The sequence below is a fragment of the Nylanderia fulva genome, unplaced genomic scaffold (assembly GCF_048542155.1).
Source record: "Nylanderia fulva isolate GAGA-0341 unplaced genomic scaffold, ASM4854215v1 Scaffold376, whole genome shotgun sequence".
In the NCBI taxonomy this organism is placed as follows: Eukaryota; Metazoa; Arthropoda; class Insecta; order Hymenoptera; family Formicidae; genus Nylanderia; species Nylanderia fulva.
In genome coordinates this window covers 29,762-101,850 of record NW_028190451.1, presented here as the reverse complement: position 1 = coordinate 101,850, position 72,089 = coordinate 29,762, and the positions used below count along the sequence as shown (strand labels likewise).

The following is a 72,089-nucleotide window of genomic DNA, read 5'->3' as shown; positions in this document are numbered from 1 at the left end:
AACAAGTCTGCTGAAAAACTATGTAACAATGTCATCCGATAGAAGCGTGATTATGCGAAATGCAGGCTGGGATAGCCCGACTACTGTGAATGGATACTTTAATTTTTGTGTGCCGCTGCACATGTTGCTGGGATTTTGCGAGGATTACAAACGCGTTGTTATTAATGCGCGTCATGAGTTGATCCTAATACGAGCGCGCAACGACAATAATTGCCTGTATGGAGATTCTGCACTGGAGCCTGTGATCAACATATTCAAGATACAATGGCGAATGCCACACGTGTTGTTGAGCGAGATTAAGAAGTCGATGCTGCGCGCTCTGGAAAGCGGACGTTACCTCAGCATGGGTTTCCGCTCGTGGGATCTATACGAATTTCCGCTATTGCAGCGTACGACCAAGCATTCGTGGGCCATTAAGACCGCGACTCAACTGGAGAAGCCGCGATATGTAATTTTTGCTCTGCAGACGGGGCGTAAAAATGTCATGTCCGAGGATACGAGTCGATTCGACGACTGTAAATTAACCAACGTGAAACTCTATCTGAACTCGGAATGTTATCCGTACGACGATATGAATCTGGATTTCGATAGAAACAGATGGTCGATTCTGTATGACACGTATGCGCGTTTCTGCAAAAATTATTACGGATACGAGTATCTCGAGCCGAGCCTCACCATCACGCGGTTTTTACAAAACGGTCCGTTTGTGATTATCGATTGTTCTCGACAAAACGAATCGGTCAAGAGCGCAACGGTGGATGTGAGATTGGAATTTGAGTGTAAGGAGAATATACCTAATAATTCCACTGCGTACTGTTTCATCATGCACGATCGCGTGATCCAGTACAACCCATTGACCAACGTTGTGCGCAAAATCACCTAAAAATGTTTACACAAATACGCGTGTGAAAGAGGGGGAGGAGGATACATAATCAAGATGATGCGAGATGTCTGATGTTAGTGAAGTAATACCTCTCGACTGACTCACATCGAAGAGATCATGTCCGCACCAACGTTTGTCGACCTGCAAGGATTTATCCTAAACAAGCGATTTATCGTGAAGGAAGCGGCAATCCTGAGAAGAGGATATATCCTGTCGCACTATTTCTTCGCATGCCCTGTGCCGTGGAGCGTGCTTATAAAGTCGGAAAGGCGTCAGGCCTCGTGGCTAACTCAGCATCATCACAGCTTGCAATGGGAGGATGGAAATGTTCCATACTGCATGGTTCAGCGCTTGATTACGGCAGCTATCAATGGCATAAATGAACAAGACGAGGAGGAAGAGTCCTCTCTCGTGTATGTAAAAGGACTCGAAAAGCGAGAGTGGCTTGCCGAAATAGTGGACGATGTATGCAGCGGTTTCATCATTGAGACCTTGGATGCCATATAAGAAGATGTGCCTGCATTAAATAAATTAGATCCCACATATACTCTACGATGTAATAAACATGTAAAAAATTGTGCGTTACAAAATGTATTTAAATTATTTAATTGGTGGTCGGCCGCAAAATCCAGGCTTGGATCCGACGATCATCCGTTTTTTAAATAAACATATTATTTACATACTATTTTCTTTGTTATTTTTCCTAACCAGATATTTCTAAGAATTCCTTTTACCCCTTCTCCTAATATTTTAAAAATTTCTCACGCAATCGTATTTCTAAGAATTTCTTTTACCCCCACTACTTTTAATAATTTGTCTTTCCCTCCAGATATATTTCTAAGAATCCCCCTCTCCTAATATTTTAAATATTTTTCTTTGTTCTTTCCCTCCAGATATATTTCTAAGAATCCTCTTTTCCTAATATTTTAAAAATGACCGTTACTCGATTATTAGTACCTTATTATACAATCAGTCTTTCGTCGACCGTTCTAACTGACGGTTCACTTTTTAATACCCTCGGTTCAAAGAAGCAGCAGCATGAATTACTACATGCCGAAACATGAAGAAACGTGCAAGAAGAAATGCGACAAGTAAGTATAACTTTTTTGTATCTTTTATATATTTTATATTTTTTAATTTTATTTTATCTTTTTTATCTAATTTTTACAGCGTTTCGCTGGAGCCTCGTGCGGTTCGCATACTTGGAAGACGATACGCATTGACGGCAACGGAATTCAAATTCCTCGAAATCGGCATCAGAATGGATCCGCCGAGTTACGTGGAGATCGCCATAGGAGATCATCGGGGAAAACAGCTATTACTATTTCTTGAAACGTGGAAAGGACTCTACGAGCAACGCCACGCTATTCACAATTACCTGAACAATGACTTTTCCTCCAACAACGATGTGTATAATTGCATAAGTGTCGGGCCGCTAACAGTGCGATTTCACAAGATAAACAGCACCAAGCTCATAAGTCTCGAATCAGCGGACGTGTGTCACGTCCGGCCGTATAAATTTTTTCGTTTACTCCAAGTTCCTTAAACGCTATTTGAAAAGCGCGCCAAAGCCGGCCATGACGCTTAACTCCGCCTAGAAACTAAGCGTGGAGCTTCGTAGCGCCTAAGGATCTCCCACCACGGTGAGAGCCTTTACTCCGGAGAGTTCCCCCTCTCCAGGCCGCCGCAGGCCCGAGCCGCTGAAACGAAGGACCTCAGAGCAGTCCCGAATTTCGGCAGTTCTCTGCGCGACACCGAACAGTATAGTCGCACTCCTAAATTCTAACTCTAAGTCCAAATTCTAAATCCTAACTCTAATTCTAAAATTCTAACTCTAAGTATAATATTCTAACTCTAAATTCTAAGTCTAAATCTAAATTCTAATTCTAAGTTTTAGTCTCAAATTTTGTACTACTATACGAATAAATCAGTGTATTCATGTGTGAAAACTAGTGTTCAGTATTCTTCAAAACTTCCACACCCGTGATAAAATACGATAGCGTTTAAATTTGTCATACGGCGTTTGAATTCAGAATAATTCAAACTGTGTTTGGAGCGGACCACCGCTCATCACAGTCAGAATTAACATTCTCAGCATTTGCCAAAATAAGGAATTGATAGTGAGGTCCGCCGCATATCAACCCTCCTTATTTGAGTAACCATTCAGAGGATGCATCAAATTCAATATGCCTAAGACGCGACGCGCAGGAAGGAAGAATCAATTACGAAAACTAAACCGACTTTATCGCGAATCAGCGACCGAGGAATATTCTCAATTCCTCGGAGTGGAATATCAGGCCGAACCTGAATACGAGAACATTTTCAACATTAAAAATAATAACAACGACGAACGCCTACAGTGGAAGTGCATACTAATAACGTTCCAACCACGACGCCTGCCGCCGCCAAACATCCCAGTGAACGACCCTCGCCGCACGCACTACCTCCAAGTACGAGCCGACACGATCAAGAAAGTGCTACTAAAGGTAAGTGAAATTCACATTAACCTAAGGAATCGCGCGTGTTAGCAAATTCAGAGACGCTTCTACCACTTGGAAGAGAACATTCTAGAAAAATCTCCGACGCATTTTTCCTCTTCTCCATCGTCACTGCGGAAGCTATAAAAAAAAGGTCGGGCTATAAAACTAGGGTCGACCACCACATGCGGTGCCACCCTCGGAATTCTAACACGGAAAAACGCAAAAAGTTCAATCTCTTAAAAATCTTGTGTCTCAAGAAATAACTTCGTAAATCCGTACAACAAAGTAGTCATTTAAACAATAATCAATTGAGAACACTTTCGATTTACCAACATTATCGACGATATACCGACATACGTTCTTTTACCGACGTTATCGACAATATACCAACATACGTTCTTTTACCGACATTACCGACGATATACCGACATACGTTCTTTTACCGACGTTATCGACAATATACCGACATACGTTCTTTTACCGACATTACCGACTATATACCAACATACGTTCTTATACCGACATTACCAACCATATACCGACATACGTTCTTTTACCAACGGGTTATCAACACCTTACTGGCACCTCACCAGTGTTTTACTGAACAATTACCGACGGTTTTGCCGACGACTACTAACTTCTCGATAACTGCCGGGTTCACCGAAGATCTACGAGCGAATGACGCTTTATCAATTCGATTACGCAACAAACACAAATGTGCCCACTCACCCTTAGAGGTATAACTCCTCCTCCAAAAGTTTATCTCTTTGTACCGTTTGAACCCTTATTCTATTGCCAAGTTGGTGTCGGGTACATCCATTTTGAGACTAAGGCAGCTCTCTGCATTTCATGCTACTCCACCTTACCTAGAGTCTCGAAATTACTTTGGACAAGGATTCGGAAGCATACTCTAATCATAGGCGGAACACCTATCGGAATAAATTGCGGAGTCTGCAACTTCCGACTTACCCTCACGCGAATCGGTGATTTGTGCGAGCTTTGTCAGTTTACGTACGAAGATTACTTACGCAACCCCAACGACGTTTCGCATAGAGCAATCGACGAAGCTATCTTTATTACAGTAGAGTCACAGGTAGGTCCCACGCAATAATCCGATCACCTCAGTTCCAGCGCGAATAACCTCAGATCGCGGGTATCCCCGGGGAGAATTGCATAGATTCGCGTACCCGTAATAGCGATCGTGTCTCGTGGAAAAAGCCGAGCTCTGCATTCAAATTTTCGCAGCCGCGACCCCACGAGACGTAACAAAATTTGGTGACAGCGGTGGGATACGAGTTAATATTTGCGATAGAAACACGAGGGAAATCGGGTACGAAAAAGCTCACTGAAGTAGAAATAGACGAACTTCGCGCTCAATTACATGCCAAGGAAGCACGGTTACGCGAACAATCCGAGATGCTTCAACAGCAGAAAGAAACGTTCGAACGCGAAAAACGGGCTTCGGAAGAAGACCTCGAAATCATCCGCAGTAACCTCGTGAGTAAAGAAACGGAGATGGAAAAACGTTTGAACTCCATCACAATGGTAGCAACCGAAAAACCCGACTTAAGCGATCATATGCTCCAAGAAATCGAACGATTACGCCAGGAGATAAACTCCATGCGCGGGAACAATACGATACCTACGCAATATATTCCCAGCACCGCGGGACGCTTTCTCGACGAACAGGCGTCTCCCGCATTCCAACACGGAACCAATTATGATAGTCCAAGGGTGTCTTTCAGGGAAGCACTTGAGACTATCCCGCCATTCGACGGTCGAAATATCCCCCTCTCTCAATTTATACGAGCATGTAGACGCGCTAAAGAAATATTCCCACCATCGTCCGAGCGAAACCTAACCCGCCTACTTCTTACTAAGTTACGCGGGCGAGCTATATGCGCCGTAGAAGACGAAGAGTGCGAAACGATAACTCAACTTGCCGACCTCCTGAATGGAGCCTTCGGATCCCCGAAAACCATCGACCAGTATCGTGGGGAGCTGAGCACAATTTACCTTAAACCAAACGAGCATATCCTTGATTTCATTAGCCGCGTAAAAGACTTGCGATCTTCTATAACGAACGCGGAACGCCGAGCGCAAGGAATGCTATCCGTCGGATCAGTAAACGAAATCGACGCCTTAACAGCACGATCTTTCTGCGAGGGCTTGCCACTCGCCTATAGGATACAATTGAGACAAGAACACTATCGCGACCCGTTTCTAGCTTTTTCACACGTCAAAATTCTCGCGAAAAGATCGGAACTAGACAATAAAAGATTCGAAACTCCGCGCCGTTCATACGAACGTAACGTATATCCGAATGAAACGCCTTTAGCCCACTCGACGCCCATAAAAATAAACACGGAACGATCTCCTAACAACAGATGGACTCGAGCCGAGTACTCGCCGCGCGTCGAACAAACACGGCACAGTAACGCGCCGTTTCCAAAAGCCTATAATAGTACACAGTCACAGAGACCGACAAACACTTACAGAACGGAAGACGCCAACCGAGGGGGTCCCGAGAACAATAGACACGAACGAACCAGTAACAACAAATACTGTAGGTACTGTAAAAATCCGGGACACGAAATAGAGGAGTGCCGGAAAAGACAATACAATAACACACGTCAGGGAAACTCCCCTCACCCCTCGAGGCCCAGGGACGAGGCTCGAGCGGGAACGTCTCGGGAAACAGATCGTCCAATACGACTAATAAACGCGGAGCAAGCCCTGGAGAAACCAGAATCGCCATGCTAACTCCGAACGATTTTTCGCACGCGCCCACCGTTTCCATTGCCGCGGACGGTTTAGCACGCAACACGAATTTCATGATAGATACTGGCGCGGCACCCAACTTGGTTAAACAAGGCCAACTAAGCCCCGATTGCGTTATCGATAAAAGCATAACTATTTTCCTTAGCGGAATTACAAGCGATAAAATCGAAACGCTCGGAGCGACAAGTATAAAATACCTCGGTCACAGGATCGACCTCCACTTAGTCCCAGACGACTTTCCAATTTTCCAAGGCGGAATCCTAGGATTCGAATTCTTACGCGACGCGTCTAAGATAGATTATTCCAAGCGCTGCATCGTGTGGCAGCAAACGCAAATCCCTTTTAACGATGCTCAGACGGTAAAAATCCCGGCTAGATCGCGGGCCACCGTCTCGCTCCAAGTCAGCAATCCCGAGGTTAGCATAGGATATATTCCGCGAATTCATGTGAACGAAGACATCTACTTAGGAGATGCCATCGTCACTAATCGTAACGGCACAGTATATATGAAAACCGTTAACATAAGCGACAAGGACCACGAATTGTACTTACCTAGGGTAAGATTACAAGAGATCGAGAAAATTTCCAAATCTTGTCCACAGAACCTCGAGGATCTTTCATCCTATCTCAAGGGTCATAAAAGCACCCTCCTTAACCTAAAATTCCAACGCACGGGTCACATAAACACTGAGGGCGGTCCCTTAACCCTAGGGCATCTGGGGACCAATCTCATAAAACATAACGACATAAAACCTCAACACGTCGCAGCGTTGACCCGACAAAACACACAATCTCGTCCCGAAGAAATAAAAACACTGCTGCGGCTTGAACACTTAAATGCGGAGGAGACTAAACACGTACATAACCTCATAAACGTCTACAACGATTTGTTCCGTCTCCCCACCGATAAATTACACTCCACAGACGTCACTACACACACAATCCCGACAACCGACGAATTAGCGGTCCACACGAAACAATACCGATTTCCGCCGATGCACAAGGAGGAAATTAATAAACAAGTACAAGAACTCATCGAGAACGATGTCATTCAACCATCCACTTCACCGTACAACTCCCCCTTGTGGATCGTGCCAAAGAAACCGGACTCGAAAGGTAACAAACGCTGGCGCATGGTAATAGATTATCGGGCGCTGAATGAAAAAACGATCGGGGACGCGTACCCCCTACCGAACATAGTGGAAATCCTCGATCAACTAGGAAGCGCGAAGTACTTTAGCGTATTCGATTTAGCATCGGGTTTCCATCAAATCAAAATGGATAAAGCACACGCCCATAAAACGGCGTTTTCCACACCGTACGGGCATTACGAATTTAAGAGAATGCCGTTTGGGCTCAAAAACGCCCCCGCGACATTCCAAAGACTCATGGACCAGGTACTCACCGGACTTCAAGGCGCCGAACTATTTGTGTACCTTGATGATATCGTATTATATTCTAGCTTACTGCGAGAGCACGAAATAAAGTTCCACAAATTGGCGGAACGACTTAGGAAGGCAGGACTGCGACTCCAGCCCGACAAGTGCGAGTTCCTCCGTAAAGAAGTCACGTACCTGGGACATGTCATAAGCGAAACTGGAGTGAAACCCGATCCTAAAAAGATAACCGCGGTTCAGAGTTTTCCTCGCCCTAAAGACCCGAAGAATATCAAGCAATTTCTCGGGCTAGCGGGATACTACCGGAGGTTCATACCTAATTTCTCGAAGATAGCGCGCCCGCTTACCGATCTGCTGATAAAGGATGAGACCTTTGTTTGGCATAAGGAACAGGAGACAGCCTTTACGCACCTCCGCGATGCATTGTGCAAAGAACCGATACTACAGTATCCGGATTTTACGAAACCTTTCGTTATAACTACCGACGCATCCGGATATGCAATAGGCGGTGTCCTGAGCCAAGGGCCGATTGGAAAAGACCTCCCTATAGCTTACACCTCCAGGTTACTAAATAAGGCCGAGCGAAACTATTCGACTATAGAAAAGGAACTATTAGCAATAGTTTACAGCGTAAATTTCTTCAGGCCTTACATATACGGTAAGAAGTTTAAATTGGTCACGGATCACAAACCTTTGGTGTGGCTACATTCAGTAAAAGACCCATCTTCCCGTCTTGTCCGATGGCGTCTAAAACTATTAGAATACGAGTATGAGGTATTATACAAAGCAGGAAAAATAAACGCCAATGCAGACGCCCTCTCGCGAAATCCTACCCCAGACCCTATGCCCGAAGTCGAACGAGTCCTCCCTCTCTCACAAATACAAATATTGTCCGACTCCAATGAATCCCTATTCACCGCCAAGAAGAAGCGAGGCGCAAAAACTCCACGAATCACAAACAAGCTGGATTGCGGCGAACAGCGTCCCTCACCGACCCCCGATAATTCGAAATCAGAGGAAACAAACTCGCCCCCTAGTTCCAGCGAGGACAGCGACTCGGAAAACGAAACCGATAGCAACTCCAGTTCCAGTAGCGAGGAGTTATTCATAAACGTAAACAGTCCTTTCATTCCACGGGCCGCCGTGAGGCCCCGCGTGATAAATATCCCGGACAATTTCGCGACCCGAAAAGATAACCTTGTCATTTTCATAACGCAACAAGGAACACCGATCGACAAGGGAGCCCAAATATTGCAAGTAGCGAACTCCTTGCCGATGACCAGAGATGCAGCTTTGGGCAGGGCAAGGGTAAGTCGCGAGGGCACCCGACGCGTAATTTCACTCGCGGTAAAGGAGAGGATTTCCGGCGTTACCGAAAAGGAAATAATAAAAGAAGCAATACACTCGCTACTAGACGTTATCCGAGAATTGGGCTTGCAATCGATCTCGATCAGTAAAGGCAACGTTGACAATGTAGATTGGAATACGATATATAACCTCTTAATTAAAATACTAGACGAAATCGACATAAGAATATTTATTTGTACGAACGACATAACGGTCCCCGGGAAGGACCAAAGGGAACAAATTCTCGCCGAAAATCATTGTTCCGCGGTAGCAGGACACAAGGGCATCACCAAAACTTACAATAGGATTAAAAAACGCTACACTTGGAGCGGTATAAAAACTGATGTCCAAAATTTCGTCAAAAACTGCCGCGCGTGTCAATTAAAGAAATTGGTTCGCGTAAAAACTAAGCAACCAATGATCCTAACCGACACCCCCGATTCGGCCTTCGAAAAGGTCTCCATGGATATAATGGGTCCCCTCCCAACCACGAAACAAAACAATACGTACATCCTAACTATACAGAACCTGCTAACCAAATACTCCCTTGCGATCCCACTCCGACAAGCAGGAGCGATACAAGTAGCAGAAGCATTTACTAACGACCTTATTTGTACATTCGGCGCGCCAAAAGCGATCCTCACCGATCAGGGCTCACACTTTATAAACAGCCTCATGAGGACAGTAGCCCGAAAATTTAAAATCAAGCAATGTAAGACCACAGCGTACAGACCACAAGCGAACGGATCGGTAGAACGATCACACCAGGTACTCTGGGAATATTTGAAGCAATTTGTTGATAAAAATAGTGAATGGGATCAAATTTTAAAACTAGCATCGTTTTCGTATAATACGAGCGTACATGAGGGTACAAAATACACTCCGTACGAACTCATTTTCGGGAAAATCGCGCGGGTCCCCTCGAGCGACCCGGACATCGAAAGCATGACTAACGAAAGCTATACACAATATTTAACCACACTATTCAACAAATTGCGCGATTCCCAAACAGCCGCACGCGAAAACTTAAATAATGCTAAGAATAGAAGTAAGAAATACTACGATAAGAAAATCAATACGCGTAAATTTAAGATTAACGATAGCGTTTATTTACTTAAGGAACCTAACAAAGGGAAATTAGGAGACCAATATACAGGTCCCTATAAGATAATAAAGATACTAGGTAAAAATAACGTTAAGTTAGCTATAAGCAATAGTAAGACTAAAACCGTACATATGGACAAGTTAAAGCCCTCACCACATCAAGCCCCCACCCTTGAAGACCCCCACTCCGAAGACGAATATATCTCGGACGCCCCAACGGAGGACGGGCCAGTAATCAACCAACCACGCTAAGATGAGGACTCTCGCAATTATCCTGGGCATGGCCTTCCTGGCCCCACTATCCAGCGGACTAATCGGATACGACTGTGGAGGACGGGGCCTGAACATCACAACACTCTCCCTCTTAGATATCGAAGAGTGTAAAACCAACAGCATCGAACCTAAGAAGGAGGAAGTCTATATACAACTACTCCAACTCAGTGAATTCGTGCATACTCCTGCCTACCAATGCAAAATCGAAATAGACCGGACTATATTTTACTGCGGAATGCACTCTCATATAGCAGCGGTGCAGAACGGAAGACAGGAGTATATCCACGAAATATCGGCAGATACATGCCGAAAATTGCACGAAACAGGGACCATATCCCTAGGAGTTAACCAGCACATTACTGGGATTAAGCCAAATGCAACAAACCTAAGAGCAATGACACTCGCAGGATCAGTTAAGACAGACGGAAAATGCAGCGGCACCCAGTTCAGCGACGCATACGGCTCATGGGACGACGTGATCGTGCAAGCCTCAGTACGAATCACGATACGACAATTGGAGCTGCCCGTTGGATACAATAACAATGAAGTGATACTTCCATCCGGCACTCGCTGTCCCGTAACGACAGGCGAATGCATTGATGCCGACGGCGCCTCCACCTTCTGGACAATCCTGCCAATTGACAACTGTCACTTTGGACGATACGATGTTCTCTACGAAGGAATAGCATATCGATTGTCGCCCAGCACTCCCCAAGAGGAAGCGCCAACGATTTATACAGTCACGGCGCGTGACACACCTTCGCATTAGCAAGGACAACCGAGACCAACGTATGCGGATACAACCTTTGGCGAACGGAACATCCCAAGCTGTGTATCCTCGAAACGAGGCCCGAACGGACATTCAAAAGCCGTTCCAAGGTCAGAATCGACAACCTCGACATCTTCACATATGTGAATTCAAAATTTATATACGTCGAGAAACACCTGAAAACCCAGCTAACCCAACTATACAAGGATATTATGGAGCAAAAATGTGCACTGGAAAGGCAGATCCTCCTCAACGCACTTTCTCTAGCAAGCATAGCACCTGACGAAATGGCGCATCGAATAATGAAGTCTCCAGGTTATACCGCCATAACTGCAGGTGAAGTTATACACCTCATCAAATGTATACCTGTCAAATGCCGCCTACGACCTACCGAGGAGTGCTACAACGAACTCCCCATCACTCATCAAAATAAGTCACTCTTCCTCTTACCAAGTTTGAAGATACTTACTAAAGCCGGAACATCGAGGGATTGCAATGAACTATTACCAACTCTATACCAAATACACAACACCTGGTATAGACTAACACCGAAACCCGTGGAATCGGTGGCACCGTCTACTATCAGGCCTCTAACCAAACCCTCATGGAAGTACGTAAGCCCGGATTCACTCGCTTCCAGTGGTATCTATACGAACGAAGATCTTGATCGTCTTCGCGACCATATCATGTTCCCCGTGGAAAAACCCTCCATGCTCCACACAATCGCCAGGGGAGCAATGGGACAGGAAATTCCTACAGGCAGTTTCTCCTTGCTGAATTTATTAGACGAGAAATCTCTCGACCGAATAGCGGAAAATACCGGAGCCAGGCTATGGAAGGGATTTATAAGCTTCGGATCCGCCAGCGCCGGAGTACTTGGCATCTTCGTTACCGTACGGTTGATAAAATTAATAATCGACACCCTGATCCATGGGTACGCACTCCACTCGGTGTACGGATGGAGTCTACATCTACTCGGAGCCATTTGGACCTCGGTGACCAACGTCCTCCTACACCTTGGTAGATCAGCGGACGGAGAACAGGACAACGGACGAGAACTGCTACACCTGAAACCCCCTCCAACGAACGAAGAAGAAACACCCTTAACCCTGCCCACACAACAAACCCCTTCGATTAACGAATCAGACAGTGGCAAAGTGTGTGCAAAAACTCACCCTACGAGTGTTCCCCCAATGAAAGATTACGGCGAACTAAATAAATATTTACATAATCAATGTTAAGTTAAGAACCTAATCGTAGCGCATAGAAAACAAAATCCAAAATGTTGGAACATTAAATTCCAACATTTTTATTTTAAGGGGGGAGGTGTCACGTCCGGCCGTATATATTTTTTCGTTTACTCCAAGTTCCTTAAACGCTATTTGAAGAGCGCGCCAAAGCCGGCCATGACGCTTAACTCCGCCTAGAAACTAAGCGTGGCGCTTCGTAGCGCCTAAGGATCTCCCACCACGGTGAGAGCCCCTACTCCGGAGAGTTCCCCCTCTCCAGGCCGCCGCAGGCCCGAGCCGCCGAAACGAAGGACCTCAGAGCAGTCCCGAATTTCGGCAGTTCTCTGCGCGACACCGAACAGTATAGTCGCACTCCTAAATTCTAACTCTAAGTCCAAATTCTAAATCCTAACTCTAATTCTAAAATTCTAACTCTAAGTATAATATTCTAACTCTAAATTCTAAGTCTAAATCTAAATTCTAATTCTAAGTTTTAGTCTCGAATTTTGTACTACTATACGAATAAATCAGTGTATTCATGTGTGAAAACTAGTGTTCAGTATTCTTCAAAACTTCCACTCCCGTGATAAAATACGATAGCGTTTAAATTTGTCATACGGCGTTTGAATTCAGAATAATTCAAACTGTGTTTGGAGCGGACCACCGCTCATCACAGTCAGAATTAACATTCTCAGCATTTGCCAAAATAAGGAATTGATAGTGAGGTCCGCCGCATATCAACCCTCCTTATTTGAGTAACCATTCAGATGATGCATCAAATTCAATATGCCTAAGACGCGACGCGCAGGAAGGAAGAATTAATTATGAAAACTAAACCGACTTTATCGCGAATCAGCGACCGAGGAATATTCTCAATTCCTCGGAGTGGAATATCAGGCCGATCCTGAATACGAGAACATTTTCAACATTAAAAATAATAACAACGACGAACTCCTACAGTGGAAGTGCATACTAATAACGTTCCAACCACGACGCCTGCCGCCAAACATCCCAGTGAACGACCCTCGCCGCACGCACTACCTCCAAGTACGAGCCGACACGATCAAGAAAGTGCTACTAAAGGTAAGTGAAATTCACGTTAACCTAAGGAATCGCGCGTGTTAGCAAATTCAGAGACGCTTCTACCACGTGGAAGAGAACATTCTAGAAAAATCTCCGACGCATTTTTCCTCTTTTCCATCGTCACTGCGGAAGCTATAAAAAAAAGGTCGGGCTATAAAACTAGGGTCGACCACCACATGCGGTGCCACCCTCGGAATTCTAACACGGAAAAACGCAAATAGTTCAATCTCTTAAAAATCTTGTGTCTCAAGAAATAACTTCGTAAATTCCGTACAACAAAGTAGTCATTTAAACAATAATCAATTGAGAACACTTTCGATTTACCAACATTATCGACGATATACCGACATACGTTCTTTTACCGACGTTATCGACAATATACCAACATACGTTCTTTTACCGACATTACCGACGATATACCGACATACGTTCTTTTACCAACGGGTTATCGACACCTTACTGGCACCTTACCAGTGTTTTACTGAACAATTACCGACGGTTTTGCCGACGACTATTAACTTCTCGATAACTGCCGGGTTCACCGAAGATCTACAAGCGAATGACGCATTATCAATTCGATTACGCAACAAACACAAATGTGCCCACTTACCCTTAGAGGTATAACTCCTCCTCCAGAAGTTAATCTCTTTGTACCGTTTGAACCCTTATTCTATTGCCAAGTTGGTGTCGGGTACATCCATTTTGAGACTAAGGCAGCTCTCTGCATTTCATGCTACTCCACCTTACCTAGAGTCTCGAAATTACTTTGGACAAGGATTCGGAAGCATACTCTAATCATAGGCGGAACACCTATCGGAATAAATTGCGGAGTCTGCAACTTCCGACTTACCCTCACGCGAATCGGTGATTTGTGCGAGCTTTGTCAGTTTACGTACGAAGATTACTTACGCAACCCCAACGACGTTTCGCATAGAGCAATCGACGAAGCTATCTTTATTACAGTAGAGTCACAGGTAGGTCCCACGCAATAATCCGATCACCTCAGTTCCAGCGCGAATAACCTCAGATCGCGGGTATCCCCGGGGAGAATCGCATAGATTCGCGTACCCGTAATAGCGATCGAGTCTCGTGGAAAAAGCCGAGCTCTGCATTCAAATTTTCGCAGCCGCGACCCCACGAGACGTAACACGTGCGCATGATGATGGTCGAATCGACGTTACATCGTATGTTCGAGCTCGATTCATGTATCGAAATAATGTTCGATCGTTTGACGAGGCTCGTCGCAACGGTTGATATCAAATATACTCAATTCTCCAATATTGCATCCACTGTAACGAATGCGAGAGAATTGTCGAATGCGATACGCGCTAGCAATGCCTTCAACATACACCAACTTGTCGATTGCGAGCTGGTGGCTTTAGTTTTTAATATGTAATAAAACTATATAATTATGTATTAAATATAAGATAAATAAATACTTATATGTATATCATGGTGTACTTTATTTGCGCGCCACCCGTTACAAACTTTGCGAGATATAATTATTGTGTCAAGGACATTGCATTCAGCGAGAAAAAATCGATAATTTTATTTTACGAGGCGCACGCGACATTAAGAGACAGAGAGAAAGAGATCCAAGCTTGGATTCAGCACGCATTCGAGAGAGATGCGGAAGTGAGAGAGAAGACGCATGCATTCGAGAGAGAAGACGCAGCGCGCGAGAGTAAGAGAGATGTACACATTCGAGAGAGAGAGATCCAAGCCTGGATTCAGCGCGCAGTCAGAGCAAGAGAGAGGTAGCGCGCGGCGGTATACGGGCTCTCCCGTCGGAGCGAGAGAGAGAGAGAGATTCGGCGGCTCGGGCGGCGAGAGAGTCGGCGGCTCGGGCCTGCGGCGAGAGAGATTCGGCGGCTCGGGCCTGCGGCGAGAGAGGCGACGGCGAGAGAGGCGACGGCGAGAGATGCGACGGCGAGAGAGGCGACGGCGAGAGATGCGGCGGCGAGAGAGAGGCTCACGCGACGAGAGAAGAGAGATGATGCGGCGAAGGATGCGACGGCGAGAGATGCGGCGGCGAGAGAGAGGCTCACGCGACGAGAGAAGAGAGATGATGCGGCGAGGGATGCGACGGCGAGAGATGTGAAGGAGAGGAGGAAAAACATTTTTTTTTTATTCATTACTTTTTTTATTCATATTTTTTTTACATTAGTTTTTACATTAGTTTTTTACATATTTTTTTCTATAAGGAAAGAAGAAGGGAAACATTTTTTTAAATTAATAAACATTTTATTATATTAATATTTTTTTATTTAATATATTATCGCCGGCATTAGCATTACCCGAGGTGTACCGCGTGGAGGTTGCCGGTCGGATTTACACCTCATATGTCAGAGTATGTGCATGCGTGTATGCGTGTGTGTACTTGTACATGTGTTGCAGTAGAGATGAGGACCCCGCGGTTCGTCACTTCCGCGGTATTTAATGACTCCAAACCCTCTCTACTGTGTGTGTAAATAAAAAATAAAAAATAATATATGTAAAATAAAAAAATATAAAAATATAAAAATATAAAAAATATAAAAAATATAAAATATAAAAATATAAAAATATAAAAAATATACGGTGACGGCGAGTGAGCAGCGAGAGAGAGAGAGATGTGGCGGCTCGAGGTAGTGGCATCTACACATAGAAATATAATAACAATAATTTAATATTTTATAGATTTTTTTTGGTATTTTAATATACTTACAGCCCTGACGGGACAGTGAGAGAGAGGGGGGGGGGGTCGCATCACCCATCGCTGTCATCGGACTCGACATCTGTACATAGAAATATAATAATTTAATATTTTATATATTTTTTGACATATTATATATATTTTTTTGACATATTATATATACTCACGTCCTTGACATGTGGGACAAGCGTTGGCCAGGTACAATATGTATAATCTTTCCCGGCAATCCTCGCAACGCAGTTCGGGTACATTTATGTACCGCGATGTTGTGTGTCCCTCGATGGTCGTGATCGAGATGAATCTGCCCCTGTTTCTCATGAAACAGCGAAAGCAGATCCTAATCGACCCCCATGGTACGGCGAACGCCATGACATACGACGCCACAGTGCATACCCTCGCTGTCTCGTCGAGGGATGCAGTGGCGCGTATGCCATACATCCGGGACCTGCACGACTCCCGGACAGCGTTGTCAGTATCGTACCCGTCGTCATTGTCATCTTCATCTTTATCGTCATCGTCATCGTCATCGTCATCGTCATCGTCATCGTCATCATCATCGTCATTGTCATCGCCGTCTTCTTCTTCAATGGGTACGATATCAATGTCCATCTCCTCAATGTCGTCCAATAGGATGTTCACATCCCTGTCGTACACAGGGTCGTACATCGCACCATCACTGTCACTGTCGTCGTCGGAGATGGTTATAACTTCCATCTCGTCATCCGGGACGACGACCACCTCCATCTCGTCATCAGGGATGACCACCACCTTCATCTCATTGTCGCTCTTACGCGCTGCGTTCTCCATTTTTTTTCACAAAAAAAAAACTATTTACTCGCTCACTACTATGCTCGCAAATGTCACCGTACTATGACCCGGCAGTGGCATCGGTCCTCAATATATATCTCGTTCAGCCCTTTGTGCTTCACATGCGATCGAACTTATCTCAGAAAGAAAGATGATCGGTCGTAAAAGAGCAGCCGCTGCAGCAGTTGATTATTGTTTTGTTTACACCTCGTGAAAATATGTCTTGACACATTTACTACAATCCTCTCTTTCACGCGTGATAAAACTTATCTCATAAACACTGCTATACTCTTCGCATATATTGTACACCTATTTTATCACAGAAAAGATAAATAGGCTGCCGACAAAAAATCTGGCGATGATGATGATGATGATGATGACGGTTCTCTCCTATCTGACTCCTCCTCCATTTCTTGGTCAGAATCATTTTCGGATGATTGTGTTTTGCATGACACCGATGGTGAAGGCATGTCCATGTAGCCAAATTCATAGTTGTCCACAGTGAAATAATCGACACAATTTTTGTATCGACGTTGATAACATGCGACTCGCTTGTGTCGCTTAGACGTTCTGGTGCATTTAGATAAATCACCAGCCACTCTTACAATGTCTTCATGCGTTTCCAGGAACTGGGCTACACGTCTTGTATGCGGTTTTCGCACACCAAGTTCGCGATTTCGTACATATTGTACAATTGAAGTCACCGCTTCACGTTTATTACAAAACGGGTTATCTTTTTTTTCATTGTGACAGCATACCTCGAGATGTCTATACCATCTCTCGGCAGTCTTATAACACCCCTTTTCATGACACTCTGCATGATTTTGCGGTGCGCTCTCCATTTTTTTCAATGTCTATCACTTATTCGCACTTTTAACCTCAGCCTATTTTCGCTGACATTCGCTGCAATCCCTGATCATCGGTGCAGGACCGTCAATATGCGTTCGCATCCACGGCCGATTGTAGTGTTCGAGGCAGCGACGATATGTCTGAACCTCCGGATCCGTCTTGATATGCTCCGGCAGTTTTTCCCACAAATGCTCTACGAAATATCCGCACTTTTGCAGTAAAACAATCTTCGGAATATATTGTAACTGTTCGGCACTTAAACTGAGAATGTCGGAAGCACTTGATAGTATTACAAACATTCTGAATGAAGAGAGCGTGCGCTCGCCAGTGGTACTATGGTCCGGCAGCTGCATCGGTCCTCATTATATACCCCGATCAACCCTTTGTTCGTCAACGTACGAACGAGAAAAATTTAGATGACGTAAATTTTCGGCGCTTGTTTTGTTTATAAATTCCTGCAGCCGCTGGTTATCGGCGCTGGTATTTCTTCCTAAGATAAACAATAAAGAACCGCCGCTTACTGGGGAGGTACCGCGAGGGTGATATACAATCCCATGCAAAAACATGTCGCAGGCCGCAAGCGGTGAGATTGCAGGCAGCGAGGTCGCAAGCGGCGAGGTTGCAGGCAGCAACTTGTTCGCCCTGAAACTTTACCCGCTGATATTTCTTAGAAATATATGTATAGATCATGTATCAACCCCCTTGATTGTCGGCGTATACCAAGCGGTGGCCCTTCTTAAAATTTGATTATCTTAGATTTTCAGAGAACTGATTGTTGGCGCTCGGATCCAAGCGGCCCTTCTTAGAATTTTTATCTTATCAAATTTAGATGAAGAAACGCAACCCCCTTAGTAATAGATATCCGATTGTCAGCGCTCGAAATGCGGCAGCCATTCGCAGAATTTTTATCTTATCAAATTTAGATGAAGAAACGCAACCCCCTTAGTAATAGATATCCGATTGTCGGCGCTCGAAATGCGGCAGCCATTCGCAGAATTTTTATCTTATCTTCGGAGAAAATTTATGAAAACTTTGATACCGCTCAAAGACGCCGCTTATCTTATCTTATCTTGTTTATGAACATATCAGGTAACATGATCCCCTTATCTTATCTTGTTTATAAATATATCAGGTAACATGATCCCTTTATCAGGTAACATGATCCCCTTATCAGGTTATCTGATATGTTTATAAACAAAGATAAGCTTATCTACTGATAAGACCCCCTCCCCCCCGCGTGACGTCACCCCCCTCGCCCCCGATTCCCCCCCGCCCCGCACCCCTCTCATTGCCCCTGAGTTAGAACCCCCATAGTATACCTACTCACTGTTTCGTGAATTCTCTCGCGTGTAAAGTCCCGGGTATAATTTTGAATCTCCACGGGCGACGCGAGCTGAAGCACAGGCTTCTAGTTTTTATTTAATGCAGCAGTACGGGCGCGATGGTATGAGAGAGTTTGATTAAAATAAACTGTAATGACTTGATCCCCGTATAATATTGATTTATTAAGATTATGCGCAACCATGTATTGCGATGCGCTCCTCGAGACATGAAGATTGGCAAGTGATCTGTGCGAATTTATTTCAGGCCGCACAGGTAAGCCTTCGTTGTTGATCCGAAAAAGCCCGATACATCCCGGAATCCCGCGATTGATATTTTGACCGTTCATGTTCATGTGATTGACCGTTTCTTCGTTCACGTGATAAGACCAAAACAAAGTGAGACAATGATGCGTATATATATATAAAAGAAAACCGTGTTTCTTGTCTCGACCAGCACATCCCAACAGATACATGTCCAAACATCGTGCAAATTCGTGAAATATAATAACATGGAATAATAATTCTAAACACCGGCCGCCTTGGAAGACGTCGTTTTACAATAATAATAAATAAACTCGGGGTCACATACATGCGGCAGGCATACAATATGATTGATACGCTTCGTCAAATAACAGTACAATGAATATGTATATTAAATAATATGCTTTGTAACGCAAAGAAAATAATAATATATAATGAGTAAAGTGTAGTATAAATGATAAGAGTCGTCCTCAATTCAAATATCTAAAGCGATTTAAATAATTTTGTCATTAACGCTATTTGATTATTCAGCGCGGTCAAACTTTATAACTAATTGCAAAAAAAAACGTCCTGTTTTTTTTTTTTTTTTTTTGCACTTATATAGCACGTTCATGTTATGAATGTAGTACAATTGATTGTCAAGCAACAAAAAACAATATATATATTTTTTTTACAAATGCTAATTTTCTAGAGGCAAAATTGATAATTTTGAAAGAGGCCTGACAAATGATCCCTTGGCCGTGATTATTGTGGCTGTACGGGCGATGCCATCAGTTCCAGGATGAATTTCCTTCACGCGGCCAAGCGCCCACTGCAGAGGCGGAAGGCCCGGTTGCATGACTAGCACCATCTTGCCAACGCCCATCTGCTCTCCCTTGTTGCTAGTCCATTTCTGCCGCTGCTGCAATTGATTTAAGTATTCGCGGCTCCAACGACTCCAAAAATGCTGGCGGAGCTGCTCGACTCTCTGCCATCGTATCAATCGACCTTCCTTAATATCAGTAAGGTCGTGGCATGGAAAATCACTCAATACCTCGCCAACCAGAAAATGCCCCGGCGTAAGATAGGCTAAATCATTAGGATCAGAGCTCAGCGGCGTCAACGGACGCGAATTTAATACAGTCTCTATTTCGCACAACGTTGTCTGCAACTCCTCGAAAGTCAGGTGTGAGTCGCCCGCAACACGCTGTAGGTGATATTTCGCAGATTTTACCGCGGACTCCCAGAGCCCGCCAAAGTGCGGCGCTCCAGGTGGAATAAAACGTCATGATATTCTGGAGTCGCGACAAAACTGTTCTATTTTTTCTTTGGTTGATGACGCGCCACGAAACGCGTACAACTGTGCCAATTGGCGCGAAGCCCCCTTAAAATTAGTTCCAGTATCGGAAAATATAGAAGTCGGACACCCCCGCCGAGAAATAAAACGCTTTAAGGCCGCTAGAAAAGCGTCCGTCGTCAAGTCACTGACTACTTCAATGTGTACTGCTTTCGTAGCGAAGCACACAAATATACAAACATAAGCCTTACTATTTCGAGCATTTCGCCGCTTGCCTTCTCTTATAATGAGAGGCCCCGCGTAATCGATGCCGCAATTAGAGAACGGCCGCGAAGGTGTCACACGGGGCGCAGGTAACACCCCCATTTTCGCTTCCGATATCGCCGGCCTGCATCTAAAACAAACGAGGCACTGTCTAATAACCTTTCGTGTGGTCGAGCGAACCGAGAGAGGCCAAAATTTTTGTCGCACCGCAGCCATAGTGCCCTGTAATCCAGCGTGCAAATTGCGTATATGTTCTTTCTTTATTACGAGCTGAGTGAGCCGATGATTCTTTGGGAGTAAAATTGGGTGGCGGGCATCGTACCCTAATTGTGATTTTTCGAGCCTCCCACCGACGCGAATCAGACCCTGTTTATCCAAGAACGGCGATAATGATTTTAATGAGCTAGCGGAAGTGAGAGCGTTTCCCTTCTTTAATTGCCCAAACTCGTTTGAAAAAACTTCCCCTTGCACCAGCTTGCAAATGTTTTCCAATGCGGCCGAGATTTCCACGTGCGAGACGTGAACGCCCACGTCTCCCTCGGATCGCAGACGCGGTCCAATAAATCGCCTGCAATATGCAACAATTCGGCACAATTTATCTAGACTCGAACATCTAACTATAAGCTCCGAAAAGGGGTTCGATGCCACCACGCCAGCTACAGCAGCAACTATCCGCCGCCTCTCCGGCATCTCGGACTCCGGGACATATTCGCCAACGCTTGGCCACGACTCCTCGCTGCTCTTTAAGAACGCGGGACCTCGCCACCATAGCGCGGCATTCCCGATGTCATGCGGGTGGACGCCCCGAGATAGTAAATCCGCAGGATTTTCGGTTGTCGGCACGTGCCGCCAATCCAAACCGGAAGTTAATCGCTGTATTTCTCCAACGCGATTTGACACAAAAACCGACCATTTTCTCGAGCACGACGAAATCCATCTCAGCGCGATCGTGGAATCCGACCACAAAGTATACCGCACGTCCTTTATGTCAATAGATGAACGCACTTTGTCCAATAATTGTGCCAGCAATAATGCCGCGTAAAGCTCGAGTCGCGGAATCGAAATCACTCTGAGTGGGGCTACTCTTGTTTTAGAGCACAACAGATCAATCTGCACTTCGTTTCCATCTACTTGTCTTCGAATATACAAACACGCGCCATACGCCCGCTGGCTGGCGTCACAAAACCCGTGTATCTGAACGCGAGCCCCCTCTTGATTTTCCCCTATAAACCTCGGGACGCTTAAATCATTTAATTCTCTTAATTGTCTCTTAAACGCGGACCATCTTGCATGCATATCCAGCGGAATCGATTCATCCCACTGTATTTTTAATTGCCAAATCTCCTGTAACAGCATTTTTGGTATGATAATAACCGGACCGATTAATCCCAACGGGTCAAATAATCTTGATATCTCCGACAATATTACGCGCTTCGTTATCTTGTGTGAGTCAGTCGGCAATTCAATCGCGAACCGAAAGGCATCCATCGACGGATTCCAAAGAATTCCGAGGATGCGCGACGTCGCGTCTCTATCAATTTGAACCTTGGCGTTATGTTTATCATACATATCATTTATCAATACTGATTCGTTTGAATGCCACTTGCTCAGTTGAAATCCGCCGCGGTTCAGAATCTTTACGATCTGGTTTTTCAACGCTAATGCTTCCTCGATTGTGTCCGCTCCCGTTAGCAGGTCATCAACGTAAAAATCGCGTTTCACTCGCCGGGATCCCGCGGAAAATTCCTCCGCGTACATCTCGGCCAAAAATTGCAGCGCTCTAGTAGCTAAATATGACGCGGCCGCTGTACCGTATGTCAACGTTATTAATTCGTATGTTTGCACGCTCTCGGTGACCTCATCTCGCCACAGAACACGCTGCAGTCGCGTCTGCTGCGGATCGACCAATATCTGCCGGTACATCTTGGCGATGTCTGCGGAGAATACGAATCGAAAAATTCGAAACCTCGATACAATGGAAAATAAATCCTGCTGCACCGTCGGCCCGATCATAAGAGCGTCGTTCAACGAAACCCCTGTCGAACTCTTGCATAAAGCATCAAAAACCACCCTGATTTTAGTCGTTTCATTTGACGTCTTTAATATACAATGATGCAGCAAATAGTACGTCGGCAATCCCTTGTCTTTGTCATTTTCCTCCCTTACTAATTTCATATGCCCAAGGGCCAAGTACTCGCGCATAAATGCCGTGTATTGCGATTTTAATCCTGGATCGCGATTCAGTCGTCTTTCTAGCCCGCAAAAACGCCGCATTGCTATGTCTCGCGTTTCTCCGAGATTCTCTAATTTCTGTTTAATAATCGGAAGCGTGACTATTATTCGACCCTCTTCATTTCTTTTAGTATTATCGAGGAAGTGTCTCTCGCAAAAACGCTCCGCGCTAGTGTACGAATCCGACGGCCGAAAATCTTCCTCGATCTGCCAGAATTTGGCTAATTGATTTTGCAAGGCGGCATCCGCCACCGAAATGTGAAACGCTCTCACTTCGCGCCCACGGGCGTCACGAGCGGTGACCTCCACACGGCCGGCGACAATCCATCCGAAAAGCGTTTTTTGTAGCGTGGGATGCGATCGGGAACACTTCAATCTCCCCACATAAAGCAGCTGCCAAAATATATCGGTGCCTATCAATATATCGATATCGGAGCATTTATGAAATTCCGGATCAGCTAATTTAATCCCATTAGGTATTTGTATCCTTTCTCGATTAATAGGTGCCGTAGGTATCCGATCGGTTATGCGGTTCGTCAAAACGCACTCCAAACTCGCGCAGAAGCCGCTCAAACGAGAATGTAATTTTACTTTCACGATCTCGTTGGCGTCGCTTGTCATGCCATTTATTCCGGTGATTCTAACACTGCCCGTCGATGGCTTTAAGTTTAATCTCTTGACACAATCTCGCGTTATAAAATTCGCTTGCGAGCCGCTGTCCAGCAAAACCCGACATGATTGTCTCGTTCCAGTAGCATCTATTATATACACAATTGCCGTTGAAAGCAATACATGCGCGTTCCACGCGGAGGACACCTGAGTCATAACTATTTTTTCTTTTGTCGTTTCCGGAGACGGCTCACCTTCGGCCTTTCCCTTTTCAGTAATGTCGCCCGAATCCGCCTGAAGATGAAGCATCGAATTATGTTTGGCTCCGCATGTTTTACACGCGCCCATTTTACATTTTGCGGCATAATGATTGCCCCCGCGAAGACAATTTGCGCATAGCTTGCGCTTCCTTATTTCCGCGATTCGTCGAGCGACCGGCAGTTTAATAAACTCACGACAATAATAAATGAGATGTTTTCCCTGGCAATATTCACACGACAAAGAGGCAGTCGCGACATGAGCTGCCAAACGCTTTCCGGCGGGCTGAGTTTGTAAATTTCCGCGATTCAACGATTCTAGCAAATTGCATCTGTGCTCCAAAAATTCCGAGAGCTGCTTGAACGCGGGTAACTCTGTTCCGGTCAACGACGCCTGCCACTCTCTAGCTGTAATCGGATCGAATTTAGACGAAACTAAGTATATAAGCAGCGTGTCCCAATGCTCCGTGGGGCAATGCAGTGCCTTCAATGTTTGTATGTGTTTCGCGGCATTGTCCGCCACCCTACGCAGCTCAACAGCATTTTTTTTCGCGATATTCGGCAGCTCGAACAGGGCGCGTAGATGCGTATGCACTATAGCGCGTTTGTTATCATATCTCTGTTTTAATAAATCCCAAGCTACTTGATAATTTGAATCAGTCAATTCCAGCGATTGAATTATAATTGCTGCCTCGCCTGTCATAGATGCTCTCAAATATTGAAATTTTTGGAAGCCGCTCAAGGACGGATTATCATTTATTATGGAGTTAAACATTTCATAAAAAGGAAACCAATCCTCGTATTTTCCCGCGAATTTTGGTAGATATAATTTCGGTAATCGCACTCCGCATGCAGAGGTGCCCGACTCGCCGACGGATACCGGGGTAGACACTGCGGAGCGGCTATTGGAAGGCACGCGATTATATCCCGCAATCTTGCAGCGCAACGCTGCCGTCAATCCGAAAAACATTTCTTCAAACGCCTCGCGATCTCCTCCCTCACCGTCGCAGATCGCCTCTATCTCAGATTGCCAATCATTATACTCCTTCCAATAGCTAGCTAATTTATCTTTTCTTTCCTCTAAATTTGCTACCGTTTCCGGCGTCAATTGAGTCACCGAATCCGCGTATGTTTTTATTCGGGTACACGCAGCCTTTATCGACGTACGCTTTCTCTTTAGTGCTAAGATCTGATCCGAATGAGCCATAATCCACGCAATATATCGCTATCGCGCACAATATATCGCCACAATAACAGTTTACCCAAAATGCGAAACGGAAATGAACACCCCGATTGGCAAGTGAGTAATTCTCCTACCTTGATCGTCAATTTGATCGCTCAGCTAATGCCTCATTGACCGCCTTTGGTTGTTCGTCCGCCAGTTTCTCTGCATCATGAATCGTCACACGGGCTCCTCCGGGTTGGCAGCTCCTTATCTCATTTATTTCAGCGGCCACTGATTGTATGCTTCAGGGATGTCCTCTTGATGGACGATAATCATTGCTCTTTGACCCTCTCGATGCAACTCCAAAGCAGCTCGTACCGTTAAATATTGTTGCGGATCTGACAAATTTCAGTTTGTCGCAAAAAATCCGGCTCGAAGGTCCAAAATGTTTCGTGAATTCTCTCGCGTGTAAAGTCCCGGGTATAATTTTGAATCTCCACGGGCGACGCGAGCTGAAGCACAGGCTTCTAGTTTTTATTTAATGCAGCAGTACGGGCGCGATGGTATGAGAGAGTTTGATTGAAATAAACTGTAAGGACTTGATCCTCGTATAATATTGATTTATTAAGATTATGCGCGACTATGTATTGCGATGCGCTCCTCGAGACATGAAGATTAGCAAGTGACCTGTGCGAATTTATTTTAGGCCGCACAGGTAAGCCTTCGTTGTCGATCCGAAAAAGCCCGATACATCCCGGAATTCCGCGATTGATATTTTGACCGTTCATGTTCATGTGATTGACCGTTTCTTCGTTCACGTGATAAGACCAAAACAAAGTGAGACAATGATGCTTATATATATAAAAGAAAACCGTGTCTCTTGTCTCGACCAGCACATCCCAACAGATACATGTCCAAACATCGTGCAAATTCGTGATATATAATAACATGGAATAATAATTCTAAACAATTACAACTAACAATTATATAACTGTAACTTGGTATTTGCTGAGTATAATACTGTAATAAAATAATTTTTTGCAATATTGTACAATAAAAGATGTTAACGATAATCAATAATTTTATTATCTTCCAAAAAGCGGACATTTATTAGGTCCTTGAATAAGTTCTCGCTGTTTCTTAAAAGATGGTGTAGCGGCACTCTGTGCATGGAATTTCGTACGGAAACGCATCAGCTAAGTAGTACTATATGTAACCTCAAATTCTAGTAGATACAGTTTACCACAGTGTCAACCACGTGTTTAATTACCTATTGCGAAAATGTCTACTTTTGTGCCAAATAAAGTGTTTTTGCGGGGAATTTTATTGCACTGCTTTATTCAAAAGAAATCTGCAGCTGAAGCACACAGAATTCTTGTTGAAACATATGGTGACAATGCTCTGTCGAATACGACATTTTAGGCGCTTTAAAAATAATGACTTTGACCTTGAAGATAAAGAACGTTCTGGAGCACCGACAAAGTTTGAAGACGAAGAATTGGAGGCATTGCTTGATCAAGATCCATGTCAGACGCTAGTAGAGCTCGGGAAAACATTGCAAGTAGATGCGTCAACAGTTTCAAAACGTTTAAAAGCGTTAGGAATGATCCAAAAGCAAGGACATTGGGTGCCGTATGAGTTGAAGCCGAGAGACGTTGAACGACGTTTTCTCATGTGTGAATTGCTGCTTCAACGGCATAAAAGAAAAGGTTTTCTGCACCGTATCATCACTGGAGATGAAAAGTGGATTTACTACGACAATCCAAAGCGTAAAAAATCGTGGGGTACGCCCGGTCACGCATCAACATCGTTCCCAAAACCAAATATCCACGGTTCCAAGATTCTACTCTGCATTTGGTGGGATCAGCAGGGCGTAATTTATTATGAGCTGCTTAAACCTAATGAAACTATCACGGGAGCTCGCTATCGACCTCAGATGATGCGTTTGAGTCGAGCTCTAAAAGAAAAGCGGCCACTATACGGGCAGAGACACGACAAAGTGATTTTGTTACATGACAATGCTCGGCCACATGTGGCAAAACCAGTCAAAACTTACCTGGAAACGCTTCAATGGGAAGTTCTACCTCACCCGCTGTATTCACCGGACATAGCCCCCTCGGATTATTACTTGTTTCGGTCGATGGCGCATGGTTTGAGCGAGCAGCGCTTCCATTCTTTCGAAGAAACCGAAAAATGGGTCGATTCATGGATTGCGTCAAAAGATGAATCGTTTTTTCGACGGGGGATTCAATTACTGCCAGAAAGATGGGAGAAAGTGGTCTCTAATGATGGACAATACTTTGAGTAAAGTTATTGTAAGCCTTATATTTTAAATAAATGTTTTTTTTTAACAAAAAAAACAGCGAGAACTTATTCAAGGACTTAATAACATTGCTGCAATTCAACAGCAATGATGTAGCAACATTTTGCAGTGAATTTGCAATATTGCAATATTGCGGTGAAAGATTGTTGTAATGTTTTTGCAATCTAACGGTGCTGTATGGGACACGCTAGCAACGCTTCTCTTTTTTTTTGTTGATGCGGTCGTTTTCGGCTGGCTTTCTTTCGGAAAAATATGAAACTTACAAAATGTAATTACAATTATAGGAGAAACTCCTTATGTCAATTGATACACTTTACACATTCGACAATTATTCAGCAACTATGCGACCTTTATTAGTCATATATATTATTAAGATTTTCGGTATCCTTTTGTAAATTTATTGTATTTTACTGTTTTTCTTAATATAGAACATTTCAGCAATCTCTCTTTTCTTAGTATGTTTTTCTTTATGTAAAATATTTGAATGAGACTAATCAAAATCATGGTTAAATTCAATTTTATGCTTGTTAATGACAGATAAATGACTAGATGTGTGCATTTTGATATTGAAATGTTCTTTGACACGAGTGCTCAAATGTGTGCGTGGGTGTGGGTGTGTGCGTGCGTGTGCGTGGGTGTGGGTGTGTGCGTGTTCGTGTGTGTGGGTGTAGGTGTGTGCGTGTGCGTGTGCGCGCGCGCGTAAACATACCATTTTATTAATTAACGTAAAAAATTCAAAACATAATATATAATTCAATATATAATTCAAAATAAATAGATAATACATTTTAGTTTATTTATCATTTCACATTTAATAAACATATTTATATACTTATATTATTTAAATTCATACACATATTATTATTTTATATCTATCAATAAAATTTATTATTATATATGGCTACTTTATTGTGATTACATAGATAATAACCCAAATAGCCACAGTAATTATTATGATATCATTTTGATGTCATAATAATTACTGTGGCTATCTGGGAATATATCACCAACTACTTCAAGCAAGTTCACAAAAAAGAAAAAACTTTTGATACATGCAGTCGTAAAGTTTTATAAATATAGAGGCATCAAAATGTAATGTATCTATATAAACAATAATTTAAGCAGTAATAAAATAGTACATACAATATAAAAAAATTATTTATATGAAGCATATCCACGCATGCAAAGCTGCAATTATTTTGCATCCATCAAATAGAAGAAAAAATTTTCAAAATACTGTCTCTGTCTTTCGATTTGATTGTTGCGAATTACTATCTTGATTTCAATTTTGTCAGAATTCTGTATTATGAAATCCTAATATACATAAACCAAGATTTACACAATAAAATCAATATACTGTTTATATAATAAACAAATAAAAATATAATATAATATAATAAAAATATAATAAAATTAATATTCAGAGATTAATAACATAGAACTATATTTCTTTTTCTTTCGCTTTCCATAATATATTATATTTATTAAATTTACCTTTTTTATGTGATAATTGTTAAGTAAATTTTCTGCGTTATACATTTTATAAAATATATGTCTGTTAAGTGCGTCTTCCATCTTTCTAAGAATTGCTTTATTAGCTAAAATGTATTATTATTTGAACATGATAAATGAATAACGTTGTTATAAAATTATGAAAATTATTTTAAACATTGTATAATAATTGTTAATACATTGCATTATTATCACATTTTGTACACGTATATAATCATGTACAATTTTTACCTCAGTTTGATCTACAACATATACGTTGTTAATAATAATAATTAATGTCGCAGGTATAGTAACATATCTAAAAACGATAAAACAGATGTATGTATATATAATACATATAATAAACTTTTGTATACAATATTTATAAAAATATGCCACATTACTTTGGTTTTATTTCGTGAAAATGATCTAATATGTACTCCAGTATAATTTAATTCTTCGCATGTTTCGTAATAATATATAAAAAACTGTTGAAAGAGTTTGAATATTTTTTTTCTGTAAAAATGTTTTGTTTAATTGGTAAATACTTTTTAATGATATTAATATCTTTAGGGCAAGCCAAGCATTCTAACAATTTAGTGTCAGATTTATTCAATTCTATAACGTACACTAATCGCCAAGTCTCTTCTTTGGCTATCATCAAACTTTTACAATATGTCCATTCCTTCCACTATGGCAAAAATTTAAAATATAAAAAATTAAATTTTCTTATTAAAAATTAGCATATGGGTCTCTTGATCAAATTATTTGAACATTATAGGCAATACCTATAAGAAAATTTGATTAAGGAAGGCTAAAAATATATAACAATATTTACCTATGTGTTTCAGTACCTTCGATATGTTGTTTTAATTTATTCTTGGCTTCTTTCTTATAAGTGATGTCATCGTGAAAACATGCCCATCTTGCAGCTTCTTGTCGTAAACAAATTATGTTGTACAATTTTAAAGTTATGTAATATAATTTTATAAATATTATAATATTAAGATTAATATATTTTATTTAAATAACTTTATTGAAATTAAAATGTGGATTACGCAAGAGATGGAGGGGAGAGAGAGAGAAAGGGGGGGAAATTGTTTTATGTGATTTAATTTATTGTATGTATACGAGTTTTATAATTTTCTGATTGTACCGATTATCTTCTATTTTTGTTTCTTTGTATTTTGCAGCTACTGAAGAAGACCCGAAGTGGGTCGAAACGTTTAGAATTTAATAAATGAGTTTGACTTGAGATCTCATTTTAATTTATTAATTTTGTGCATGTCATCCGCATAGGCTCCGATTGCCGTCGAGATTTTATTTTTATTGTAACACAATAATTCGAGCCGAGATTAATAGTTTTTTTTTTTATATTAATTTATTGTAGATTAAAAAATGAAAATCAATCACAAATTAATATAATAACATAGAGGGAATTTCTTTAACGCCGAACGGCACCTAATACCGGACATATATCATGTCTATGTAAGTAAAAATGCAATCAAATGGTTATACGAGTATCGGTGATAGGGATCACTATCCTCTTCACTGTCTTATCACCGATATAACCATTCGATCGCGTTTTTATTTACATAGACATGATATATATCCGGTATTATAGGTGCCGTCCGGCGTTAAGGAAACTTCCCTTATTAATATTGAACGTATATAGCACATATAATTAAAATTAGTTTTTATATAACGTTAACATATTATTAATTCTTATTGTTGTACAAACATATTTTACGTACACATATATTTATTAATAGATAGATAGATATGTTTATTGTTTCTCCAACTAGAGATTACAAGGGTTTCTTGTGACTACACACACAAGTAATAATATATATATTTCAACTACATCAAACAAGATTGCAAAAGAAAACTTGATGCATGCAGTCATAAAGTTTTGTAAATACGGAGGCATTGAATAGTAAAACATCTAAATATACAATAATTAAAGCAGTAAAATAAATAGTATATACAATATGAAAAATTATTTCCATGAAGTATGTTCACGTATGCAAAGCTGTAATTTTTGTCTTCTGATTTGATTCCTGCGAATTGATGTTTTGTTTACAATATTGACATAATTCTGTATTATGGAATCCTATAATATATATAAACAACAATTTGCACAATAAAATCAATATACTGTATATAATAACCAAAAAAATACAAAATTAATATTCAAAAATTAATAAGAGAAAGATAGAACAATATTTCTTTTTCTTTCGCTTTCCATAATAATATTTGTTAAATTTACCTTTTCTTTTATTCCAACATATAAGCTTTCAGTGGTCATCAAATATGTATAACGTATACGTTTATATACTAAAATGTATTATTTTTATTATTATTAATAGACAACGTTATTATTATATTATCAAAATTATTTAAACATTAAATATTTAGAAATAAATATTTTTATCGGCTCTCAATATAAAGAATATAAGGTCATCTACATATCTGTGGAAAAAAACCGGTTTATAGTTAAGTAAATGTAGAGCTTTGGATTCCAAATCTTGTAACACTATATCAGCAACTATTGGAAAAAGGAGGGAACCCATCGGAGTTCCATAAGTTTGTTTGTATATAGCATCGTTAAAAGTAAAAAATGTAGAGTTTAATATTAGACTAATGCCATTTAAAAATTCCGATTTACTAAGACAGCAATTATCAGTAATGAATTGCCATCTCTCCGATAAATCTTCCAATACTAAGTCTACCGGTATATTAGTAAAGAGTGACACAACATCTAATGAAATCAAACTCGAATTATTCTCTAACTGTAATGTAGAAAATTTTTGCACTAATTTAAAGCCGTTTTCTGTATAACTACCAGTTTTTGGATACTTTTTATTAATATCTTGTGTAAAAAAACTGCTAAATTATAAAGTGGTGTATTAATAGACGAGACGATAACTTTATAGGGACAATTAATTTCATGCACTTTCGGTAATCCATAAGCTCTAGGAAGATTACCATCACTACACGATAAATACCTGTAAGTATTAATTGATATTAAACCTTTCTTTTTCCATCTCACTAAAAGATCATGGAGATTGGAAATTATACTATTTGTAGGGTCGTTTTTTACCAAAATGTAAGTATCTCTATCTTTAAAAATGTTTTCAACCTCCTCTAAATATTTGTCTTTATCTAACGCCACCGTAATATTTCCCTTGTCAGCCTTTGCGATAATAAAATTCGGGTTTTTCATCCAAAAATTTTTTAGTGTTTACACTCAACTCTAATAAGATTTTATTAAAACCGTTATCTGGATATCAGTATTGATTAATCGCGTTCACCACAATCTTAGATTTTTTACTAACAAAAACTCTTTTATCAGGAGGCAGTCTTTTTTAGATTATTTTCAAAATATTTTATGAAATATATGGTTAATTGTACCCTACTATTATTCGGGAGACTAAAGTTTTCACCTAATTAAAGCATACTAATTATATTGTCATACTAATATGTGCATACTAATTATATTGGTATCTTAGTATTAGATAAATTAATAAACCAATTATTATTATTTTTAAAAAAATTCGGATTAGAATCTGAAAAAGAATTAGGATCGACATTTACTTCAAATTCTTCTCGTTTATCATTTAACTCTTGTTGTTTATTGATAATTTTATGTTTTTTTAACTAAGATGTATAATTTAATTTTTGTAGCTTGAAAAGGACCCAATTCGGGGTCGAAACGTTGTCTTTTTTAATAAAAGATTTTTTACCTTAGCCAGTGTCGGTCAATCAATTCTTTTTTATATTTATTTCAAAATTTCAACTGGCAATCGGATCACTTTTCTGTTAATGTTTTATATAGATAACTTTGTGAAATTAAAATGTGAATTTACATAAGAAAAAATGGGAAAAAGGGAAAGGGGAACGAGACAGAGGGAGTGAGAGAGGGAAGAGAGAGAGAGAGGGCGGGAGGGAGAAAGAAGAGAGAGAAAAGAGAGAGAGAGGGGGGAGTGGAGAAAGAGAAAAGGAGAGAAAGAAAGAGAGAAATTGTGTCATGTGATTTATTGTAAACTTATAAATAAAAATCAATCTTATATAATAACATATTAAATGTAAAAAATTTTTATTTTTTGAATATGTATGGCACATATAATTAAAATTAATTTTTATATAACGTTAACATATTATTAATTCTTATTGTTATACAAACATTATGTTTTCTATATATATACGTACATTAATATTATAATATATTAATTTATAATATTATAATACATTTAATATATAATATGAGTTGTATATATATATATATATAATACACGTAATATATAATATATAGTATTACTATAATACACACACACACACACACACACACACACACACATTCATACGCATATATACATGTACAATTTAAATAATAAAGAATTTAATAGTACGTATAAATATAAATATGTTGGCTATAAATGTTTATAATAAGTAAATAATAATTCAATATATGTGTGTCTATGTTGCGCGTACGTGCGCGCGTTCGTGCCTACGTGCGTGCATGCTTGTGTGTGCGTGCGCGCGTAAACGTATAATTTTATTTTATTAATAGAAAAAAATTAAAAACAAATCAATATATAATACAAAATAAATAGATAGTACATTTAGGTGCATTCATCATTTTACAATCATATTTATATATTTATATTTATACATTTTTATATTATTATTTTTATATTTGTATATTATATTCAACAGTAAAATTTATTATAATATTATATAGCTGTATAGTATTATTGATGCATGCAGTCATAAAGTTTGTAAATACAGAAGCATTTAATAGTAATACATCTAAATAAACAATAATTAAAGCAGTAAAAAAATAATGCATACAATATAAAAAAGTGTTCATATAATGGTATGTCCGTATGCAAAGCTGCAATTTTTTTACATCCACCAATGTGTCTGTGTCTCTCTTTTGATTTGTTTCTTGCGAATTAATACTTTGCTCTTAATTTTGTCCAAATTCTCTATTATGGAATCCTAATATATTTAAACAAAGATTTATACAATGAAATCAATATACCGTTTATATAATAAACAAAACAAATATAAAATTAATATTCAGAAATTGATAAAATAGAACACAATATTTCTTTTTCTTTCGCTTTCCATAATAATATTTATTAAATTTACCTTTAATTGATGTCTTTTCAGTAAATCTTCTGTGTTATTCATTTTATGAAACGTGCCTGCAAATGTCGTGTACCATGTTTCGACGTATTCCTTTATTAGCTAAAATGTATTATTTTTTGAACATTATTAATAAATAACGTTGTTATAACATTATGAAAATTATTATAAACATTATATAATAATTATTAATAACGCATTATTATCACGTTTTGTATACATATATAAAGATGTAAAATTTTTACCTCAGTTTGATTTACAAAATATACGTTGTTAATAATAATAATAAATACTGCAGGTATCATATCACTACTAAAAGCGATAAAACAGATGTATAATAATACACATAATAAACTTTTGTACACAATATTTATAAAAATATGCCACATTACCTTGGTTTTATTTTTTGAAAATTGTTTAATATGTACTGCAGTGTAATTTGATTCTTCGCATGCTTCGTAATAATATTAATATAAAACAAACTGTTAAAAAGATATTGATAGTTTTTCCTATAATTGTACTGGTAATAGTATATTAGATTGTCTAAATAATTATTGATGACATCAGTATTTTCAGAGCAAGCCAAGTATTCTAAAAATTTAGTGTCAGATTTATTCAATCCTACATCATACACTGATTGCCAAATGATTTTTTCGTTGATTATCATGAAACCGTTACAATATGTCCATTCCTTCCACCATGGCAAAAGTCTAAAATATAAAAAAAATTAATTTTCTTATTAAAATTTAGCATATGGACCTTTTGATCAAATTATTTAAACATTATAGGCGATACCTACAAGAATGATTAAGAAAGCCTAAAGATATATAACAATATTTACTTGTGCTTTGTAGAATTTTGTAGATGTTGTACTAATTTATTGTTGGCTTCTGTCTTACATTTGAAGTCGCCGAGAAAACATGCCCATCTTGCAGCTTCTTGTCGTAAACATTTTCTAAGGTCGTCACTATCATCAATTTCTTCATATTTGATTCTTTTAAGTACCTCGTTTAATGCATGGTTTATGTAATTCTAAAAATCGTTAAATATATATTTCTTTATTCATATTATAAATGTATTTAAAAATTATTAAAATTTCAAAAGATTAAAATAAAGGCGCTAATAAAATTATAAATGATTTATTAAAGTTTGATCGAACTGGTCAATACAAATCGTATCACGCATAACATTTTGGCATTTAGGTACGAGTCTTTATCAAGTGGTGCTTTCAAGATGTTAAAGTGAAAGACATGATATTGAGTAATATACTTGATAAGGGCTCGTATCCAAGGGTCGAAACGTTGTGTGTAATACGATTTGTATTGGCTAGTCAGATCGAACTTTAATAAATTATTTATAAAAATTTTTATATTTTTCTATTATTTACTAATATATTCTTAAAATATTCTCTTTCTTTAAGACAAACATACATACAAATTTACTTATAGACGCGAGCGTTTATTTATGCACGTACATACGTTCAAATATACATACATATATGGAAAAATATGCTTTAATTTATGCAAAATATTTATAATATTTCAAAGATATAATTAAAGCACATTTGTTTGCGACGTATAATAATATGTAAAATTTTATCGTTGCGGTATTTTTTTGAATATTTAAATTTTTTGTAATTAATAAGTGTATATGCAAATATCTGAAATATAATACTTTTAATAATATTTATTAAAATTTACCTTAAAAGTCCACATTTTAACTTGCATCATGGCTACAGAAAAAGTGCTAAATATGTATTCCAGAGCTTTAAACATAGGATACCATGCTATATAATCTTCTTCTCGATGCAAATACGATATTACATCTATGAATATAATGAATTTGAGTTCTCCTGCTATCATTAAATGAAATGCATCATCGACAATTTGAGCACGATTAAGAACATGAATTTTCGTGTAATCATCAGAGTTCAGATAATATAAAATTCTTCGCCAATTCTCATCATCATAGTTCACGCGATAATATCCTGTCGAATAGTATATAAATCTTATAAATATTCATTATTTTAAATAATTTTATTATTATAATGTATTTATTTTCAAACATTTTAGTTTTTACTTTTGTTTATATAAATTATAAATTTAAAAAAACCAGAAAAATTTAATACATATAAATAAAATGCAAATACATATAGAAAATTAATTAAAATAATAAATAAAGCTGTGCAAGATAGTGTTATATAGAATAAAATAGAATTGACTCTAGCTCTACATAAATTATGTAATAATTATTTTATATTAATTAGTAAAATTTCTGCATGTAACTTTACGAATATTCCATGTTTTACTTGTACATATTATTATACTTATTTTATAAATATAATTAACTTTTAATCATTTTTATTTTTATAGATTAAAATATTTGTGAAACTATAACTTTTTAATATTGATTGATATTATAATAGAAAACGCAGATGTATATCTTAATTATACATATATAATAATGCAGAAAATTACGCAAAATATTTTAAAACTATTATAGTTCTACAATGAACATCTCAGATTTTTATGCGACAATGAATAAAATAGATAAAAATATGAAATAATAATAATTATGTATGTATAAAATATACTCGAGTTATACGTCATAATCAATTAGTCGATATTTACCAATTTGTTGTATATTGAAAATCATCCAACCATCCTCTTTAAATGTTGATAAAATTAAATGTTCTTTGCATAATGAAATATGTAAGAAATTGCTAAAATTGGAATTCGTCTGGGTAGTAAAAGTTATCGGTAAGCAAGGAATTTCTAATGTATCGATATTTTGTATTGATATATTTGTTTGGCTAATAAAATGCTCATAACTTCGTATTATTTTTATGAGAGGACAATGTTTTTCCACAGCCCAATAATCCATTGTTGTTAAAGCAATATCTGAATTGTCTGTAGCAGCAATTAATTCTTCCAAACAATCCTCAAAACTTGTACGATGTAATTGGCTAAATTCACAAAGTATGTAAAATATATAAGAAAACATTACAAATATGTTAAAATTGTATGTATATAATGTTAATATTATAAAAAAATTTTAATAAACTCTAAGAGCAAAATATAAAATTGCAATTCTATTCATATATTGTATATCTACCGTATTTATATATCTTATATTTATATTATCAATAAATTAATGATAATATATATTGACAATAAATAATATAACATTATTTTAAATTAAATTTAATAATTTTATTCAATTTTTTAAGTATTAGTAAGCATTAATACAGATTACATTTGAGCAAAGTATTCAAAGAATTATTAGAATTAGAAAATGATTAAAAAAAGAAATAACGAAACCAATAAAGAAGATAAAGACAAAACAAAGAATAAGAAAATTAATATAAAGGAGATAGATCTATGAGAGAAGTAAAATAAATATATAAAAGTAGTAATAAAAAAGAGTGAAATTAAAAATATATCTAGTAGAAGATCTAGAAAAATAGCAGAATTGTTACACTAAAAAAACATTAAGAAATAATGTCAGTAGAAGCCAAAAAATAACGGACATTTTATAAAATCGCGCTACTTCTATTATTAAACATTATTTAAGTTGCACAATTTTATTTCTTTGATATTATATTTTATCAATCAAAATTAATATTGGACGCTAGTTGCAAAAATAAACTTGGCAAAATTGATTTCGACGTAACTAGCAATTTTATTCAATACTTTCACGACGTTTCGACCATTTGGTTGTAGTCCTTATGAAGTGAAAATTCTATAACACAATATTACACAATAGTTTTTAACAATGTTGAAACATACAAGAACATATTTAAATGTTAAGTTATGACCACAAACACAAACATACCCATCAATTAAAATGAGATTAACGCAACAAAGAATAATAGTTTGAAATAAATAAAAAAGTGTCATTTCTTTTATAACTTGAATGCAGTATAACATCTATCTTACGGGATATGATTCAGCATATACATACTTTATGTACTTTATGTAGGTATTAAAAGAGTGAACGTTAAATTTTTAATAATACACATATGAATAAACTTAGTTCTACTAAAATTGTTTTCGTAAAATTCCTTATAATTTTGAACGTTTACGGAAACAAAAGATATACTTACTTTTAAGTTTTATAATTTTATTTATTAATATAATTTCATTTTTAATGTAATAATAAGTTTTTGTACTCACCTATAAGGAACAAGTCCGAAAATTATTGTGCCTTTGTCATGGAAATTTGGAATTGCAACATGATCCACTTTCGAAATATTGTTTGAATGTTTCCATTCATCATTTAAAAACAACATGATATTTTCAATTACATTTTTTGCATATTCCATGTGAACTTCAAATCTGCACCACATTTTAATGTTGTGAGTATGTATATAAGTAGGATTTAGGTAATTAGACACAATTATTGTTGCGTATTCAGTCCATATTACAGGTGTGGTATCGTAGTGTCTCCATACCATATTGTGCTCATCAAATTTCATACTTCGCAATGGCATATTTGACAATGCCGTGCATTGATGACATCCTATCGTAATGTTAAAGGTTGCTTCTAACAAAAAATCCTGTTGATGCCAAGATGGAAATGATTGTTGGTCGCTTATTATTTGGAAATGCAGACCACCTACCCAACTACATTTCAAAGGACATAAATTAATGAAACTTTTTTGACAAGCATCAAAATATTGTTAATTAGAAAATGAATAAATGTATTATGCGTTCACACATATTATATTTTATGACTCTATTACATATTATTATAGTAATAAATATAAAGATTGTTCCATTTAGATTTAAATTCCGCGATATATAATACCTTTTGGGACATTTCATACATAAATAGTATATTAATTACAATATCTTATGTGTAAATGCATATTGTACTCTTTTTAATAAACATTTATTATTTACTTACGTAGTTTTCTCTTTCACGTCAAAAATTTTAAAAACTTCATCAGCAGTACCATAATATTTTATGTTTAAGATGTAATTTCCTGGTGATAACTCATCCATAAAAAAAATATCAATTTTGTTTTCTTCAGTATCATATGTCGATTTATAAACTGTATCATTATCATTCTCATGATATCTTTTAAAATTTTTAATTAGAACTATATCTTTAATACCTAAATGTTTTGAATATAAATATATGTGTTTTGTTCTGCCAAGAATGTAGATGCTGATATTGTATTCCCCATAGAAAATATTTCCTTCAATAAATGTTGAAAGCATGATATCGTAATGGTATTTTTTGGTATTACATTTTTTGATGGTTGATAGTTTAAAGATTCTTTACGAATGGAAGCCGTTGCAGCAATAAATATTAATCCACTACTTAATAATAGTTTTAGAAATATCATCTTGTCGGAGAAAAAGAAAATTTATTTTAGATCTGGAAAACACTCTGGAAAAAAGAAAAATAAAAATATTAAATATATTGATGTATTTTTAAATGATTTTTGTATATAAATAAGAAATAAATACAAAAAGTATTAAAATTATTAATTGAACAACCTTTCTAATTAGCAAAATATTATATGGTGAGGAAGTAATGTGCAAATTTCCATTTGCACAATTTTTTAAATATAATTATATATATATATATATATATATATATTATATGTATTTCAATGTTGCACATATTGTAACTGACAGCAATATAGAAATATTTACAACATATTTTATATTTTCTTTAAATAATTATTTTTATTGTCAAAAAATTATATACATTTATTTATAGAATGTTATTTAGAATATAAAGATTTATAGTATCTAAAGTTAGTTGTCTGAAATAAATTAATTTTATAAACACAATTGCCGTTGTTTCTACATACATATATACGTGTGTGTACATTCAAAATAAAGAAGACAGTAGAAAAAAGAAAAACTGTGGAACGGCGCGAGCCAATATAAATTCAATTATAAATTGAATCAGTTATAAACTTGATAATAAATATTAAATACATGTATACAAGACGTCTCAGAACTAGCAGTAAATATTTTGAAAGCAGATATCTGAGATTATTTGGAGACAAATTTTCCTCCAAAAATGTTGACATATCAATAATTCTCGGGTCATAAGGGAATGAAAATAAATGTTTTTTTGCTAACCAAGCCTTTTAGAAATAAAATATTAACAAAATCACATTTATCACTGAATTTCAAATAGAGTTTACTTTTTTAGAATTTTAATATAAGGTTTAATTACTAACAATAAGATGCATGATGGCAAATTTGGAAACATGCAAATAATGATAGTCTCCCTCGGCATTCTCGGCGAAGAAAAATTGACTCCAAATAATTTCAAAAATCTACTATTAACAAGTTGAATACTATTTTTGAGACATCCTGTATATAAAGTGGTCTTTTTCAGATATTTCAGATTAAACACCTCAAAATATAGATACGTGTTAACGACTGCTTCAAATCTAGAATATTATGGATTTCTACATTTCATTGACAATTATACGTTATATACGTTCTATCATTTTACTCTATAATTTTTGTTCATATCAATTGTTGGTTCAAGGTAATTTCAACATTACAATTAAATCATTACATTTAATTTACATATCTGAAAACTTTTAGCTTTAATGATATCTTATTAAATCTATATGAACTATTTGTTATGCGTTATCAGTTGAATATTAACGTGCGTTTTGTACGTTTTATATCATAGGATTATTTCAACATTACAATTCGTAAAATATAATATTGACATTATATGAAATTATCTCTGAATTATAAAATTTAAAGATAATTTTAAATAAAACTGTTCTCTTCATGCTTATATGTTGGAAATTCTTTAAAATTCCGTTAAACTGTATGATTAAATTCTTTTAGTATTTGTGGACAAATATATGTTTTTATATTTTTGACTTATTTTGACTTACCCATATTTCGGGACAGTGCGTTAATTGCGATAGTATATTGATATAAATGTTTTTTAATTAACTGTAACAAATTAATATTTTAGCAGTATGCAATGTGGAAACAATATAAAATTTTCACACACACTTTATTACAATTATTATATCTATCACGATATGGTTCGAAAGACCACGAAAGACTGACTAAGTCTTTCTATACGTGTCAACATGATAAACATGATGATAGGTCAAAACATTTCTGAGGTCGTTATAAATCAGTGGCGTAGTTACCATCCGGGAAGCCCGGGCACGTCCCAGGGGTCCCTAATTATCCAATAGCTTGATTCTTGAATTTACAAAAAAAGTTGCAAGTTGATTAGCTAAAAACGAAGCAATTTGCAACTTTTTTATAAAGGCCGAATTTGCGTATGTTTTTTTTCTTGCGAATGAATTCAAAAATTGAGTTCTACCTAGAGCTGCTAACATGCTATTTAAAATGTAAAAAAAATTTATTTTTTGTAAAAAGAGTTAAATAATGAAAAAAAAAAAATACAAAAAATATATTTAGAAAAATAAAAAATACAAAAAATGCATAAAACATGTTTTCTACTACAATGTTTTATTTATTTAAAATTACTAACATGTAGTACTTATTACAACTAATTTAATTGCATTGACAAAGATTTGAAGCACTTACTATATAGCCAACAATGACATACAGGATGTCCCAAAAAGATTGGACTCCTTAAAAATCTCGAAAAATATACGTTTTACATAAGAAAGTTTCAGACAATAGTTGTAGGGTTTAAAAAAATCTATTTATTGATCTTATCTGTTTGACCTTGGGTGGCGTTGCCAAGGTTAGAATTAGGTCACCTTGAATTTCTTAAATAAAAACATATATTTTTATTACATATTTTTGTAGCTTATTTCGAGAGATTTTCAAAACACTATAATTAAGTTATTTTTTATACGGTGCTTTCCGAGTTTTTAAACATTTTGTGATGAATGAAAGTATTGTATATCTGAAATGTAACACATTCATTGAAATATAAAAATATTCACCCTAAAATACCAAACTTTTCCTTCCAGCATGGTTACAGGTAAAGTACTAAATATGTATTCCAGAGCTTTAAACAGAGAATATCATGCTATATAATCTTATTCTTCAGGCAAATGCGATATGATTTTCCAAAATATAGAGTTAGTTTGCTCTCATTAAATGAAATGCATCATTGATAATTTGGGCACAATTGAGAACACGAATTTTTGTGTAATTATCAGAGTTTAGATAATATGAAATCTTTGTCAATTCTCATTATCATAGTTAACGCGATAATATCCTGTCAAATAGTAAATAAATTTTATCATTGTTTATTGTTTTGAATAATCTTATCAGAATATATTTTCAAATATTTTTATTTTATATTTTTGTTTATATAAATTATAAATAAAGAACGTACAAAAAATTTAATATGAATAAAATAGATATTAAATATTATTAAATACTATATATCTTTAATTTTATATAATTTTATTGATGTTTTTTAATAAATATGCAATATGCATAGTTAATATATGTTATTTATACCTCAAAGCATGTCTAACTTTTTTAAATTTATACTTTTTTCTTTTTTTGTGCACTGTCTTAAAAGTTATCTAATATATTAATAATATATTATTAAATCTTTTAATTTATTTAATTTTTTCTTATATGCGGTCAGACAGATTAAGTCTGCGCTATGGGGAATATACACCACAGTTTTTTTTTTAATTGTGTTTTCCCTTAAACTTTTTTAAATTTTGGTACTAATTTCGAAAAAATCAGTCAATAAATGTGTGAGTGCATGAGTGAATGCTTAAATGCATGGGTGGGTGTGTAAAATTTAATGAAACTACCATCGTCGTCATCCCCAAAAATTTTCAAGATTTTGGTACCGAAAATAAATCAATATATGTGTGAGTGCGTGGGTGGAAGTTTTACATACAAGATTTTTTTTATAATGGATCTCATATATTATTTGTGACATACAAGGTGACATACAAATGAATTTCTTTTCGAATACCTGTGCTGTCTGGGCGTGCAAATATACATATATGTATTATACATGTACGCAAAGATATGATTTAATTTGTGCGAAATGTTTATAATATTTAATAGATATTAAAGTTTCATAACTATTTATTAATCATAATTTATTTTTAAATAATGTATAAAATATATATTTTTGAGAAATATATAATTAAATTTTTCGAACTATATATATGTTTTATATTTTTTTAAAATGACTAACATGTATTATTTATATGAAGCCAATATAATTGCATTCATTTAATATTTACCTTAAGATTTCCATGTTTTTCTTTCAATACTGAAAAAGAAGTACTGAGCATGTATTCCAAAGCTTTAAACTAAGGATACCAAGCTATGTAATCTTTTTCTCGTTTCAGATACAATATAATATCCCAAAATATAGATGGATAGTGTTTAGATAATATGAAATTTTTCGCCAATTTTTATCATCATAGTTCACGCGATAATATCCTGTCAAATAGTAAATAAATTTTATTAATTTTTATTTTTCTAAATAATTGTATCAGAATATATTTTTAAATATTTTTGTTTCATACTTTTGTTTATATAAATTATAAATAAATAACGTACAAAAAATTTAATATGAATAAAATACAAATATATATGTAAAATTATTTATAAAAATGTCATCCTAATACTTGGAATAGTAGAAAAAATGAAGCAAATATATTGTGAAGCAAAGATAATGTGCAAGATATTTTTGTATATCATAAAATAAAATTAATTTTATAAATATATTTATCCTTTTTTAATAATTTTGTTATTATTAGAATACAATGTTTATAAAAATATAAATATAGGAAATAATAAAAAGAATAAAAATTATTTCAAAAATTACTTTAAAAAATAACAAATCATAAAACAAAAATTAAAGAACAATAAATATTAATATTGAATGATGTTATTTAGAAAACGCCTACGTATATTTTAAATATAATATTATATATATGTAATAATGCAGAATATGACACAAAGTATTTTAAAACTATTATAATTATTTAATGAATATTTCAGATTTTTATAGGACAATGAATAAAAATATGAAATAATGTCAATTATGTGTGTGTAAACTAAAAATAAGAAATATGTCATAATAAGTCCATTGGTCAATATTTACCAATTTGTTGTATATTGAATATCATCCAACCATACGGTTTAAATGCTTTTGGTAATGATAATTTTAAATCCCTTGATACTCATACCATATGATAAGTAAAATTGTTAAAATCAAGAGACTCTTCCGTAGTAAAAGTTACAGGAAGGCAGTCAATTTTTAATGTGTTGATATATTGTATCGATACATAACATATGCTTCGCTCATTATCTCTGTATCATTATATACTACTTTAATGAGAGGACAATGCTTTTCCAAAGCCCAATCTTCTATTCTTGTTAGTTGTTGATTTATATTTGGATTCATTGTTGAAGCAACAACTTTTTTCATTTTATAAAATGAATTCTATATGTATTTGAAAAAGGACTCGAAATTGACATACAAGGTGACATACAAATGAATTCTTTTCGAATAGCTGTGCTGTCTGGGCGTGCAAATATACATATATGCATTATACATGTACGCAAAAATATGATTTAATTTGTGCGAAATGTTTATAATATTTAATAGATATTAAAGTTTCAAATAATCTATTTATTAATCATATTTTATTTTTAAATAAGATATAAAATATATATTTTTGAGAAATATATAATTAAATTTTTCGAACTATATATATGTTTTATATTTTTTTAAATGACTAACATGTAATATTTATGTGAAGCCAATATAATTGCATTCATTGACAAGATTTTAAGCACCTTGCTATACATATATCCAATAACAATGTTATGTATAATATTGGTAGTAGTGAAAATCATAGACTTTGCGGACAGTTTTTCGGGTGAGTGATTATTCAAACTGAATTTGTTTGCACATTAGTTTGCGATTTAATAGTATGTAAAATATTATCATTGCTGGATATATTTTTTTAAGTTTTTAAATTATTTTTGGTCAATGAATGTTTATGCAAATATTTAAAATATAATATTTTCATTGAAAGAGTGATGGCAAATGTCGTCCATTTTTGAGACCTTGAATTTCAAACTTTTTTTCATCATAAATAGTACTATTAGATGAAACATTAATCCCAGTAATATTTCAAGATGAGCATATATAGGTACGATTCCAGGGATATGAAGAAGCGAATGTGATAGTTTGTCATCTTTGACTAGAAATCATCACTTTCACCCCTTTGTATCTTCGGAACCGTATACTTACGCTCATTTTAAAATTTCTCTGGAATTAATATCTCATCATATAGTACTTTTGACATAAAAAAGTTTGAAATTTGAGGTCTCAAAATTTGACTCTATAAAACGGACGAAAAAACAGGTCTTTTTGCCATCACTCTTTATTAATATTTACCGTAAAATATCCAATTTTTTCTTTCAACACTGAAAAAGTACTACATATATACATATTCCAGAGCTTTAAACAAAGGATACCATACTATATAATCTTCTTCTTGATGCAAATACGATATGATGGTCCAGAATATATAGGAATAGAAATGGCCTGCTATCATTAAATGAAATGTACCATCAATAATTTGAGCACGATTAAGAACATGAATTTTTGTGTAATTACGAGAGTGTAGATAATTTCTAATTCTTATCCAATTCTTTTCATCATAGTTAATGCGATAATATCCTGTCAAATAGTAAATAAATTTTATCAATTCTTATTGTTCTGAATAATGTTATCATTAATATACTTATTTTTAAACTTATTTCAATTTTTGTTTTATATACTTTCTTTATATAAATTATAAATTAAAAATGTATCAAAAATTTAATACATATAAATAAAATGCAAATATATATAGAAAATTAATTATAAAAATGTCATCCAAATATTTGAAATAGTAGCAAAAATGAAACTGTGCACAAGATATTGTTGTATATCATAAAATATAACTAATTTCAGTTGTGCATAAATGATAATTATTTTATACTAATTAATATAATTTCTGTAACATGTAATATTTTAAAACTATTATAGTTATATAATGAAAAACATTTTAAAACTATTATAGTTATATAATAAATATTTCAGATTTTTATACGACAATAAATAAAATAGATAAAAATATAAAATAATGTCAATTATGTGTGTGTTAAATAAAGACGAGAAAAAATTTATAATAAGTCCATTGGTCGATATTTACCAATTTGTTGTATATTAAATATCATCCAACCATATTCTTTAAATGGTAATGATAATTTTAGATTTCTTGACACGCATACCATATGATGAGTAAAATTGTTAAAATCGGGAGACTTTTGTGTAGTACAAGTTACAGGAAAGCAGTCAATGTTTAATTTGTTAATATTTTGTATCGACACATTTATTACGCTCATAGAATCACTATCATTTTGTGTTATTTTTATGAAAGGACAATGCTCTACCTCGGCCCAATAATTCACTGTTTGTAGAGTAATAACTGGTTTTTCTACCGCGGCAACAATTACTTCCCCAAATCTCAAAATACTTTGATTATATAATTGGCTAAAATCATACAGTAAATAAAATATATGAAAAAACGTTACTAATATGTTAAAACTATCTGTATAATATACAAAATCTTAATAAATACTAAGAAGCAAAATATAAAATTGTACCCTATTTATATATTTATATATCTTATATTTATATTATAATTATAAAGAATTAACATAATTTTTAATAAAATTTAATGATTTTATTAAATTCTTCGGCATCATTAGTATTAATATTGATTGTATTTGTGCAAAGTATTGAGAGAGTTATAAAATGACAGAAGAAATAAAACAAATAAGAAGTTGAAGAAAAATCGAAAATAAGAAAAATAATATAAAGGAGATCGATTTATAAGTGAGGAAAATAAAAATAAAGAAATAATGGAAAAGAGATATAAGTATTAAATATATTTAAAAACATAAATAAGAAATTAAATTAGATTAAAAACAAATGTAACACAAAGTGCAATTAAAAGAAAAGAAATTATAAGAATTATGGTCAATAAAGAAATAATTAAAATAATAAAAAGAATAAAATAATTTTAAAAATTATTTTAAAAAATATCAAATCATAAAACAAAATTGAAACAACAAAATGTGTATGTATATGAAAAAATGATAACGATAAAACAACAATTTCTTTCTACAGAAACGGTTTTCATAGGTAAAGAAATGAAATTAAAGATATATCTAGTAGCAGATCTAGGAAAATATCGGAATTGTGAGACTAAAAAAACGTTAAAAAATAATATCAGAAGAAGGCAAAAAATAAGGGATATTTTATAAAACTTTTATTCCTAAACATTATTTATGTTACACAATTTTATTATATATGTGAGCTTTCCGAGCGCTCCCCACTCCGATAATTATTCGAGAATATTCTTAACGTTTTCGGTTTTAAACGGTTTCCGGTTTCACGGTCGTGAAAAACAACAATTACACCGATCGAGTGAAAGAAAACAAAGTAAAGCCGCGGACAAAGTAGCGTTCGAACGACCCTCTCTCTCAAAATATAATATATCTCTTTGCATGACATATACAAAAGTAAAATAAAGCGAAATACATATAAAATGCCCACAGTTCGGCTATTCTGATGATTGACCGACCCAGTCAACGTCGTTGCACAATAAAAATACAAACAAACTCTTCATAAATTCGCACGCAATTATGCACGTAAATACGGGCGCATTTGATTCGGTGCGAGTATGCCTGTGTAAGGCCGCTGCGTTAACTGGAACCCGTCAACGTCGGTGATAACATAACGATCGAAATCCAAAACCTTTTTTACTATATACGGGCCTTTATACTTCGGTATTAATTTTTTGTTTATCCCAGCCACTGTTTCGACATAATCACCGACGCTATATTTACGAGCCGCTTTTCTTCGCAGATTATACCGCTCAGCGCTCTTTTGTTGTGTCTCGTTTATTTTCTCATACGCTTTATTTCTGAGTAAATAAAAATTTCGCTCATTGTCGCTATCTTTTATAATCATTTCTCGGAGAGAATCATTTAATTTTCCCCGTTGTTCAAGACCGAATAACAAACGAGCAAGAGTCTCGCCGGTCGCCCGACAGATAGAATTGTCAATCGCGAACTTTGTCTGGTCCAGCACGCGATTCCATTTGGCTGGGGTTTCACTCAATTTCGCCAACATTGGCGTTATTAATCTATTGAACCGGTCAACCTGCCCATTTGCTTTCGGTGTGCTTACGGCTGTCAACACGTGTTCGATCGCTTCGGTCTTTACAAATTCGTCAAAAGTTTCGGACATAAAACACGTTCCCCGATCGGATATTAAACGTTTTGGCCTACTATATGATCTGAAATATTCGCCGAGGTGCCTCAATACTTCCTCCGTCTTTGTAGTTCGGCAGGGATAAAGCCTCACAAACTTAGTAAACGCGTCGATTACCATGCACGAATAAATGCCGATAGCCCTTTCTGGTTTTTTCTAACGGGCCCATATGATCGACATGCACGGTTGCAAATGGCACCTCTTCCTTTAGCAAATTATGTAAAAATCCCTCTGCCTTTCCACTAGACGGAGAAAACTCAATACATCTTAAGCAGTTATTTATATATTCTTGCACCTTCTCGCGCATTCGCGGAAACCAATAAATTTTCGCAATATTTCCCATAATTTTATCGAATCCCACGTGTCTAAGATCATCATGGCAAGTTCTAATGACGTTCGATTCCATAGACCGCGGAACATAAAAAAGTAATCTTTACGATACTACTCCGTCTACTAATCCGTCGCGTAATTCATAATATTTTACGTCACCCTTTTCAAGTCGTTTCTGTATCTCTCGAATCTCGTCGTCGCGATCTTGACTAAACAGATAACGTTTTTTCAAATGTACTTGCTTCGAGCACGAATACACTATGACATCCACTGAGCGCGTCGACGTGGCTCATTCGTTTCCCCGGGCGGTGAACAATCTCATAGTCGTAGTTTTGCAGAAATAACGCCCAATGCGAAATCCGAGGGTTAATATCTTTTTTATTGAGCGTTAACCGGAAGCTATCACAATCTGTTATAATTTAAAATTTTTTTCCCGCGAGATATATGTGGAACCTTTTCAACGCGTATACAGCTGCGAGGCACTCGAGCTCGAAGCTGTGATACTTCGATTCCGCAGGTGCCGTTTGTTGGTTCTAAAACGAGATCGGACGCCACGAATTATCGCTCTGTTTTTGAAGTAGTATACCGCCAAATCCGCTAGCGCTGGCGTCACAATAAAGCTCAGTCTCAGCTAGCTGCGAATAAATTGCAAGCACGGGCCTATCTGATAAATGATGCTTGAGAGTTTCGAACGCGTCGTTCTCGAGAGATTCGAATTTAAACGTCGCGTGCTTTCTTATCGAGTCGTACAATGGTTTTGCTAACAACGAAAAACCAGTAATAAACCGGCGAAAATAACTTGCCAATCCGACAAATCGTTGTACGTCCTTCACGTTCCGCGGCACCGGATAATTGATCACGGACGCGATATTCTCATCGCTCGGCCGTATACCGTGTCTACTCACACAGTACCTTAAGTATTTAATTTTCGTCTGAGCGAAGTGACATTTATCGAGACGAAACTTTAACCGATTCCTACCCGCTGTTTCGAATACTCTTGACAAAATTTCGATATGCTCGTCTATATCTTTCGTCGCGATCAGTAGGTCATCGAGGTAAATGATTATTTTATTTTTGCGGATCAACGACTCGAAAACCGTATGCACGAAGCGCTGGAAAACGCGCGGGGCATTAGCCAAATTGAAAGGCATGCGCAAATACTCGAATTGTCCGAGAGGCGTCACGAACGATGTATATTTCACGGATGCCTCGTGCATTTTTACGTGATAAAAACCGCCCGAAGATCCAAAATCGAAAAATGTGTTTTGCCTTGCAACCGATCGATGTTGTCGTCTATCAACTCCGTCGGAAAATTATCGCGTACAGTAATTTTGTTAAGTTCACGATAATCCACGCACAGTCGACAACCGTCGTCTTTTTTTCGCACTAAAACGATCGGAATCGCGTACGGAGAACTACTCGGACGTATAATAGATCTTTCCAGTAGATCGTCTAAAATCTCGCGCAGAATAAATCTCTTTATTCGCGAATAATAATCGACGCGGTCGTGAGCTTAAAGGTTGTTCGTGTTTAAGCGCGATAATCATCTCATAGTCGGACGTGTTACTTTCCTCGACTTGCATCTTGTCAACGTAACCCGATTCATAGGTTTTGCGAATTCGCGCCGACACATTTTCGCCGACCGCCGGATTAATTTTCAATTCGTCGAACGAAGATCCGAGACTCAAATTCTCTCCTCATGGTCAACTTGCCCGGACGTAAGTCGAACATCTGTTCCGTCTCTCGGAGCAGCTCTTCCGTGCTCAATACTAGATACTCTGCTCTAGAGTAGAACCACGACAGCGCGCGTCCCTTCAGTCGCGCGCTGACCAATATTCGAGTGGCATTCTCGTTTAAACTGTACGTGCGTCTCAACACCTGTAACTGTTGTTTCCACCTCCAGAAGGTATTGTCAGCTCCATCAAATTCGGGGAGCAATTCTCTAATATTCCTTACGCCACCCGACGTCAATGATGCATTACCCTCCGACGCCGTGCTTCTCGTCACAATCTCTAGCTCCCGCCGTAGCAAATCCTGCTCTCTTTGCCAGCACTTTTTTTCTCGTCGGAGCATCTCCAATTCTTGTCTCATGCTGTTGACGCATTCCTCCAATCTCATTGTCGCGAAACTCCGATCCCCCGGTGCACGAGCCTCCTCGCTCGCCGTTGTCGCTCCGTCATCCTCCATCAATGAACGCGAGCATCCAGGCCCCGGCTCGGTTTCGCCCCGAGCGTTCTCCCGCCTCCAATTCCGTCCACACATTCGGATCAAAGTCGTTCAGTCGTTTTATTAGTTCAATCTTTGCTTCACTCGTGATCAACCCTCGTTGACGCAGGGCATCCTTCAACTCAACCACCGTCATCTCGGCTCCGAACTCCATCCCGATCGTCTCTCAGAAACCGAAATCGACTGGTGTTGTCGCCCGCAAACGCGTCCACAAACGAACAATCGTCCACCAAAATTTCACGCGCCTCGCACTCCCGACACCGCGTTCCGGAAAATGACGGCTCATCTCGCAAAATCTCGAATTCCCTCGCCAGGATGGGCTCCTATCCCACTTCTGAGACTGTAGGACTTGTTTTCTTGCGGAAGCGATTTAGAATTCGTGTGAGGATATGAGGATAGAGGTGCAGCCGTATTCAAAAGAATTGTACTGCTCGAAAATTTAAATTATTGTGTGTGTATGAGTCAACATTAAAATAAGAATAATAAATACACAATAATTTAATATTAAATATATGTATAAACATATAGGTATGTATAAATATATTAATATAGAAATTAATAAATTAATTGTTCAAATCTCTTATAGAAATTTATCACCAGTAATGTTAATTAATCACTTATTTCGAGTATTTAAAATACTAACGTACAGTAATTTAAGTACTTGAAATAAGTGATTAAGTACTCGAAATAAGTGATAAATTGGCGTTACTAGTGATAAATTTCTACAAGGGATTTTAAAATATATTTAATATTTAAAATGTTTAAGAAGACTTTGATTTAAAATGTTATTAGATATATGTAAAACTTCCTAACTTTCCTTGCTAGATGTATTACACATTTTACTCAAAAATTACAATACTTGCTTCTATCCGCCAATTGTAAAAATTTTAACGTTTAAAAAATGCGGCATTTTGTTTTATTAATTTTACTATTAGAAATAGAGAGCTAGAAAGACTGCTTACAAAAATTAATTTTTGTTGTTAAAGATCATGTATGTAATTAAGAAAAATGAAAAAAATAGGACAATTGCTTTTTTGTAATTAATATATATCCCCTTATAAGGGCGACATATTAATAAAAAGTTTGAACAAATTAATTTTGTTAAATAAAAAAGTAAATATAAATATAACATTTAAAAATAAATAGTATTATATTAATCATATAAGTTAGAAGTAGACAGAATACTAAATATTTTATGTAAAATTTTGTACGTAAAATAAAATTTGATATAAAGCGTACAAAATGCAAGTTAACATTGAATTGAAAACGCATAATAAATAGTTTATATAGGTTTTATAAGATACTCTATTAAAGCTGAACCGTTTTCAGATATGCAAATTAAATATGATTAAAATTTTATTTTTACTTTTACAATCAAAAACAATGTTACATGTAGGGGAGACCGGGGCGAAGTCGTCACCGGGGCGAAATCGCCATTACATTTATTTCAAAATCTATATGTTATGTGAACTCATTGTTAATATTACAAATGCTATTTATGATGTCCACGTGACCAATAGAATTTAGTGAATTATATGCCATGTTATGATTTTAATTACAACAAACGTATTTTCAGTAGTCAAAATTAAAAAAAAGACTTTGCCACGGTCTCCCCTATATTAATCGTGAGAATATTTTAAAAAATTATTATTTTAATTACAAAGATTTGATAAAATAAACACATTGATAAAGATTATAGCTTTAATGCTTAATCTAGAAAAAAAATTATGATATAATATTGAATCGTTTTAATTAAAATTTGAATAATTATTTATTAATTAAAAATTATAGAGTAAAATGATAGAATGTACTAATTGTCAATTGAATGTAGAAATCAATAATATTCTAGATTTGAAGCAGTCGTTAACACATTTCTATTTTGAGGTGTTTAATTTGAAATATCTGAAAAAGGACTTTATTCAAAATATTAGCAAGGATTACTTTGCATGCTTTTAAAGTTAATATAAATTTAAATAAATATTAACATTAAGATTAATTAATTAATAAATTCTTCAAAAGATCGCCAGTAATAATTAAAACAAATATCTAATGAGCAAGTCGACCAAACTGGCAATTTATTACAATTGTTTAATACAACGTTTCGACCGTCATTGTGGTCCTTTTCAAGTATCTACGAATAACAAAAAAATTTTTTAATAGATATAAAAACATTCAAGTATAGTTAAAAAATAAAAGTAACACCAAAAATGAATACAATACCTAAGTTGAATATAAATACAGATTAGTAAAAAGAGTAATAAAGACTAAAATTCAGTTGAAAACTGCTGATTAAGATTAATATTTTATATAAATAACTTTGTGAAATTAGAATTTGGATTTGCATAAGAAAGAGTGGAAAGAATGGAGACAGGGAGGGGGGCGAAAGAGAGAGAGAGAGAGAGAGAGAGAGGGAGGGAGAGGGAGGGAGGGAGGAAGGGAGACGATAATGTGATTAAATGTAAACTAAAAATGATAAGCAATCTTTAATTTTAGATCATAACATTAATGTGCAAAATATTTAATGATTGAACATATAACACATATAATTATAATAGTTTACATATAATTTTAACGTATTACTAATTCTTATAGTTATACAAGCTTATTTTATACATATATATTTATTTACTAATTATTGTAATATGTTAATTATATATTTAATATGTAATATGATCTCTATATGTAACATACGTAATATATATATAAATATTATGATGTTATATACATACACACACACACATACACATGCATTAATATATATATATATATATATATATATATATATATAAATACAATATAAATAATAACGAATATTCATAATATGTATAAACATAAATATGTTGGCTGTAAATTTGTATAATATTTAAATAATTATTCGTTATTTATTCATTTTTTTATTTGCTCCCTTAGGGATTAAAGGCGCTTTTAAGGAGCGTACCCAAACCTTACAAACTCTTACAATATTAACTTACAAACTACTCTTACATCTAACTTACAATTATCTTAATTCTAACTTAATCTACCTATCTACTAATTAAGAGAGAGAAAGAGTCGTTCCTAAACTATTACCTCGTTTCACCTCGGCTTCCAGTTCCCCATACCTTCTCCAACACCTCATTTAAATAATTATTCGTTATATATATATGTATTTGTGTGCGTGTGCATGTGCGTTTGCGCGTGCGCGCGCGTGTGTGTATGTGTGTGCGCGCGTAAACATACAATTTTATTAATTAAAATTCAAAACATAATATATAATTCAATATATAATTTAAAATAAATAGATAATACATTTTAGTTCATTTATAATTTCACATTTAATAAACATATTTATATACTTATTATATTATTTAAATTCATACACATAATATTATTTTATATCTATCAATAAAATTTATTATTATATATGACTTTATTGTGACTACATAGATAATAAAATATCACCAACTACTTCAAGCAAGTTCGCAAAAAAAGGAAAAACTTCTGATACATGCAGTCGTAAAGTTTTATAAATACAGAGGCATCAAATTGTAATGCATCTATATAAACAATAATTTAAGCAGTAATAAAATAGTACATACAATATAAAAAAATTATTTATATGGAGCATATCCACGCATGTAAAGCTGCAATTTTTTTGCATCCACCAATTAAAAGAAAAAATTTTCAAAATACTGTCTCTGTCTTTCGATTTGATTGTTACGAATTACTATCTTGATTTCAATTCTGTCAGAATTCTGCATTATGAAATCCTAATATACATAAACCAAGATTTACACAATAAAATCAATATACTGTTTATATAATAAACAAAAAAAATATAAAATTAATATTCAGAGATTAATAACATAGAACTATGTATATTTCTTTTTCTTTTGCTTTCCATAATATATTATATTTATTAAATTTACCTTTTTTATGTGATAATTGTTAAGTAAATCTTCTCCGTTATACATTTTATGTAATATATATCTGTTAAATGCGTCTTCCATCTTTCTAAGAATTGCTTTATTAGCTAAAATGTATTATTATATAAACATGATTAATAAATAACGTTGTTATAACATTATGAACATTATTTTAAACATTATATAATAATTATTAATACATTGTATTAATATCACATTTTGTACATGTATATAATCATGTACAATTTTTACCTCAGTTTGATCTACGACATATACGTTATTAATAATAATAATTAATGTCGTAGGTATAGTAACATATGTAAAAACGATAAAACAGATGTATGTATATATAATACACTTTTGTACACAATATTTATAAAAATATGCCACTTTGATTTTATTTCGTGAAAATGATCTAATATGTACTCCAGTATAATTTAATTCTTCGCATGTTTCGTAATAATATATAAAAAACTGTTGAAAGAGTTTGAATATTTTTTTTCTGTAAAAATGTTTTGTTTAATTGGTAAATACTTTTTAATGATATTAATATCTTTAGGGCAAGCCAAGCATTCTAACAAATTAGTGTCAGATTTATTCAATTCTATAACGTACACTAATCGCCAAGTCTCTTCTTTGGCTATCATCAAACTTTTACAATATGTCCATTCCTTCCACTATGGCAAAAATTTAAAATATAAAAAATTAAATTTTCTTATTAAAAATTAGCATATGGGTCTCTTGATCAAATTATTTGAACATTAGGCAATACCTATAAGAAAATTTGATTAAGGAAGGCTAAAAATATATAACAATATTTACCTATGTGTTTCAGTACCTTCGATATGTTGTTTTAATTTATTCTTGGCTTCTTTCTTATAAGTGATGTCATCGTGAAAACATGCCCATCTTGCAGCTTCTTGTCGTAAACGAATTATGTTGTACAATTTTAAAGTTATGTAATATAATTTTATAAATATTATAATATTAAGATTAATATATTTTATTTAAATAACTTTATTGAAATTAAAATGTGGATTACGCAAGAGATGGAGGGGAGAGAGAGAGAGAGAGAGAGGGGGGGAGATTGTTTTATGTGATTTAATTTATTGTAGATCAAAAAATGAAAATCAATCACAAATTTATATAATAACATAGAGGGATTCTAGAAATTAATGTACATGCCATCAGAATCAACATTTAAATTGAAAACGTGAAATGTAACAAATGAGACTTACAATGAGTTACTGCATATCGTTATTGACATTTAAAAGTACGCTCCGGTGAGACTTAACTTAAGATCGGATGGTAAATTAACTGCGTTTCACTTGTGTGCTTCTATTGTAATTTTGAAAAGGACCACAGCCCGTATGGTCGAAACGTCAATAAATATAGTTTAACAAATCTAATAGACAGCCAGTGTAGTCAGTTTAATATCTACTACCTTAGTATTTCATTCCTGGCGAACGAAATTTAATATTTTATTGTTAACATAGAGGGAGTTTCCTTAACGCCGAACGGCACCTAATACCGGACATATATCATGTCTATGTAAGTAAAAATACAATCGAATGGTTATACGAGTATCGGTAATAGGGATCACTATCCTCTTCACTGTCTTATCATCGATATAACCATTCGATCGCGTTTTTATTTATATAGACATGATATATATCCGGTATTATAGGTGCCGTCCGGCGTTAAGGAAACTCCTCCTATTAATATTGAACGTATATAGCACATATAATTAAAATTAGTTTTTATATAACGTTAACATATTATTAATTCTTATTGTTGTACAAACATATTTTACGTACACATACATTAATTAATATTATAATGTATTAATTATATATTTAATATATGATATGAACTGTAATATAATATAATACACGCGTATATATATATATATATATATATATATATATATATATATAATATTACTATTTTATATACATACACATACATACATATATAATTTAAATAATAAAGAATTTAATAGTTTATATATATATATATATATATATATAAATAACTATAAATGTTTATAATAATTAAATAATAGAAAATTAAACAATAATTCAATATGTGTGTGTTATATTATATCGAATAGTAAAATTTATTATAATATTATATGGGTACTTCCCTTATAGAAATTTATCACTAGTAACGCCAATTTATCACTTATTTCGAGTACTTAATCATTTATTTTGAGTACTTAAATTACTGTATATCAGTATTTTAAGTACTCTAATAAGTGATTAATTGGCGTAACTATAGTGATAAATTTCTGTAAGGGTTTCTTGTGACTACACAAGTAATAATATATATATTTCAACTACTTTAAACAAGATTGCAAAAGAAAACTTGATGCATGCAGTTATAAAGTTTTGTAAATACGGAGGCATTGAATAGTAAAACATCTAAATAAACAATAATTAAAGCAGTAAAATAAATAGTATATACAATATGAAAAATTATTTCCATGAAGTATGTTCACGTATGCAAAGCTGTAATTTTTGTCTTCTGATTTGATTTCTGCGAATTGATGTTTTGTTTACAATATTGACATAATTCTGTATTATGGAATCCTATAATATATATAAACAAAAATTTGCACAATAAAATCAATATACTGTATATAATAACCAAAAAAATACAAAATTAATATTCAAAAATTAATAAGAGAAAGATAGAACAATATTTCTTTTTTTTTCGCTTTCCATAATAATATTTGTTAAATTTACCTTTTCTTTCATTCCAACATATAAGCTTTCAGTGGTCATCAAATATGTATAACGTATACGTTTATATACTAAAATGTATTATTTTTGTCATTATTAATAGACAACGTTATTATTATATTATCAAAATTATTTAAACATTAAATATTTAGAAATAAATATTTTTATCGGCTCTCAATATAAAGAATATAAGGTCATCTACATATCTGTGGAAAAAAACCGGTTTATAGTTAAGTAAATGTAGAGCTTTGGATTCCAAATCTTGTAACACTATATCAGCAACTATTGGAAAAAGGAGGGAACCCATCGGAGTTCCATAAGTTTGTTTGTATATAGCATCGTTAAAAGTAAAAAATGTAGAGTTTAATATTAAACTAATGCCATTTAAAAATTCCGATTTACTAAGACTGCAATTATCAGTAATGAATTGCCATCTCTCCGATAAATCTTCCAAAACTAAGTCTACCGGTATATTAGTAAAGAGTGACACAACATCTAATAAAATCAAACTCGAATTATTCTCTAACTGTAATGTAGAAAATTTTTGCACTAATTTAAAGCCGTTTTCTGTATAACTACCAGTTTTTGGATACTTTTTATTAATATCTTGTGTAAAAAAACTGCTAAATTATAAAGTGGTGTATTAATAGACGAGACGATAACTTTATAGGGACAATTAATTTCATGCACTTTCGGTAATCCATAAGCTCTAGGAAGATTATCATCACTACACGATAAATACCTGTAAGTATTAATTGATGTTAAACCTTTCTTTTTCCATCTCACTAAAAGATCATGGAGATTGGAAATTATACTATTTGTAGGGTCGTTTTTTACCAAAATGTAAGTATCTCTATCTTTAAAAATGTTTTCAACCTCCTCTAAATATTTGTCTTTATCTAACGCCACCGTAATATTTCCCTTGTCAGCCTTTGCGATAATAAAATTCGGGTTTTTCATCCAAAAATTTTTTAGTGTTTACACTCAACTCTAATAAGATTTTATTAAAACCGTTATCTGGATATCAGTATTGATTAATCGCATTCACCACAATCTTAGATTTTTCACTAACAAAAACTCTTTTATCAGGAGGCAGTCTTTTTTAGATTATTTTCAAAATATTTTATGAAATATATGGTTAATTGTACCCTACTATTATTCGGGAGACTAAAGTTTTCACCTAATTGAAGCATACTAATTATATTGTCTGGTATCTTAGTATTAGATAAATTAATAAACCAATTATTATTATTTTTAAAAAGATTCGGATTAGAATCTGAAAAAGAATTAGGATCGACATTTACTTCAAATTCTTCTCCTTTATCATTTAACTCTTGTTGTTTATTGATAATTTTATGTTTTTTTAACTAAGATGTATAATTTAATTTTTGTAGCCTGGACCCAATTCGGGGTCGAAACGTTGTATCTTTTTTAATAAAAGATTTTTTACCTTAGCCAGTGTCAATCAATCAATTCTTTTTTATATTTATTTCAAAATTTCAACTGGCAATCGGATCACTTTTTTGTTAATGTTTTATATAGATAACTTTGTGAAATTAAAATGTGGATTTACATAAGAAAGAATGGGAAAAAGGGAAAGGGGAACGAGACAGAGAGAGTGAAAGAGGGGGGGAGAGGGAGAGAGGGCGGAAGGGAGAAAGGGGAAAGAGAAGAGAGAGAGAGAGAGGGGAGTGGAGAGAGAAAAAAGGAGAGAGGGAAAGAGAGAAATTGTGTCATGTGATTTATTGTAAACTGATAAATAAAAATTAATCTTATATAATAACATATTAAATGTAAAAAATTTTTATTTTTTGAATATGTATGGCACATATAATTAAAATTAATTTTTATATAACGTTAACATATTATTAATTCTTATTGTTATACAAACATTATGTTTTATATATATATATACGTACATTAATATTATAATATATTAATTTATAATATTATAATACATTTAATATATAATATGAGTTGTATATATATATATAATACACGTAATATATAATATATAGTATTACTATAATATACACACACACACACACACACACACACATGCATACGCATATATACATGTACAATTTAAATAATAAAGAATTTAATAGTACGTATAAATATAAATATGTTGGCTATAAATGTTTATAATAAGTAAATAATAATTCAATATATGTGTGTCTATGTTGCGCGTACGTGCGCGCGTTCGTGCCGCCGTGCGTGCATGCTTGTGTGTGCGTGCGCGCGTAAACATATAATTTTATTTATTAACGGAAAAAAATTAAAAACAAATCAATATATAATACAAAATAAATAGATAGTACATTTAGGTGCATTTATCATTTTACAATCATATTTATATATTTATATTTACACATTTTTATATTATTATTTTTATATTTTTATATTATATTCAACAGTAAAATTTATTATAATATTATATAGCTGTATAGTATTATTGATGCATGCAGTCATAAAGTTTGTAAATACAGAAGCATTTCATAGTAATACATTTAAATAAACAATAATTAAAGCAGTAAAAAAATAATGCATACAATATAAAAAATTGTTCATATAATGGTATGTCCGTATGCAAAGCTGCAATTTTTTTACATCCACCAATTAGAAAAAAAAATTTTCAAAATACTGTGTCTCTCTTTTGATTTGTTTCTTGCGAATTAATACTTTGCTCTTAATTTTGTCCAAATTCTCTATTATGGAATCCTAATATATTTAAACAAAGATTTATACAATGAAATCAATATACCGTTTATATAATAAACAAAACAAATATAAAATTAATATTCAGAAATTGATAAAATAGAACACAATATTTCTTTTTCTTTCGCTTTCCATAATAATATTTATTAAATTTACCTTTAATTGATATTTTTTCAGTAAATCTTCTGTGTTATTCATTTTATGAAACGTGCCTGCAAATGTCGTGTACCATGTTTCGACGTATTCCTTTATTAGCTAAAATGTATTATTTTATGAACATTATTAATAAATAACGTTGTTATAACATTATGAAAATTATTATAAACATTATATAATAATTATAAATAACGCATTATTATCACGTTTTGTATACATATATAAACATGTAAAATTTTTACCTCAGTTTGATCTACAAAATATACGTTGTTAATAATAATAATAAATACTGCAGGTATCATATCACTACTAAAAGCGATAAAACAGATGTATAATAATACACATAATAAACTTTTGTACACAATATTTATAAAAGTATGCCACATTACCTTGGTTTTATTTTTTGAAAATTGTTTAATATGTACTGCAGTGTAATTTCATTCTTCGCATGCTTCGTAATAATATTAATATAAAACAAACTGTTAAAAAGATATTGATAGTCCTTCCTATAATTGTACTGGTAATAGTATATTAGATTGTTTAAATAATTATTGATGACATCAGTATCTTCAGAGCAAGCCAAGTATTCTAAAAATTTAGTGTCAGATTTATTCAATCCTACATCATACACTGATTGCCAAGTGATTTTTTCGTTGATTATCATGAAACCGTTACAATATGTCCATTCCTTCCACCATGGCAAAAGTCTAAAATATAAAAAAAATTAATTTTCTTATTAAAATTTAGCATATGGACCTCTTGATCAAATTATTTAAATATTATAGGCGATACCTACAAGAATGATTAAGAAAGACTAAAGATATATAACAATATTTACTTGTGCTTTATAGAATTTTGTAGATGTTGTACTAATTTATTGTTGGCTTCTGTCTTACATTCGAAGTCGCCGAAAAAACATGCCCATCTTGCAGCTTCTTGTCGTAAACATTTTCTAAGGTCGTCACTATCATCAATTTCTTCATATTTGATTCTTTTAAGTACCTCGTTTAATGCATGGTTTATGTAATTCTAAAAATTGTTAAATATATATTTCTTTGTTTATATTAGAAATGTATTTAAAAATTATTAAAATCTCAAAAGATTAAAATAAAGGCGCTAATAAAATTAAAAATGATTTATTAAAGTTTGATCAAACTGGTCAATACAAATCGTATCACGCATAACGTTTTGGCATTTAGGTACGAGCCTTTATCAAGTGGTGCTTTCAAGATGTTAAAGTGAAAGACATGATATTGAGTAATATACATGATAAGGGCTCGTATCCAAAGGTCGAAACGTTGTGTGTAATACGATTTGTATTGACCAGTCAAATCGAACTTTAATAAATTATTTATAAAAATTTTTATATTTTTCTATTATTTACTAATATATTCTTAAAATATTCTCTTTCTTTAAGACAAACATACATACAAATTTACTTATAGACGCGAGCGTTTATTTATGCACGTACATACGTTCAAATATACATACATATATGAAAAAATATGCTTTAATTTATGCGAAATATTTATAATATTTAAAAGATATAATTAAAGCACATTTGTTTGCGACGTATAATATTATGTAAAATTTTATCGTTGCGGTATTTTTTTGAATATTAAAATTTTTTGTAATTAATAAGTGTATATGCAAATATCTGAAATATAATACTTCTATTAATATTTATTAAAATTTACCTTAAAAGTCCACATTTTAACTTGCATCATGGCTACAGAAAAAGTGCTAAATATGTATTCCAGAGCTTTAAACATAGGATACCATGCTATATAATCTTCTTCTCGATGCAAATACGATATTACATCTATGAATATAATGAATTTGAGTTCTCCTGCTATCATTAAATGAAATGCATCATCGACAATTTGAGCACGATTAAGAACATGAATTTTCGTGTAATTATCAGAGTTCAGATAATATAAAATTCTTCGCCAATTCTCATCATCATAGTTCACGCGATAATATCCTGTTGAATAGTATATAAATCTTATAAATATTCATTATTTTAAATAATTTTATTATTATAATATATTTATTTTCAAACATTTTAGTTTTTTACTTTTGTTTATATAAATTATAAATTTAAAAAATCAGAAAAATTAAATACATATAAATAAAATGCAAATACATATAGAAAATTAATTAAAATAATAAATAAAGCTGTGCAAGATAGTGTTATATAGAATAAAATAAAATTGACTCTAGCTCTACATAAATTATGTAATAATTATTTTATATTAATTAGTAAAGTTTCTGCATGTAACTTTACGAATATTCTATGTTTTACTTGTACATATTATTATACTTATTTTATAAATATAATTAACTTTCAATCATTTTTATTTTTATAGATTAAAATATTTGTGAAACTATAACTTTAATATTGATTGATATTATAATAGAAAACGCAGATGTATATCTTAATTATACATATATAATAATGCAGAAAATTACACAAAATATTTTAAAACTATTATAGTTTTACAATGAACATCTCAGATTTTTATGCGACAATGAATAAAATAGATAAAAATATGAAATAATAATAATTATGTATGTATAAAATATACTCGAGTTATACGTCATAATCAATTAGTCGATATTTACCAATTTGTTGTATATTGAAAATCATCCAACCATCCTCTTTAAATGTTGATAAAATTAAATGTCCTTTGCATAATGAAAAATGTAAGAAATTGCTAAAATTGGAATCCGTCTGAGTAGTAAAAGTTATCGGTAAGCAAGGAATTTCTAATGTATCGATATTTTGTATTGATATATTTGTTTGGCTAAAAGAATGCTCATAACTTCGTATTATTTTTATGACAGGACAATGTTTTTCCACAGCCCAATAATTCATTGTTGTTAAAGCAATATCTGAATTGTCTGTAGCAGCAATTATTTCTTTCAAACAATCCTCAAAACTTGTACGATGTAATTGGCTAAATTCACAAAGTATGTAAAATATATAAGAAAACATTACAAATATGTTAAAATTGTATGTATATAATGTTAATATTATAAAAAAATTTTAATAAACTCTAAGAGCAAAATATAAAATTGCAATTCTATTCATATATTGTATATCTACCATATTTATATATCTTACATTTATATTATTAATAAATTAATGATAATATATATTGACAATAAATAATATAACATTATTTTAAATTAAATTTAATAATTTTATTCAATTTTTTAAGTATTAGTAAGAATTAATACAGATTACATTTGAGCAAAGTATTCAAAGAATTATTAGAATTAGAAAATAATTAAAAAAAGAAATAACGAAACCAATAAAGAAGATAAAGACAAAACAAAGGATAAGAAAATTAATATAAAGAAGATAGATCTATGAGAGAAGTAAAATAAATATATAAAAGTAGTAATAAAAAAGAGTGAAATTAAAAATATATCTAGTAGAAGATTTAGGAAAATAGCAGAATTGTTACACTAAAAAAACATTAAGAAATAATGTCAGTAGAAGCCAAAAAATAACGGACATTTTATAAAATCGCGCTACTTCTATTATTAAACATTATTTAAGTTACACAATTTTATTTCTTTGATATTATATTTTATCAATCAAAATTAATATTGGACGCTAGTTGCAAAAATAAACTTGGCAAAATTGATTTCGACGTAACTAGCAATTTTATTCAATACTTTCACGACGTTTCGACCATTTGGTTGTAGTCCTTATGAAGTGAAAATTCTATAACACAATATTACACAATAGTTTTTAACAATGTTGAAACATACAAGAACATATTTAAATGTTAAGTTATGACCACAAATACAAACATACCCATCAATTAAAATGAGATTAACGCAACATAAAACCGATCTTATTTAAAATTAATAGTTAAAAAAGGAACACGTCCCATCGCTATAATGTTTCGTCAACAACTAAATTTGAAACGCACTACTAAACAATCTTTATTATTTTGTCGTAAATATTTGTCAAAGTCTCAGTGTCTTTCTGTAACAGTATTATCATGCTTCTTTATGAAAAACATTTCAACAATCTCTCTCTTTCTTACATGGTTCTCATTATGTAAAATGAGCGGTGATTTCCAATTAAAGTCATGTCCAAAATCACATCTGTGTTTACTCAAAACCGAATGATTAGACTCATGTAATTTAATATTGCTCGCATGTTCCTTCACTTTAGTGCATAAATGTCTTTTCGTTTGTCCAATGTATGAGGCATTACAATTTTCACAATTAATCTTGTATACTACATTCGTTTTTATATCATTAGTTATTAAATCTTTACCTCGTTTTATCAGCCTATCTAACTTTTTTGGCAAACTATAAACGAAATTAAGGTTAGCATTTTTAAGTGGCCTTTTAATACTGTCGCTAACGTCTTTAACTATGGAAGTGAAATCACATATAGTAATTCTTATCTCGAGTCGAATTTGCATTGTCGTTATTATCCAAATCATTATTCAAATTATCGTTATTATCCGCATTGTGACAATTAACATTCCTATTATTATTTAATACATTAATTTTTTTATTTACATATTTATTAATAATACGATCCGGAAATCAATTATTAATTAAAATGTTCTTTACAATCTCAATATTTGTATTATGAAATTGTTCGTTTGAAAGTAAAATTGCATAGTCTACTAAATTATAAATCGTATTAATTTTATACTTAATAGGATGACTCGTATAAGTATAAAATTAATACGATTTATAATCAAGAGACACGGTAGTGTCTCGCGACCAGTTAAGGGCGTAGCGGAGACACCGTGTATCTTAACGCGAGTCGGACATTTGAGTCTTTATAATATTTCGAATCCTCAATAATGGCTGAAGCAATCGAGTTTATACTAGACTTAATCGATAGATTGAGTTCTAATTATATAATAAAAGTGTCTTTATTTCTGCTCTACGTGATTTGTAAGCAGAGATATATAAATGCAAAGTCGAAATATGAAAAATTTCTATTAAGAAACGTCCCCGTCATCATTATCATCATTATCATCATTATTATCATCATTATCATCATCGACCACGCATACATAGTAGTATCGTGCTACACGTATTCACACGTATACAACACATGCGCACACATATATCACACGTACACAACACATGCAAGATGCATGTAGTGGTAATTTTGTCCATCTCGCACGTTTTACAACAGATGGCGATAGTAGCGCTCCGCCATATCGGCAGCGTGCGGGGTTATGTTGGCTAACTCTCTCTCTCTCTCTCTCTCTCTCTCTCTCTCTCTCTCTCTCTCTCTCTCTCTCTCTCTCTCTCTCTCTCTCTCTCTCTCTCTCTCTCTCTCTCTCTTCTCACACGCACACGCACACACACACACACACTCTCTCATTCTCACTCACTCACTCACTGTTCGTCTTGTGTACTTATTTAGTACATTCATGATCGGCAGCGTGCGGGGTTATGTTGGCTAACTCTCTCTCTCTCTCTCTCTCTCTCTCTCTCTCTCTCTCTCTCTCTCTCTCTCTTTCTCACACACACACGCACACACACACACTCTCTCTCATTCTCACTCACTCACTCACTGTTCGTCTTGTGTACTTATTTAGTACATTCATGATTAAACATCTATATGCATTAATGTGAAATTTACTTACAATTAGTTTACTTGAAATATTCAATCTCTAAAGTGTTTATCTTATAAGATAGACAAAAAAATCTGAGTAAATAATAAGAAAAAAAAACAAGGATTATTATTGTCATAATTTTTTATCAATTAAGTACTCTCAACTATCCAATAATTAAATAAATACGTACAAATGTGCGCGCGTGTACACACATACACATATTGATATTAAAGAGATTGAAGGAGAGGAAGGAGAAGATAAAAATTTAAATATTCACATATATTTTCAAATATTATATATGAATTTATAGTTTACATATCTAATTAATAATGAATTTCTAATTATATTAAACATATCAAAATAAAGACATACATGTATTTATCAAATGAATAAAATTATTGAATACAGACTTAAAAAATTTATTAAGCATAGACTTAAAAAATTAATTAATTAAACATATTCCAAATTTAGAAAAAATAAACTTTATTTATATATGCAACAGTTTTTTAAACTAAATTTTTAAATTCTATTTTATATTAGACAATTATCTCAATCAACATCTATGTCCACATTAGCTGCACTGCAGACTACCTCTACAGCCACATTATCTGCTCCGCGGATATAGCGTTATGCCAATACGATACATTACATGTACTTACTTACTTGCCATGGAAAAGACAAGAGTTGATACAATAATAAAGACATACATGTATTTGTATCCTGCTGGCATAAGGTTATAGAAGTTGATTGAGATTGAAAAATAATAATGAAAATAATAAAAAAAATAAAGACATGTATTTGTATCGTGCTGGCATAAAGTTATAAAAGTTGATTGAGATTGAAAAATAATAATAAAAATAATTAAAAAAAGGAAATATTCAATCATCATTTAAAAGCATATTTGAAATCTGTAGAATAAACAGTTTTTGCAAAAAATGTGGAGCATTTGAGCTCTAGTAAGTCTAAAAATAAATGTAAACATCAATTAATAATAACTGATGTTATATATATATTATATATATAAACCAATTTGTTGCAATATTCACTATAAAAGGTTGTAAGGGTAAGATGGCTAAAAGTGAATAATTTAAAAGATAGTTAACATAATTTTACATAAACTGAAATATTTCATAAAATAAAATATTTGTAATATTTCGAAGTTTATGTAAGATTATGTAAAAATTATACCTTTTGTAAGCATTTTTATATATTTTTAACTTTGTTGCCGTATGTATAAGGGAAAGGAAAGCGAGAGAGATGTTAATCTATTTATTTATATTTTCGTTTACTTGTCCTTAGACGGTTTAGTTTTATTATGCGTTATATTTTTATTTATTTGTGCGACCGTCAACCTAATCTCTCTCGTTCGTAAGAATTATTGTTTTCGCGAGCACCGAACGATTTTATGTAAAATTACTCCGATTGGTCCGGTGCTTTGGGGTGGGAATATTTTAGACAAGCGAGTATAAAAATGAGGATATTTGAGCGCGAGAGACAGTTATACAGTTACACAGTTACACAGTTTGACAGTTTTTGACACAGTCTGATAATCAGAGAAAGTAATTATTCTGGCGGCGTTACCAGCAGCTCCGGCGTCTGTATCGAATCTACAATATATATATATACACATCGGATCGCAAATAAATACATTTATTGGAACATAATATACATATATATATCCTCACACACATCCTGACTAATTATAATAAATTGAACGAGATCCATCCATCTGGCATAGATCTGAGGACCGCGAATCCAGTCAGCGACGAGGTAAAAAAGGTTAGTGCCAATAATTATCGCGCGCTAACACTTTACAACTTTTTATAGTAAATATTGCGAGTTAAATCGATTTATATGAGAAAAATTAAGGTAATTCTATTTTGAAAATATAAGTGACCTTTAAATAACCTTGAAAATCGCCGTTTAGGAAAAAGTCTGTGTCAACTTTTTCTTTTTCGAAATCCTGCAACTTTTATCTAAATTTAATAGAAAATGTATAAAAAATGCTCGACATTAGTACACACACACACACACATATACACACACACACACACACACATATACACACACACTCACACATATGGGTAAATTTATATAAATAGGGTGCTTTAGGAGGAATGATCAGGATTCTAGGATATGATTGTACACATCATTTTAAGCAAAGAAGTTTAGATAAACATGTTTAATAATTGTTCTATTCCGGTCATAAAAATATACAAAAATGAATGATATAATCTCTAAAAACTCACCTTTAAAAAAAGGTAAAAAAAGGCGACCAGATTAAGGGCACGCCATTAACAAAAATTATCCATTGCAAACCCATGTAGAATCCTATCCTATTGCAAACCCATGTAGAATCCTATGAAAAATTAATCATTGCAAACCCATGTAGAATCCTATGAAAAATTAACCATTGCAAACCCATGTAGAATTGTATTAAAAATTATCCATTGCAAACTTATGTAGAATCCTACATTGCAAACCCATGTATAATAGAATTGTATGAAAAATTATCGATTATAAACCCATGTACAATCGTAACAAAAGTAATGAAATAAAAAAAAAATTGCGCCAAGTGAAAGTAGAAACTTGTACCAGTGGAAAATTAAAGTTGCAGACATATATAGAGTCGTATAATGAATCAGTAAAAATTTAAATTTGCAAATGTAGAATCGTACCATAAAAAAACTTATCTTTAAAAAAAAAAGATAAACAAGATGCCAAGTCCATGCGCCATGTGAAAAAGAAATAAAAAAATTTTAGTTAAAAAAACTGGGAGCGCTGCTAAATAATATTCTAACAATATTAAAATTAAATTGTTACTTTTAAACTCATTACAGTTAAAATATGTTTTGTGTTTAAATTAATTAATGTTACTTTAAGGTGCATTGTAATTTTGAAACTTAGCAGCGCGCCCAGTTTTTTTAACTAAAATTTTTTTATTTCTTTTTCACATGGCGCATGGACTTGGCATCTTGTTTATCTTTTTTTTTTAAAGATAAGTTTTTTTATGGTACGATTCTACATTTGCAAATTTAAATTTTTACTGATTCATTATACGACTCTATATATGTCTGCAACTTTAATTTTCCACTGGTACAAGTTTCTACTTTCACTTGGCGCAATTTTTTTTTTATTTCATTACTTTTGTTACGATTGTACATGGGTTTATAATCGATAATTTTTCATACAATTCTATTATACATGGGTTTGCAATGTAGGATTCTACATAAGTTTGCAATGGATAATTTTTAATACAATTCTACATGGGTTTGCAATGGTTAATTTTTCATAGGATTCTACATGGGTTTGCAATGATTAATTTTTCATAGGATTCTACATGGGTTTGCAATAGGATAGGATTCTACATGGGTTTGCAATGGATAATTTTTGTTAATGGCGTGCCCTTAACTGGTCGCCTTTTTTTACCTTTTTTTAAAGGTGAGTTTTTAGAGATTATTTAGTAGACCATGCAATTTTACTTTCAAACGAACAATTTCAAATTTAGTCGTTGACGAAACATCATAGCGATGGGACGTGTTCCTCTTTTAACTATTAATTTTAAATAAGATCGGTTTTATGTTGCGTTAATCTCATTTTAATTGATGGGTATGTTTCTGTTTGTGGTCATAACTCAACATTTAAATATGTTCTTGTATGTTTCAACATTGTTAAAAACTATTGTGTAATATTGTGTTATAGAATTTTCACTTGATAAGGACCACAACCAAATGGTCGAAACGTCGTGAAAGTATTGAATAAAATTGCTAGTTACGTCGAAATCAATTTTGCCAAAATTATATTTTATATTGAATTACTTACGTGTTATTTATATATGAGCGAATGCTTTTCCAAAATATTTCTTTGGTGAAGGCGTGTTCCATCATGCGCATTAAAAAAGGTGCTACGATTTATATCAAAATGATAAATTAGTTATATTATATTATAAATACATATTTATTATAATGGTTACTTGTAAACAAAGCAATTTTATAAAGAAAAGAAAAACTATATATATCTGTATACAAGGTAGTAATTGCGTAAGAGGGAAATGTCTTTTAATGCAGTACTGATTATCATTCTATTTTTTAAGTAAATTTTTCAATAATTCTCACGAAGATAGCAAAACATTAAAGGACTATACGGTTAATCCCATCTACTTACACATGTACAGTTATTACTGGACATGTTTGTGAGTGTTTGTGTGTGTGTGCGTGTATACTTTTACAAGAATAATATTTAATTCAAATCCGGATAAAGAATATTACTTATCTTCTAACTTTAAACATATTTTAAAATATTAATAATTAAAAATTTACGCGGACTATTTTATTATAATACGTATACCTCTGATAGAATTGGGAATTTCCAATGAACTGTTAACTTGTGAAGTAGAAGGCCACACATGATAATCACAATCCAAATTAAAAGAGTAATATTGATTTTGAACAACAAATAAATTTATTATTTGATAATCTGAATAAGCCTATAAGAAAAAATAATTAATATATTCATATAACTGTTCTAAATATACTTGCATTAAAAACAAATACTAATATTATTAACATTACTTAATTGTTTAAACAAATCACTTTCTCACTTTGAAATACACATTAAAATATATTTAATAATAAAATCTAAAATTTTGTATTAATATAATTAGGAAATATTACAAACTTTTCAATTATTGTCTCATGATATTTTATTGCAGACTTCTCTTTATCAAATTTATTTAAATAAATGTCATGAGTACTTGTTTTTGATTAATTTATTTTATTTTAAATTTTATAAAAAATTAAAAATATCAAGTAGTGTTGAAAATTTTTTTGAAAATTAAATTATTATATAATTATGTGTGTGCAAATATAGGAAAAAAGTATTTTTTAAAAAACAATTGATTATTTTATATATTACTAAAGATTTTTAAGACAATTCACAAAGAATGTGTATGGATATTGTAATAAGGGTTTGATTTAAGAAAATCTTGTAATATATGAATGCATAAGTATTGTATCGTTTGCGAGAAGGTGGGAGCGAGATAGCGTTGATAATATTTAGAATAACCTCATTGACAGCATACGTTGCAAGCAATGTAATAAGACCCTTTCTAAACCAAAAATCTGACACTAACGAATTGTTCATCATGTTATTAAACCATTGTTGTGTCACCTTACGTCCTACTAATTGAGCTACTTCGATTTTGTGAGAAACAGGATATAAATTTGTATCGTAGATAATATCTGTTTCCCTGAAAGTTATATTTAATAAATGTTAAGACTGAAAACTTTTATAGAAAATAAAACTTTATTTTTGTTACAATACTATAATTTTATTGTTAAATACTCGATTTACAAACTCATGGGTACAATTTAGCAAATCGGTGTTGTAAATCGTAACCAAACAATTATTTTTAACATTTAATTTACAATATGAAACAACGATAAATATCTATTAATATGTATATCGTTGACAAAGAATAATAGTTTGAAATAAATAAAAAAGTGTCATTTCTTTTATAACTTGAATGCAGTATAACATCTATCTTACGGGATATGATTCAGCATATACATACTTTATGTACTTTATGTAGGTATTAAAAGAGTGAACGTTAAATTTTTAATAATACACATATGAATAAACTTAGTTCTACTAAAATTGTTTTCGTAAAATTCCTTATAATTTTGAACGTTTACGGAAACAAAAGATATACTTACTTTTAAGTTTTATAATTTTATTTATTAATATAATTTCATTTTTAATGTAATAATAAGTTTTTGTACTCACCTATAAGGAACAAGTCCGAAAATTATTGTGCCTTTGTCATGGAAATTTGGAATTGCAACATGATCCACTTTCGAAATATTGTTTGAATGTTTCCATTTATCATTTAAAAACAACATGATATTTTCAATTACATTTTTTGCATATTCCATGTGAACTTCAAATCTGCACCACATTTTAATGTTGTGAGTATGTATATAAGTAGGATTTAGGTAATTAGACACAATTATTGTTGCGTATTCAGTCCATATTACAG

The 72,089-nt window shown here is 33.7% G+C and overlaps 4 protein-coding genes across 8 annotated transcripts in view; 1 reads left to right on the top strand and 3 right to left on the bottom strand.

Moving 5' to 3' along the window:
• LOC146722063 (uncharacterized) overlaps nucleotides 1-883 on the top strand; it is a 3,412-nt gene extending 2,529 nt beyond the window's left edge. Inside the window, exons 2-3 of the mRNA XM_085485552.1 lie at nucleotides 1-241; nucleotides 467-883. The exon at nucleotides 1-241 is cut by the window's left edge and continues 150 nt beyond it. Coding sequence (XP_085341678.1) covers nucleotides 1-241; nucleotides 467-883 — 658 coding nt within the window. The remainder of the gene's footprint in view (nucleotides 242-466) is intronic.
• Nucleotides 884-17,732: 16,849 nt separating this feature from the next.
• Nucleotides 17,733-25,125, bottom strand: LOC114943355 (uncharacterized). The gene is made up of 4 exons (XM_085485551.1): nucleotides 21,143-25,125; nucleotides 20,797-20,950; nucleotides 20,040-20,466; nucleotides 17,733-17,890 (listed from the first exon to the last, which is right to left on the bottom strand). Exons 1-4 carry the CDS (start codon nucleotides 25,123-25,125, stop codon nucleotides 17,733-17,735), a joined length of 4,722 nt encoding a protein of 1,573 aa, XP_085341677.1.
• Nucleotides 25,126-33,188: 8,063 nt separating this feature from the next.
• Nucleotides 33,189-39,443, bottom strand: LOC114943354 (aminopeptidase N-like). Of its 5 annotated transcripts, none has more exons than XM_085485545.1 (9): nucleotides 38,960-39,443; nucleotides 38,227-38,676; nucleotides 36,682-37,016; nucleotides 35,752-35,906; nucleotides 34,893-35,083; nucleotides 34,444-34,761; nucleotides 34,297-34,363; nucleotides 34,055-34,153; nucleotides 33,189-33,901 (listed from the first exon to the last, which is right to left on the bottom strand). In XM_085485545.1, the coding sequence occupies exons 1-9, from the start codon at nucleotides 39,274-39,276 to the stop codon at nucleotides 33,806-33,808; spliced, it is 2,028 nt and encodes a 675-aa protein (XP_085341671.1). In that variant the 5' UTR covers nucleotides 39,277-39,443; the 3' UTR covers nucleotides 33,189-33,805. The 5 variants fall into 5 exon arrangements, with proteins under 5 accessions (XP_085341671.1, XP_085341673.1, XP_085341670.1 ...); XM_085485547.1 differs by lacking the exon at nucleotides 38,960-39,443 and having other exon boundaries at nucleotides 35,752-36,038; nucleotides 38,227-38,388; nucleotides 38,505-38,569; XM_085485544.1 differs by having other exon boundaries at nucleotides 33,190-33,901; nucleotides 34,297-34,360; nucleotides 35,752-36,038.
• A 20,701-nt stretch (nucleotides 39,444-60,144) lies between these two features.
• Nucleotides 60,145-72,089, bottom strand: part of LOC114928754 (aminopeptidase N-like) — a 14,512-nt gene continuing 2,567 nt past the window's right edge. The window contains exons 4-14 of the mRNA XM_085485549.1: nucleotides 71,837-72,089; nucleotides 71,117-71,300; nucleotides 70,400-70,538; nucleotides 69,875-69,956; nucleotides 63,066-63,400; nucleotides 62,138-62,424; nucleotides 61,279-61,469; nucleotides 60,830-61,147; nucleotides 60,683-60,749; nucleotides 60,441-60,539; nucleotides 60,145-60,287 (exon numbers count right to left, since the gene is read on the bottom strand). The exon at nucleotides 71,837-72,089 is cut by the window's right edge and continues 197 nt beyond it. Coding sequence (XP_085341675.1) covers nucleotides 60,186-60,287; nucleotides 60,441-60,539; nucleotides 60,683-60,749; nucleotides 60,830-61,147; nucleotides 61,279-61,469; nucleotides 62,138-62,424; nucleotides 63,066-63,400; nucleotides 69,875-69,956; nucleotides 70,400-70,538; nucleotides 71,117-71,300; nucleotides 71,837-72,089 — 2,057 coding nt within the window. The 3' untranslated portion in view covers nucleotides 60,145-60,185. The remainder of the gene's footprint in view (nucleotides 60,288-60,440; nucleotides 60,540-60,682; nucleotides 60,750-60,829; nucleotides 61,148-61,278; nucleotides 61,470-62,137; nucleotides 62,425-63,065; nucleotides 63,401-69,874; nucleotides 69,957-70,399; nucleotides 70,539-71,116; nucleotides 71,301-71,836) is intronic.

Coding starts and splice junctions, on each gene's coding strand:
- LOC114943355 (XM_085485551.1), bottom strand. CDS start 25,125: ATGGCTCATTCGGATCAGATCTTAGCACTAAAGAGAAAGCGTACGTCG. Junction 20,951..21,142: donor CTCGAAAAATCACAATTAGG/GTACGATGCCCG, acceptor CGTTTGTTTTAG/ATGCAGGCCGGCGATATCGG. Junction 17,891..20,039: donor TGGAACTGATGGCATCGCCC/GTACAGCCACAA, acceptor GATATTTCGTAG/AGCATTTGTGGGAAAAACTG.
- LOC114943354 (XM_085485543.1), bottom strand. CDS start 39,276: ATGCTTTCAACATTTATTGAAGGAAATATTTTCTATGGGGAATACAAT. Junction 34,364..34,443: donor TTTCAAAAAATAAAACCAAG/GTAATGTGGCAT, acceptor TATCGCTTTTAG/TAGTGATATGATACCTGCAG. Junction 34,154..34,296: donor ATTTTGTAAATCAAACTGAG/GTAAAAATTTTA, acceptor AATACATTTTAG/CTAATAAAGGAATACGTCGA.